Source organism: Peromyscus californicus, unplaced genomic scaffold (assembly GCF_007827085.1).
Source record: "Peromyscus californicus insignis strain IS unplaced genomic scaffold, ASM782708v3 Scaffold_5__1_contigs__length_169319896, whole genome shotgun sequence".
Classification (NCBI taxonomy): domain Eukaryota; kingdom Metazoa; phylum Chordata; class Mammalia; order Rodentia; family Cricetidae; genus Peromyscus; species Peromyscus californicus.
Window position 1 is genome coordinate 61,990,652 of NW_026294573.1, and position 72,089 is coordinate 62,062,740.

Genomic DNA, 72,089 nt, shown 5'->3' on the forward strand with positions numbered 1-72,089 from the left:
TTTAAAAAATAATTTCAAATTTAGAAATTACTTGAAGAAACAATAAGAGTTGAACCTCAATCGTCTGAAAATATTCTCCTATTTGTAATTCCTGCATAGAGAGAGGAAATGGAGAGAAAAAAAGCTAGGTGCTGCTTCATGTTAATTAATTAATTAACTAACTAAGCCACATCGCTTTAATTACCCTCAATTTCCTTTATACATAAATATGGCAACTGGATTAGGTTCTTTCTACATTCCTATCACTAAAGTTCTATGCTTTTTGAATCTCTGCATAGCTGACACATTGATGTATGTATGTTATACATGTATAACTGTCTGTATATGTAGAGGAAGAGATCTGTGTTTATTTGTGAATATTTATTTGCATATCTTATTAATAATTATTTTTGCCATGAGCTGAGCAAAGATATATAGGGGACAGAGACAAGAGGAAAATACTGAAATTCTGTGGCCCTGGGGAGAGGAGAATCCTTTATAATATTACATCTCAGCCCTGGACCACCCATGTGCTGCACTGGTTCACTGAAAAATTAACAGAGCAGTCTGTCTGATGAAAGCCAGTACAACACAAATACTTGGCTTAATTTTTTTAAGTCTTTCTCAATTCATCTTAGTTCTGATTTTTCTGTTGCTTTTTCTATTTATTTTTTCATGTTACTGAGACCCCTGGACTAATTAGTTTCTTACAATAAACTCGGCAGGCAAGTACAATACAGAAAATATTGTGAGGGTTAGCTATTCTAAGTTAATATAAATACACTGAAAATGTGATTTTTGTGTGATTACATGACAAGGCTTTCCAATCTATGTTGGTGTAAGAATTCAGACAAATAGAAAATAGAAGTTGGAACAGATACCAAGTTCCTATCTGTTCACACATCTGTCTCCTTGTTCTGCCTGAAAACCGTGTCTTCCTGGGAACTTCTCTTCTGTGCCGGTTAAGTAATACTGAGCTGTAGACAACAGAGCAGGCCAGGGGCAGCACCTTATCTGGACTTGCAATGGCTCTCAGGGTACTCCCCAATCACAGATTAATGTGAAAGGTTTCTGTGTCCTCCTGAGAGATGTAACACTGTTAAATCTGGTCTCTATCTAATTAAGCTGAAAATAATTTCACAGTATGCTTTTACATATTTTATAACATGTTCATAAGAGATAATTTAAAAACCATTCAACAGTAATAATTTAGTACATTCACAAAAAGGGATAAGACAGTAGGTTACTTACTGGTAACAAGAGTTTTTCTTCCAAGGGAGATTACTGGGAAGATGTGTATGCGGTAGCTCCTTGCCTCCTCTAGGGGTTAGGATACCCTAAGCCCTTCCCCTTTCCTCCTGGGCACAGAAGTTCCTCACTATTCCCCTGCCCGCCTGCCACCTGGGGTCTGAGGCTATTCCTGTGCCTGAAAACTATTGGACTGTCCTCTGCTGCTCCATAGTCTCTAGACAGCCACTGATACTGAGTGTCACCACAAGCATACTCCAGGATTTGCGGTGGCTTCTGGTCTGTTTAAATCTTACAGTAAACAGAAAAATGGAACGTTGTCTTCTCAGGAAAAAAATTAAATGGCACTCCGTTCTACCTTCAAGTATTTATATCTATACCATACCATGAGGGTGTTGGCCCCATTAGTTACTGAAAGGCAACACGTCTAAAAACATCTTTCTTTTGAAAACATTGGGCCCCAGTCTTGGCTCAGAAAACACTGGAAAATTCCTATTTGTTAATCAGCTCCAAGTTTACTCAATAATAATTGATCTGTGGTGGTGATTATAATTCATGTTGATGGCAAACTTTGAAACAGTTCAGAAAAGCAGCAAGTAATAATAAAAACCTGAGACTTTTAAATTATTTTTTTGTTGTTGTTGTTTGATTTCAAGACAGGGTTTCTCCGTGTAACAGCCCTGGCTGTCCTGGAACTAGTTCTGTAGACCAGGCTGGCCTCAAACTCAAAGAGATCCTCCTGCCTCAGCTTCCCAAAATGCTGGGATTAAAAGCATGCACCACCACACCTGGCTTTTAAACTATTCTTACTATCCAAAGGTAACTGGATAGTAATCCAAGGGTAATCCAAGGATATTTAAAAATTTTAAGTATCTGGAAACTATACATGTGTTTGTGTGCATGTGTGTAAATTTAAGCATGCCTACCCAACACACATTTAAAATAGAAGGAGGATTATGGTAGCCTAGTACTTCCTTTCCCCTACTATCATGGGGTCTTTGACAACCACTGCTCACATATATAGATGCATCCATTTTCACACCTATATAGCTCTGTATTTGTGGGTGAGTCTTGGTTTTGTTGGTGAGTCATGGTTTTTAGAAAACATAAAATATCACCAATATATCATGTTTTGTGTCTATTCTTTTTTCTTTTGCTACTGTATACTATTATAAAGACCCTTTTCTCCACACTTCCATGATCCACAGAGTGAAATAATTTGAAGTGAAATTTCTGCAGCTAAAGGAATATCTGTGTCTATACATATATGTGTGTATGTGTTTGTTCACAATTTTTTTTTTTTTTTGGTTTTTTCGAGACAGGGTTTCTCTGTGGAGCTTTGCGCCTTTCCTGGAACTCGCTTTGGAGACCAGGCTGGCCTCGAACTCACAGAGATCCGCCTGGCTCTGCCTCCCGAGTGCTGGGATTAAAGGCGTGCGCCACCACCGCCCGGCTTGTTCACAATTTTTATATGTGCATATATATGCAGTTCCCCATGCTTACAGATGTGTGTGTATATACATATATAACACACATGAGCTTTAAGACTAGAATTGTTGATTTAAAGCTTATGTGTACACATATAAATATACACAAACATCCAACATGCATTGTTTCCTATACCACTGTAAGAACAGTATGCATGTGTATATATTTTTCTCACATTATTTTTTTTTGTATTTTGGATTGTTACATGAATTACAAGAATGAAACACCTGAACCTAAGAGTACATGTTTGCAGACAACTTTAATGCATTGTAAAGCTTTCCCAAAAAACTGCAGCAAGTTCTAAAGGCATGCAGTCAGACGGCTTACTGACAACAGTCATCCCTTTTTGACAGAGCTCCATGCTTTACGTGGTTCTGCTTACATTATTTTACTCCTGACATTATCTTCTCATCTATTCTTTGACCATTAGCATATAACATAATTATATTCTCTGCCTATTTTTGCATCCCAAAATGTCCATCTTTGGAGGGCTTGAAAGGCATAGTAAAAGTTTTCAAGCTTTAGATGGTTCTTTTTTTAAGTTTTGTGTGTGAGTGTGTGCGTATTTCAGTCCATGTGTGTGAGGGCACACGTGTGGAGGTCAGAGGACAGCCTCTAATGTTGGTCTCTTCCACCTGGTCTGCTGCTGTGTACGCCAAGCTAACAGGCCCTCAGGGGATGATGCTCCTGGCTCCGCCTACCATCCAGCCGTAGGATCAGGATTACAGAGGCAGGCTACTACGCCCAGTTTTACATGAGTATTCAAACATGGATCCTTGTGTTTGTACAGGAAGCACTTTTATCCACCGAGCTATGTCCCCAGGCCCTATTTTTGTATGTTTTGGAACAATGTCTCCCAAGCTGGCCAAACTTATTCTTCCTGCCTCAGCCTCTGAAGTAGTGAGATTATAAACATATAATACAGTTGCTCTTTGACCATGTTTTTTTGGTTTTTGTTTTGTTTTGTTTTGTTTTTGTTTTACTGTGTATGTTCAAGGGGCACATGTGTGTAGATGGATGTGTGAGGGTGTGTGTGCCTGTGTGGAGGTCAAAGGGTGAAGTCAAGTGTCAATTCCTCCACTTTATATATTGAGGTAGGGTTTCTCACTTGAAGCCAGAACTCACTGATTTGGCTTGTCCAGCCAGCTGCCTGGTTCAGGGGATCTCCTCTCTTCACCTCTAACAGTGGGATGACAGGATCTGAATTCAGTCCTTATGCTCGTGTGTAACGCATCCATTAAGCCGTCTCCCCAGCCCCATAGTGTCTTATGCCTTGGTGGATTTGAGTTTGAGCACTAGCAATGCTAATAAAATTTGTAATAGAAACTGGTCAATTATAGAGCTGAGAGATGCAGCTCAGTGGTGGAGTGTTTGCCCGGAACTCTGGGTTCTATTCCCAGGACCCCTCAAAAAAGGAAAAGGCCCTCCCTGAGAGAAAAAAAAATGTGTTCCCTAACATTATGTGGGGAGAAGGGGGATACTTTCCATCCCTCTCTCTAGAATGAGTTTGCTAATCCAAAACAATACTGTTGTCCTTTATAAAAGACATAAAAATGGACCATCAGACCACTGAAAAACAGCATAGAAAAGTTCCAAGCTTCTGTGATTCTGTTTGCAAAGTGACTCACAAATAACTCACTGCCAGTTGTCTCTGGTCTTTGGGACCACAGAGAGAGAGCACCACCTGGTGCAGTGATGGTCCTGCTGAGTCTAGCCTGTGCACTGGAAGCCGTGTAGTGTCCAAGGCTTGAGCCTCTCAGCCCGTCTTGTCACCTGTAAAATAAGGACAACAATCTTGAATTCAAGGGGCAACTCTGAGGACAAAAATGGGTGATTCGCGATTAAGTAAAAACACATATTACCAGTCCATTACTAACTTTTTGAAGGGCACATAGCCAAAAGTCACTTGCGACTCAATACCTTCATGATTATATTTACACGAATATAAAAATTCACAATTCCTCCACATACAACACAGAGAACAGACATCAGGCAACAGGGGATGGAAATTTAAAGTTTCAATTTTAAAATCTACATTCTTCAAAAAAAGGCTATAGTAGCCCTCTTATTCAAATGGCATTCCTGGGAAGTGGGAAACTGCCTTATGCCGAGATACGTGGAGGAAGTGGCAGCTTTGTGAGGAGGGAGAAAGTTCCAGGTAGGGTGGCTGGGAGCCCCAGGGCCAAGCACTGTATTTGGGAAGTTCAAACTCCCAGTGAAGCTTACCCAGAGTGTGAGTTGTTTGGGGTTTTGTTTTAACCTTACACTGACACTCAGAGGGTCCCTTACAGGGGCCCCCTCGAATATCATTCCATTTAGCCGACCCATCATTCTTCAGTCCTGGGTTTGAGAGGTTCTACTGCAAAGTCCCACACCAGGGGGAAGAATGGAAAATCAGCGGTGGCCGGGCATGACCTCCCAGTTACAGCAAAACCTTGGCTGGGTTGGTTTATCTAATCCTAGGTCTTGCTTTCCTCCTGTGTCCAGCGCTGGGACTTGGAGTCGGCTCTGTAAAGACCCTGCCAGCTGTCACCCTGATGTGGGTGGAATCGACTTTACTGCAGCCAGAGCACTAGGCCCGAGCCTGTAAACGGCAAGCCACGGAGAGTCTCAGGCCCGCAATTCCAGGTTCCGAAAGCTAGCCCGGGTCCCACATTATCTCGCACAGCTGGGCCGCCCAGGCCAGCTAGGATCTCGCCAGTGAACAGGTCCAGACTGATGGCCCTCTGTCCAGTGAGTACGGGACCCCGGAGCACCGCTGCACGCCTGCTAGAGGCGTCCTGGGCTCGACTTCCCGCTTTCGCAAGCGCCGAGCTCGGGACCCGCGACCGACCCAGCGCTTTCCCCGCGTCCCCGGCCGCGGCCAGGTCGACTCGGCCTTCCGTTTTACCGCTCCTTTCCTCTCCTTCCCCCGCTTTTCCTGTTCCGCGGGGACAGCGGCGGGGGAGGAGGGGGACGGGAGGGGGGGGGGGAGGCAGCGGAGAAGGGGGGCAGCCCGGAGGGAGGAGGGGATCGGGGGAGGGTGGGGCGGGGAAAGAGGAAGAGCCGCGGATGCTCCTCCGGCGCTCTCTCTTAAAACCGAAAATAAACACGATCCCCGGGCGGCGGCCTCGTGTCTGCCCGACCACTCGGGGGGCCAACCAGGCCGCACCTACCGGTCTGCAGCGGGGGCGCAGGCCCTAGGTCCCCGTGCATGCAGCGGCTCTTCTTTCTGCGCGATCCCCACCGGAGGAGCGCAGCTCCCCGGCGCTCGCGTTCAAAACGCCCGCGCGCGTCCTGATTGGCGGGCCGGCATAGGGGCAGCCTTCGCGGGTCTTCCTTTTTCTCCTTTAAATAGTTGGATTCGGAACCGGGGGGGAGTCTCGCCGAGGGGCGTCAGGCCTAGAGGAAGAGGACCCGAACCCGAACCTGATCGGAGCGACAGCGGATCCGCGCGGCGCGGCGCGGCGCGGCCGGGCCAGCCCGCTATAGGTGACGGCTGCAGCTAGGGGGCGGGGCGGCGCGCACGCGTCCCCGCCGCGCCGCGCCGGCTGTCACCGCGAGGGGTGGGCGAGCGCGGCGAGCGGCCGAGGCGGGAGGGGCGTGCGCCCGCTGGGCGGGAGGCAGCGGGACCCCGGATGCGGCCCGCCAGCCCCCGCGCGCCGCGCCTCCCTCTGGGCGCCTTCTGGGAAGCTTTCCCGCGCGACTGGGGACGGCGCACCAGGGGACGCGGGGGACGCGCGCCGGTGGGCGGAGATGGGCGCGGGGGGGGTGGGGGGGGGGTGGGGTGGAGGGCGGAGATGGGTCGGGGGGGGCGGCGCGTGGGTCGCGGGGTGCTTCCTAGCAGAATGGGCCGGGGGCGGCGCTTCTCACCTCGCTTGTCACTGGGAGGCGACCGCTGGGGCGAGTGCGGCGGCTGGAGCAGGAGCATGAGGTGCAGGTTCAGGGTGACTGTGCGGATTCGGGGGCGCGCAGGTCGCCCACCCCGAGTGAAGGCTTTCGTGGTGCAGTTCCCGCGATCCTCGCGACACCGGGCGGCGAGCCGCGAGCGGGCTGTCGTGGCCGTGCTGTTGATGCTGGTGAGGAGCCAGCCCACAGGGCCGCAGCTGCATCCCGACCAGGTAGGAAGTGGCCTCGGAAGCCGCGCGCACGGGGGGCGGCTGCGGTGCCGCGCGTTTTTCATGCAGCTGCCCCACGAGGTAGAGAGAGGACGTGTCCCGGGGGCCGACAGGAGCGGGGGGGGGGGGTCGCTTTTCCACTTTCGGATGAATTCCTTGGAGAGGGCGCGCGCTCTCTCTCTCTCTCTCACGTGGTGAGTTCGAAGGGGGCCCCGCCTCACAGTCCTCCTCGATCCTGCGGGAGTTCCTGAACCTGCCACCTACAGTTCCTCGTTATGCTTTAGTAAACTGTGAGCGTGAACACACACACACAGAGAGAGAGAGAGAGGAGAGAGAGAGAGAGAGAGAGAGAGAGAGAGAGAGAGAGGAGAGAGGGAGAGAGAGAGAGAGATGAGAGAGAGAGAGAGAGAGGAGAGAGAGAGAGGGAGAGAGAGAGGAGAGAGAGAGACTACACACACAGTAGGTAAGATAGTTTTCTAGAGCTTTTAATTTCGCCCTGGGAGGGCGGGGAAATACCTGCTAACGGTCTTGTTTTCTAAGGGTTTTGCTTATTCCTCCACCCCCATCCACCAGGCCGGCTCGCCCTTAAATAGCGGAGGGGCGTGCGAGAGTGGCAGCAATATAGCTTGACTCCCTAAAATAGGAAGACAAGGCATCACAGTTTTTGAATATAATCAGTAGCTGCTACAGAAGCAAGCTCTCGATTCTCAAAAGTTTCCCCCGCCAGTATGGAAAAATGGCTATCCATAGAGTTGGAAACTTCTTACTGAACGGCCTAAAGCCACTGAAACTGTTTTGGATAGTGCTTTCATAGTCCTCCGGGCATAGAACTTAAACGTGCCGTCCAGGAGTAATCAGAAGTAATGATAGTTTAAGAATCTCAGGCCACAGTTAACCTGAGGTTTTCTTGAGGCCTACTGCTGGAAAAATAGAATCTGTGCAACGTTTTATCCTCACATCGGGTGATCTGGAAAACAGAAAGAAAAAAAAAAAGCTATTTAGATACAATATGCAAAATTCTTAGGAGAGCACTGGGTTCCAAAAGCGAAGCTCCCACCCCTCTGGGGAAAAGCTTTTTAATTGCAAAAGTTAATTGTCTTTTAGGCATGGAAATGTAAAACTATTAACACTACACCAGGAGGGCTAGGGAAGTTGGAGCAGTGGCCTGGACCAAAAAGAAAAGAACAGAAAAGGGGAAATTATCAAGATCTGTCTGGTTGGCTTTTGTTTTTGTTGTTTGTTTTTCAAGAACGGGTTTCTCCGTGTAGCCCTGGCTGTCCTGAAACTCGCTCGGGTACAACCAGGCTGGCCTCCAACTCACTATGACTTCTTCCTGCGTGCTGATATTAAAGGGGTGCGAAATTTCATTTTTTCCAAAAGTTAGTAAGAGAGCATTTATAAAGGATTTTGTAACCCACTGCTGACTTTGATTTTAGTTCATTTCAAAAAATTCACAGGATCCAAGTCGCCTTCCTTAATGCGGGTTTTTCGTTTTGTTTTGTTTTTATTTTTTTATTTTTTTCTGTACAGCAGATGTCTAGCCCTTGTGATGTATGGGTTTGAATATAGTTGTTAACTGTTATGCTCTATTTAAAAAGCTGTGTTTATAACTCTAGTTAATATTTCCCCCTATATACTTATTTTATATTAATGTTTTGGTGCCTTTGGGGAATCTGTGGTTAGGAAGTAGAGATTTTTTAAGTATTTGTAAATGTTAAAATTGTGTATTTTCAGCAAAATAAAACTCAATATTTTGTAGCCACTTAGAGTTAAAGAAGGGTCTGGAGTTGTAGTGTTTTCCTTATATGCACAAAAATCCTGGGTTCCGTTCTGTCCCCAAGACGCAGAAGTTGGTGGCTGTGGTGGTACTTTCCTGTAATTCCAGCACTGGAGGATGGAATGATCATGATCGATGGGACCTACCCAGTAATAGAGGCAGGGGAACCCGGGGTTTAAGGTTATCCTTTATTACATACGTAATTCAAGGCCATCTTGGGACATTTGAAACAAAATGAAACACAAAAGTTAAAATATCTACTTATAATATTAGAAGTTGTAGTGCAGAATATGTAAAGTATAAAAATAGGTTTGTTAAAATAAACCATTTATTGTCAGAAGAAAAAATCAACTTTTAGGAAATTATGTGTAAAATTATCCAGAAGTGCTTCCCATTATGTAAAAGACCCAATTATCAACAAGCATATGATAATAGAAACACATGGCATGCATAGAATGTATGCTAAAATATGTCCAATTTCCCCACTTCCTATTTGAAACCAAGCATGTAATAGAAATATTTGAAGTGTTAATTACCAGTGTTTTTATAATTATGTACCTCATGTGTATATTACTCCCAGTTGTATTGACTTAGGAGTGTATGTGGTGTTAATCATGTTGAATCACTCAGGTCCTTGAGGGTGCAAGTATTTAGACATTCCTTATACACATTATTGAATGCTGATGTAAATATGTAAGATGACAGTATTCTAACATTTTGAAAGTTTCTGTGGATGTTAGAGCTTTTTATTCCTATGACTGAAAATGTGTAGGATAAAATTCTGTGTGGGAGTGGGGGATACAATTCAGTAGTAGTCTGCAGAAGGCCCCTGGGTTCGGTTTCCAATACACACAGTACACATTACTATTTACATTGCTAGTCTCTCCTACCAAGTAACCCTTTATTCCTGGCTATTTAGGAACTCTGCACAGCCTCCCCCTCCTGCTGCAGGCCCGCAGCCATGTCAAGGTAAGCGCCTTGCAGTTGACATAAACCAGTATTTCAATATGAACACGATCCCAGTTCTACATGTAAAAACAACCCTTTCATTTTTATGTTCTATCATTGTCATCCTAGAAACAGGAGAACCTGTGTCTCTAACACTTTACAGGTCTGCCTGTAAATATTGATCCATTGGTGGAATCACCGTGATGAAAATAAACTCCACCGTTAGACATTAGGATCACTCTTGATTATAGAGTGATATGAATCATCTGAAAAACATTTCCTAATAGCAAATAGCAAAGCTGAACATTCAGACCACTGTTTTCACTCCGTCTCTCTTGTTCCTTTACACTGCAGTACGCCGGGCCATCCCAAACTGAAACCCCATGCAGAATGCCCTGGATCCTCTGTGTGCTTTAGCCCAGCCTGGAAGTTTCTGTGATGCTGTGTTTCTGTACTCTGAATTATGTAAATCATGAGTATTATTTCAAAATATAAAAATTATAATATTAAATATGAATCTTCTCTAATTTCAGATTTTCACATAGCTTGTCTCTAGTATGGCCTTTTACAAGCATATTACAGGCAAGAAAAACAGTTTTTTAATTTTTTATTTAGTCCAGGAAGGTTTTGAAATAAATATCTGCACACCTCCTGGGTGCTTGGCTTACTACCAGTGGGCCACCCCACCTTGTTTAAACAGTTCTGGGGACCAAACCTAGGGCTCCCTGAGTGCTAGCCAAATACTCTATGAACTGAGCTGCACCCTCGGCCAATTTCACAGCACAGGATAAGAATTTTACAAATGCTTACACTTGTATTTAGCTGTCCTAAGGAAAGAAAATACCTGATGAAGATCAGCACAGGAAGAATGAAAGTTGCCTAAAATATAACAATATGGTGTTAAATTATGGTACAATTATAATCTGGAATGAGATGGTTATTAGGTGTGGGGGCAGGGGTTTTCCCCCTTTCTCTTGTGTAGCCCTGGCTAACCTGGAACTCACTATGTAGACCAGATTGAGCTCCAGCCACAGACATCTGCTTGCCTCTGCCTCCTAAGTGCTACAATTAAAGGTATCCACCACCAAGTTTGTTTGTTTGGTTTTGACAGTCTCTCCTTGTAGCCCAGATTGAACTGAATTCCCTCTTCTCCTGCCCCAACCAGTGGAAGATTGCAGGTGTGTGTGTGTGTGTGTGTGTGTGTGTGTGTGTGTGTGTGTGTGTGTGTGTGCGCGCCCGCGCGCAAGCGCGCAGCGCGCGTGCCCACTCTGGTTAAAATATTTTTTGTAGAACATTTAATATGCTGTGGGATAATGCTTTTGTACACTGGTTTAATGAAACACTGATTGGCCAGTAGCCAGGCAGGAAGTATAGGTGGGATAAGCAGACAAGGAGAATTCTGGGAAGAGGAAGGCTGGGTCAGGAGATGCCAGGGAGCAGCATGTAATGACACACAGGTAAAGCCATGGAACACGTGGCGACATATAGATTAACAGAAATGGGCTGAGTTTAAGTGTAAGAGCTAGTCAGTGGTAGGCCTGAGCTAATGGCTGATCAGTTTTAATTAATATAAGATTGTGTGTGTTTGCTTGAGTCTGAGAGGACTGGCCAGGACACAGGGAAACCTTCAGCAACACTAATATATTTAATATAATGTAAAATAGTTACCTAAACGTAGGCTTTGTTTGTTTTGTTTTGTTTTGTTTTGAGAAGAGGTCTCATTATGTAACCTCAGCTGGCCTGATTGTAAACTGAACTGGCCTTGAATTCATAGAGACATGCCTGCCTCTGCCTAGTGATAGAATTAAAGGCCTGTGCCACTATGCTCCTCACCCCACCCCCCACCCCCTAAACAGGCAATCTTTAAAGTGAGACTTGGTGTAGTAAACAATTTGTAATGGTTTTCCTCAGACTGGGAGATATTTATCATTTCCATCATATTTTGAGTTTTACAAAGTGGTCTTGCTTGATATCACTAGTAACATTTCATTGTCAAAGCCTCCAGCACCATAAAATTGCACATCACATCAGGGATGAAGTGAGAGTGTTAGATGAGCCAGGAACTGCGCTGTGAGTCTCTGCCTCTATGAAGGTGGCTTTGAAGTTTAGGAAAGCTGGCGAGGGCTGTGACTTCAGACTTTAACCCTCTTGTGCTAGCCCCAGATTTAAGGAAAGGATGCTGCTGCGGGTCTCACCCATCTCTGAGGCTCTTGATTTTGGGTCCCATTTCAGCATCAGCAACCTCCCTGTTATCCTTTCTCTTTGCTCCCTCTCCCCCCTCCTCACCTACTACACTCACGACCTCAGGCTGCCAGATCCCTGGTTGGCCGAGCTCACCTCTTAGAGGTTCCTCCGGCACCCTGAGAACCCCGCCCCATTCCCTGCTCCCTCCCTCCCCCCCACAGGAGCTCCGCACAGCTCACATATCTGTCTCTGCCTCCTCCCTCTCAACCCACCCAATCCCAAGAAATGATGCTGGTGTACCTGGCTGCCAAAGCAAGACCTGCTAGCAAGAACTTAGCCCCTGGATCCGCTTATCACCCAGGCACTCCTTTTTTCGTCTCCTCTGGACTGGTTCCCTCCCCAGAGCGACATCCTCAGATAAGATTTAATCAGAGAGTGGTAACTGACGGTGTAAGGTGTTGGAGGCCTTGCCGGAAGGAAAGCTTCACTGGACAGGGAGGGGAGGAGTGGTGTCCGGCAGACTCAGGCTTCTCTAGATTCAGACGTGCCAGGAGGACACCAACTCAGCTGCTATTGGAGGGGTGATGGTGGGCAAGAGTAAATCAGTTATTTGGGGGAACACACAGGGCAAAGGCGCTTCCAAGATCCCACCCCCACCCCCACCCCCGGGCCCGGTGGAGTCCTGGCCTCTGCTCCTGAAGTGCACCCGTGCCTTCAAGAGGCCAGCACTAACTCTCCAGTAATGACCTCTCTTTCTTTTTGTAGTGCAAATCTCCCTCAGTTACAGTGTGCCTTTGAAATTACTAATCAGAAAAGAACATCACCCACTTCTAGGATGGAAGCAAAATACAGTCCTAGGAAACCGGTGAATAAACTTGCTAAACAATACCCTCCAACTTCAGTCCTCAACAGATCAGCCATGTGGTAATTCGTGCTATGTGAGTTTAATCAGCAAGCCCAGATAGACTTAAAATTGTTGGTGCCACCAAATATCCATGTCATCTTCTTATTTTTTTAAGAGATCACAGACACCCTTCTTCTCAGTTCCTCAAAATACAGTTGCTTGTTTCATGAGCCCCAGAACAGGCATTGAATTTCAGCAAAACCATGATCAGAAGAAAAAAATGATAAAGTGAGAAGGTTAAGGAATAAATCTTGCTGTAAGATTTAAATTCCCAAAGCATCAGAATCCTCTCTAGAGTGTAATTTTTAGGTTAGGAATTGTATATTGGCTTTGTTTATGAAAATGAAAACACCATAAGGGACTTTTTCACTCTTCTTCAACACATTCTCAATTTTGTTCCTCACCACCAAATCACCGTCTCCTAAATTACTCAGACAGAGACCAGGCTTCGGGATGGAACGCTGGAAGCACCGAATCCAGGCTCCATCCCTGAAAAATGCTTCCAACCCCCTAGAGGAACTGTGTTCAAGGAAGAGCTACTTGGTAGGATTTAGAATTGTCTGAATAAAGTTAGCTAATCTCTTATGCAAATTGACGCTAACAACACTGCACAGAGTTCTCTCCGTGTGTTTGCTTTCTTAATGGAAGCATGCAAGAAACCAGAAATCGGAGGTGTTCAGTAAAGCAGCGGCAGCAGCCTCAGCCTGAAAGCTGTCCCTGTGGATTTCTCACAAATTCTAATCTAGCAGCTTTTTGACAGATAGCAGAGTCTGCACTTTAACACCTGAGATGGATTCTGTTCTCTGGTGGCCCCTGGCATGATTTGCAAATGTCAACATTGATTATTTAAAACCTTATTTTTCCTTGTCTTTAAACTTAGTGAAGGCATTATTTCAAGTTTAGAGTTAAGCATACTGTGGACTGTGGACTCCAGGTAGGAGAGTAACTGAGTAATCAAAGAAGGAATTGTTTCACAAAATGAAAAAGAGATCTTTTGGTATTAGAATTTGCAGGTGGGGGTCAGGGAGAGGTGTCTCAGAGATACCAGATTTGTAAAGTCAGAGGTTGTTAAGGGGAGGACATAACATCTTAAAAAAATATTTTTTAAACCTCACAGCCTCAGACTGAATATTGCATATAGGAAATCCACAATAAAATTATCCACTAAAATTCTATGTGTACTTTACTTTTTTTTATACCAGATGAATAAATCTCTCTCCATATACATATGAATAAGAGTTTTATTTTATTTTACTATCTAAACCAGACTTGGAGTAAATAGAACCTAAAATGTTGTTTTAAAAGGAAGGAAGACAAAGGGGTTTCACTGGTTTAAATTGTTTATTTAGAATCAAAAACTTAAAGTAAAATGTCACCATAACAGAATGAAGCTGACAAACAAAATGTCGGACCTTTGTGTGTCTGTAAAAGCACAGTAATGGGGTGAGGGGAAATGCAGCTGTAAGAAAACTCAAGATAGGATGCCTCCCACATGGAATCATATTTTTTTCTTGGCCTTACCAGGTGTCTCCGGTTACATGAGTGCCTGCTGATTTATTCAGGAGAGTTTGTGTTTTACTTTCTCTTCTGAGTGCCACTGTTTTCTTGCTTTATTTCTGTTCAGTTGCCAGATCATCTGACTAAGCATTTGTGTGATTCTTGCATCCAATTTAAAGGAACAGTAGCCATCTGACTCCCTTCAGTTGAAAATCCTCCCCCATATGAAAAGTAGTATCCTTTTACTTTGAAATAATTAAGAGTCTATGTAATAAGAGATACTTTGAATTTTACATGCCAAGTAGTTGCAGCAAACTATATGCTATGTAATACCATGTTTCTTAAAAAGAAGTTTATTCAGTCATTCTTCCAAAGCACATACTAAAGTTCTATTTTCTCTCAGAAGTGATTATGAGGAGCTTAATAGGGAAATTTGATCCACATTGTCTCATTTAATTATCTTAGAGCTCTTACATTTTTTTATGTTTTACTTTTTCTTGTGTTTAAAGATTAAGGCTCAAATAAGTATCACAACCTGTCAAATGCCATTGGTTAATAATTTCTACATTACTGACTTTGGTGGCCTCTGGAACTATGAGTGCACATACACACAATTTCATTTTCATCTCTTCAGCTAAGTACTATTCTCTAAGTTGTTTTGGGAGGTTGCCTGGCTGTTTAGTGGGGCAGGCCCTCTCTCTGTAACCCAGGCCAGCCTGGAATTCCCAGCCATCCTCTTGCCTCAGCCTTCTGAGTGCTGGGACTATAGGTGTGCACTTTCATGCTCAGGGATTCTATGCATTTTTTAACCCCCTTAAGTCACCATTATGCTTAGTATGAGTCTATATGTCCCAGTAAATATTTACTGATTCCATGGAAAAAAATTCAAAACACAAGACAATATAATAATAACTGAAGTTCTTATGAGTTCCCCAAGTCATTGCATCTCATAAGTTTAAACTGAAATCTCTCATAAATATAAATTACTTGTTCCTGCTTTGATTTAAAAGCAGCAAATGAGAACCTTTGGATTAACACAGGAACAGTTTGAAGCAGAAGAAAGCTCATTCTTGGTATTCACATGGCCTGTGATCAGATTCTGTTTCCTTTGCTTGCTAGCTGGTGGGGTTTTAGAACAGAGCTGCAGGAATTTCTCTGCTTCCACTTTCTCATCTGGAAGCCTGAGGCAGCAGCTTATGGTATTTATGCAATGAGAGGTAGGTAGAGCATGTCAAGACTCACTGCAAACATCCAAATAAGACATGTTTATCAGTCAAGTCAAACATGTCATATGAAATCCAATTTGCCTGCTTTTAAGTCTACACCTGCACAGAAGCCCTGTATGAAAGCCTATAGGGTATAATGCTACTTACTATCTGGATAATATCTGTAATTTCCTATAGTAGAAAATCAGTATAATTATTAAAACCAAAAGTATTGTTATTAGCCTGTTTTCAATCTCAAAAAGTGTCAGTGACCTGGAATAGTGGCTTCTACAGAAGACACTGGAGATTATTGTATTGCTAACCCTTGCAGTTCACTCAAAACAGTTTTTAAGATTTATTTATTTATTATGTATGCAGTGTTCTGCCTGCATGTATACTTGTATGCCAGAAGAGAGCACCAGATCTCATTATAGATGGTTGTGAGCCACCATGTAGTTGCTGGGAATTGAACTCAGGACCTCTGGAAGAACAGCCAGTGCTCTTAACCTCTGAGCCATCTCTCCAACCCTCAAAACAGTTTTTAATACCTTAGTTTTAAAAGTGTGTGTGTGTGTGTGTGTGTGTGTGTGTGTGTGTGTGTGTGTGTGTGTGTGTGATATGTGGGCAGAAATATTAAAGTCATCTTCAAGCCCTTCAAGATGTCTGGAATGTGGAATTCAATATTTTGAGTCATTTATAATAACAATTTGAAGGAGTTATTCAGAATTGGAATTCCAGACACACAAAACGCACAACATACCATTCTTCCCATTCAGTTAGCAGTCAGGGGGCAAGGCTTTTTTTTTTTTAAGGAAACAAGGCCATAAGGGGATGTTTCTAAAGAGGTAGAACATAAAGTTTCTCAAAGGTAAATGTTGCATTCCCCTGTTTTGCCCAGTTTTCCCTGGGCCAACTTGGAATACAAGGTAAGACTGTCTCATAGATTTCTGCTTGAAATACACTCAAAAAGTGGTAGGTGACGGTGCAGAGGAAACACTTAACACAGTGATCTACCCCAGAGTCACTTCCCGGCATTCAATGACTAATTTTTTCTCTGGAGAATCTTGTGTTGGAACACAGGTGCTTTTGTTACCACGGTACTGCTTTTAGAGGATTGAATCCCCCAAAGGAGAATTAATCACAACTACTAGAAGGGAGTTTATCTGTCGAATTTTATAACATCTGCAGGAATGTGCAGTTATGAAAAAGGGAAAAGTGGAAATTGACTTTGATGGTCTCCGGGAATAACATGAGAGAACGTGTATGTGTTCTAAACTAATTTTTATTTATTGAGAACCCACTGTATACCTGGATTTCCACAGATCTAATATTCTTTATTTCCCACAAATGATCTTTCCTTGGTAAATTTTATTTTCCTTACAGACCCCAGGAAGTTTACATAATTTACCTAAACCTGAGGAGAAAGAACAAAGGGTCAGGAAATTTACATAATTTATTTAAACTAAACCCAGTTTGCTTAGAGCAAGCCTAGAATCCCAGCAGTTAGAGAAGCAGAATCAGGGCGAGAGAGAGAGAGAGAGAGAGAGAGAGAGAGAGAGAGAGAGAGAGAGAGAGGAGAGAGAGAGAGAGAGAGAGAGAGAGAGAGACATTGAATTCACAGAGCTGGTGGATGAGGGGTCGGTTCTGTACCTCTCTTCATTCTCTCTTGATGGGCTTGTCCTGCGATCCAGTACTTCATTTGTGTCCCTTCCACAATTATTTGAAGGATGTGAATGTCATTCTCACCACACCCATTTGTCCAAGTCAAAGTAGCTGTGGCTATCATAGAATATGGGGAGAGAAAATTATTCAAGATCTACAGCAAATAATGCCAGGACTCAGCACTCAGGAGGCAGAAGCAAGCAGATGCAGAGCTGAGTTCCAGATCAGCCAGTGATAGGTAATGAGACTTTTTATGGTTTTGGGTTTTTTTTTTTTTTTTTTTTTGGTTTTTCGAGACAGGGTTTCTCTGTGTAGCTTTGCGCCTTTCCTGGAACTCACTTGGTAGCCCAGGCTGGCCTCGAACTCACAGAGATCCGCCTGGCTCTGCCTCCCGAGTGCTGGGATTAAAGGCGTGCGCCACCACCGCCCGGCGGTTTTTTTTTTTAATAAAACCTACAGAAAATATTTATTAACTGGGTAGCTATGACTGTGTACCACCTCTCTGGTTAGTTATAGATCAAAGGAATGATTCCTTAAAAGACAGATTTGTTATACTTGTCAAGAGTCTTACTTATTTCCAGGGCCAGGGTAGTAGTAGAGTGCTTACCCAGCATGTGGGAAGCTCATGACTTGACCTACAGTACCAGAAAAAAGGTGGGCAATAGGGAGTTACATCACTGAAACATAGCAGCAATTAGAGGCACTTCAAACACATCTGACCCATGGTAAGAAAATCGTAACATTCGCTGCAAAGAGAACTAACTGTTAAAACTAGTCTTCATGGTATACTTTTGGAGAATATGGAAACCTCATAAGTGAGAGTAAAATATTTTTAAATTGTGCAGGATCTTCAAGGTAAAGACTTAAAAGGAAGGAAGGGAATATTTTGACATTGTCATTTCTTTTTTTTCATTAAGAAAATTTTTTCATTCATTTTACACACCAAAGATCCCCCTTTTCCCTCCTCCTGCCCCCACATCCTCCCCCTCTCAACCCACTCCCCACTCCCACCCACAAGAAGGCAAGGCCTCCCATGGGGAGGCACATCCAATAGAGGCAAGTCCAAACCCTTCCCCCTGCCTCAAGGCAGCACGAGGTGTCCCATCATAGGTAGTGGACTCCAAAAAGCCCGCTCATGCACCAGAGACAGATTCTGATCCTACTGCCAGCGCCCTCCCCCCTCCCAGCAGATCAAGCTACACAACTGTCTTGCCATGAAGAGGGCCTAGCCCAGTCCCATGCAGTCTCCACAGCCATTAGATCCAACTTTCATGAGTTCCCACTAGTTTGGATTGGTCATCTCTGCAGGTTTCCCCATCATGATCCTGATGCACTTGCTCATAGAATCCCTCCTCTCTCTCTCCGACTGGACTCTTGGAGCTTGGCCTGGTGTGATGACAGGGTATTCACCGGTCTGAACACTGGGGTAACCCTGTTCAGTTTGGGCACCCTCTTCATTATTTCGAGTAGCCCAAGCTGGGGTCATCCTTGGGGATTCCTGGCAATTTCCCTAGCCCTGGGTTTCTCTCTGTCCTCATGATATCTTCCTCTATCATGGTATCACTTTCATTGCTTTTCCCCTCCTTCACTGTTCCAGCTCAACCATCCCATTCCCTTAAGTTCTCATCCCCTATCCCCTACCCTCCATTGCCCACCCCTCATCCCCAGTTTACTCATCAAGATATCATCTATTTCCTCTTCTCAGGACGATCCATGCATCCCTCTTTGGGTCTTCCTTGTTAGTTAGCTTCCCTAGAGTGGGTTGTTGTCTGGTTATCCTTTGCTTTACATCTAGTATCCATTTATAAGTGAGTACATACCATGTTTCCCCTTCTGAGTCTGGGTTACCCCACTCAGGATGATATTTTCTAGTTCCATCCATTTGCCTGCAAATTTCATGATGTCATTGTTTTTCTCTGCTGAGTAGTACTCCATTGTGTATATGTGCCACATTTTTTTTTTTATCCATTCTTCAGTTGAGGGACATCTAGGTTGTTTCCAGGTTCTGGCTATTACAAATAATGCTGCTATAAACATAGTTGAGCATGTGTCTTTGTGGTATGATTGAGCATTTCTTGGGTATACGCCCAAGAGTGGTATAGCTGGGTCTTGAGGTAGATTGATTCCCAATTTTCTGAGAAACTGCCATACTGATTTCCAAAGTGGCTGTACAAGTTTGCACTCCTACCAACGGTGGAGGAGTGTTCTCCTTGCTCCGCATCCTCTCCAATATAAGCTGTCTTCAGTGTTTTTGATCTTAGCCATTCTGACAGGTGTAAGGTGGTATCTCAGAGTTGTTTTGATTTGCATCTCCCTGATGATTAAGGATGCTGAGCAATTCTTTAAATGTCTTTCTTTGAAATTTCATTTGAAATTCTTCCTTTGAGAATTCTCTGTTTAGCTCTACAGCCCATTTTTTAATTGGATTGTTCATTACATTGATGTCTAGTTTCTTGATTTCTTTATATATTTTGGAGATCAGCCTTCTGTGAGATATGGGGTTAAGATTCCATTGGTCCATATGTCAGTTTTTATTACTATAACTCTATAGTAGAGCTTGAGGTCAAGGATGGTGATGCCTCCAGAGGTGGGCTTTGTTGTACAGGATTCTTTTAGCTATTCTGGGTTTTCTGTTTTTCCAAATAAGTTGAGTATTGCCCTTTCCTGTGAAGAATTGTGTTGGGATTTTGATGGGGATTGCATTGAATTTGTAGATTGCTTTTGGTAAGATTGCCATTTTTACAATGTTAATCCTACCTATCCATGAGCATGGGAGATCTTTCCATTTTCTGATATCTTCTTCAATTTCTTTCTTCAGAGACTTAAAGTTCTTCTCATACAAGTCCTTCACTTGCTTAGTTAGAGTTACCCCAAGGTATTTTATATTATTTGTGGCTATTGTAAAGGGTGATGTTTCTCTGGTTTCTTTCTCAGCCCTTTAATCATTTGTATATAGGAGGGCTACTGATTTTTTTTGAGTTAATCTTGTATCCTGCCACCTTACTGAAGGAGTTTATCAGCTGTAGGAGTTCCCTGGTAGAATTTTTTGGGTCACTACTATCATATCATCTGCAAATAGTGAAAGTTTGACTTCTTCCTTTCCAATTTGTATCCCCTTGATCTCCTTTTGTTGTCTTATTACTCTAGCTAGAACTCCAAGTACTGTACTGAATAAATATGGGGAGAGTGGACAGCCTTGTCTTGTTGCTGATTTTAGTGGAATCGCTTTGAGTTTCTCTCCATTTAATTTGATGTTGGCTGTTGGCTTGCTGTAAATTGCCTTTATTATGTTTAGGTATGTTCCTGATCTCTCCAAGACCTTTAGCATGAAGGGGTGTTGGATTTTGTCAAAGGACTTTTCAGCATCTAATGAAATGATCATATGGTTTTTTTTCTTTCAGTTTGTTTATATGGTGTATTATGTTGACAGACTTTTGTATGTTGAACCATCCTTGCATCTCTAGAATGAAGCCTACTTGATCATGGTGGATAATTTTATGATGTGTTCTTGGAGTCTGTTTACCAATATTTTATTGAGTATTTTTGCGTCAATGTTCATGAGGGAGATTGGTCTGTAATTCTGTTTCTTTGTTGCATCTTTGTGTGGCTTGGGAATCAGAGTAACTGTAGCCTCTTAAAAGGAGTTTGGTAATGTTCCTTCTGTTTCTAGTGTATGGAACAATTTGAAGAGTATTGGTATTAACTCTTCTTTGAAAATCTGGTAGAATTCTTCGATGAAATCATCTGGTCCTGGGCTTTTTTTGGTTGGGAGACTTTTAATGACTATTTCTATTGCCTTAGGGGTTATTGGTCTATTTAAATTGTTTATCTGGCCTTGATTTAACTTAGGCATGTGGTACCTATCCAGAAAATTGTCCCATTTGTTTTAGATTTTCCAATTTTGTGGAGTAGAGGTTTTTGAAGTATGACCTGATGATTCTCTGGATTTCCTCGTTGTCAGTTGTTATGTCTCCCTTTTCATTTCTGATTTTGTTAATTTGGATGCTCTCTCTCTGCCTTTTGGTTAGTCTGGATAAGGGCTTGTCTATCTTGTTGATTTTCTCAAAGAACCAACTCTTTGTTTTTGTTTTTTTTTTTTAAGATTTATTTTTTATGTATACAGCATGTATGACTGCAGGCCAGAAGAGGGCACCAGATCTCATTATGGATGGTTGTGAGCCACCATGTGGTTGCTGGGAATTGGACTCAGGACCTCTGGAAGAGCAGTCAGTGCTCTTAACCTCTGAGCCATGTCTCCAGCCCGAACTAATTCTTTGTTTCATTGATTCTTTGTATTGTTTTCTTTGTTTCTATTTTACTGATTTCAGCCTCAATTTAATTATTTCCTCATGGGTGACTTTGCTTCTTCTTGTTCTAGAGCTTTCAGGTGTGCTGTTAAGTCACTAGTGTGAGATTTCTCCAACTTCTTTATGTGGGCATTTAGTGCTATGAATTTTCCTCTTAGCACTGCTTTCATAGTTTCCCATAAGTTTGGGTATGTAGTACATTCCTTTTCATTGAACTCTAGGAAGTCTTTAATTTCTTTCTTTATTTCTTCCTTGACCCTTTGGTGATTCAGTTGAGCATTATTCAGTTTCCATGAGATTGTAGGCTTTCTGTTGTTGTTGAAATCTAACTTTAAGCTGTGGTGGTCCAATAGAATACAGGAGGTTATTCCAATTTTTTGTATCTGTTGAGATTTTCTTTGTGACCGAGTATGTGGTTGATTTTAGAGAAGGTTCCATGGGGTGCTGAGAAGAAGGTATATTCTTTTTTGTTAAGGTAGAATGTTCTGTAGATATCAATTAAGTCCGTTTGAGCCATAACATCAGTTAGGTCCCTTATTTCTCTGTTAAGTTTCAATCTGGCAGATCTATCCAGTGGTGAGAGTGGGGTGTTGAAGTCTCCTCCTATTAATGAGTGGGGTTTGATGTGTGATTTAAGCTTTAGTAATGTTTCTTTTACATATATGGATGTCCTTGTATTTGGGGCATAAATATTCAGAATTGAAACTTCATCTAGGTGGATTTTTCCTGTGATGAGTATGTAATGTCCTTCTCGATCTCTTTTGATTGATTTTAGTTTGAAATGTATTTTGTTGGATATTAGGATAGCTACACCAGCTTGCTTCTTAAGTCCATTTGATTGGAAAGACTTTTCCCAGTCTTTTACTCTTAGGTAGTGTCTGTCTTTGAAGTTGAGGTGTGTTTCCTGTATGCAGCAGAAAGATGGGTCTGCTTTCGTATCCATTCTGTTACACTGTGTCTTTTTGTAGATGAATTAAGTCCATTGATATTAAGGATATTAATGACCAGTGATTGTTAATTCCTGTTATCTTTTGGTGGTAGTGTATGTGTATTTCTCTTCTTTGGGATTTACTGCTGTGGGGTTATCTATTGCCTGTGTTTTTGTGGGTGTATCTGACTTCCTTAGGTTGGAATTTTCCTTCCAGTGCTTTCTGTAGGGCTGGGTTGTGGACAGGTATTGTTTAAATCTAGTTTTGTCTTGGAATGTCTGATTCACTCCGTCTATGATGATTGAAAGTTTTGCTGGGTGTATCAGTCTAGGCTGGCATCCATGGTCTCTTAGTGTCTGCATTACATCTATCCAGGACCTTGTGGCTTTCAAAGTCTCCATTGAGAAGTCAGGTGTTGTTCTGATGGGTCTGCCTTTATAAGTCACTTGGCCTTTTTCCTTTGCTGCTCTTAATATTCTTTCTTTATTCTGTATGTTTAGTGGTTTAATTATTATGTAGTGAGGGGACATTTTTGGGGGGGTCTAGTCTGTTTGGTGTTCTATAGACTTCTTGTATCTTTGTAGGTGTTTCCTTCTTTAAGTTGGGAAAGTTTCTATGATTTTGTTGAATATATTTTCTGTGCCTTTGAGTTAATATGCTTCTCCTTCTTCTATCCCTATTATTCTTAGGTTTGGGACTTTTCATGGTGTCCCAGATTTCCTGGAAATTTTGTTATGACTTTTTTGGCTTTGGTATGTTCTTTGACTGACGAATCTATTTCCTCTGTTGTATCCTCTATACCAGAGATTATCTCTTCCATCTCTTGTGTTCTGTTGGTTATGTTTGCATCTGTGTTTCCTGTTCATTTACTCAGATTTTCTATTTCCAACATTCCCTCTGTTTGTGTGTTCTTAATTGTTTCTATTTCACTTTTCAGGTCTTGAACTGTTTCCTTAACATGTTTAATTGCTTTTTCATGGTTTTCTTGTCTTTCTTTAAGGGATTTATTGATTTCTTCCAATTTTTGTTTGTCTTTTCCTAAATTTCTTTAAGGGAATTTTTTATTTGCTCTTTAAAGGCCTCTAGCATCTTCATGAAGTTATTTTTAAGGTTGCTTTCTTCTTTTTCTACATTGTGATGTTCAGGTCTTGCTGTTGTAGAAGGGCTAGTTTCTGGTGGTGCCATATTGCTCTTTATGTTGTTGTATCTATTTTTACACTGGCTTCTACCCATCTCTTCCTCCAATAGGTGCACGAGGTGTCTGTGTCTTAACGAGCTGCTATTGGTCCAATCTATGCTTGCTGTGTCTGTGTCTCAGGGGGCCCCTATGTGTCCAGTCTTAGCTCTTGGTCTAATTGGCACTGGCAGATTCTGTATCTCAGGGATATTGGTCCATTCCAAGCTAGCTGATTCTGTGGATCAGGGAGCCGTTCTTGGTCTTATAGGACTCTTGGTCCAGTCAGAGCTGACAGATTCTGTGTCTCAAGAAGCCTCTCTTGGTCCAATGAGAGCTGGTGGATTCCGTGTCTCAGGAAGTTACTGGGGTCACAGGGTCTGATGGGGGGGATTTGGTCGGAGGGGCCCCTTCCTGCAGTAGTTTTCCCTGCTGGCTGGCAACTGGGGCAGAGTTGGGTAGGGGTTCACAGGGACTGGCTGTGTCCCATGGCCTGGGTCCTAGAGGCAGGACTCTCTGGGTGGGAGAAGAGTCACTCAGCTCTTGGTCCAATGAGAGCTGGTGGTTTGGTTTCCCTGTCTCAAGAAGTTACTGTGGTCACAGGCAGATGGGTATTGGGGTAGGGTGTGGGTCTTGTAGATTGCAGGGTCCGATGGGGGGCTTTGGTGTGGGGGCCTTCCCCCAGGAGTTTTCCCTGCTGGCTGGCAACTGGGGCAGAGTTGGGTCGGGGTTCCCAGGGGCTAGCTGGGTCCCAGGGCCTGGGTCCTAGAAGCCAACATTGTCATTTCTGTGGCACAATTTCTTGTTTTCTTCATGCATCTCATTTCCTGATCTTTCTCCCTCTCTCCCTCTCCCCTCCTTCGCTTTCTTTTTTTTTAAGGTAATATTAAAGGCATCTACCACCACCATCCAGCCCTGATTTTTCTACATATGTGAGCTACAATCAGGAAACAAATCATTCAGAATGGACATGACTATTAAGTGATTTTTGGATGGATTTAGAGACCCAGTTTCTGCCACTGTATTTGTACTGACAAATATCACAGAAGCTGGTACTTAACAATACTTGTCTGAGCACTTAGTTCTCAGAGAAAAGGAAGTATTGCTGAGTTGCACACCACAAATACTGTCAACAGGAAGGCATATCTGTCTGGGAGGCAGAAGGGGCCTCTCGCTCAAAGCTGGAAGCCTTGGGTTTGAGCTCCATCATACTGTGCATTGCTATAGAGACACTCTTGGCTTACTCCATTCCATTTTGTGAAGGAAGGATAATGCTTTCTATCCCACAAGAGAGCTGTCAAGTTAGAGATGATGTATATAAAACTGATCAATGTGTGTTATGTAATTGAGAGTCACTAAATGATAACCATTGATTTTTTTGGCCACTTTGAGTGGATTTCTTTTTTTAAAAAATTTATTATTAAGAGATTTTCTATTCATTTTACATATCAACCACAGATCCCATCTCCTCCCTTCTCCCACCCCCCCAGCCTTCCTCCCCCAACCCCCCCTTCTCACCTCCTCCAAGTCAAGGTCTCCCATGGGGAGTCAGCAGAGCCTGGTACATTCAGTTGAGGCAGGTCTAAGCCCCTCTACCCTGCACCAAGGCTGCTCAAGGTGTCCCACCATAAGCACTGGGCTACAAAAAGCCCGTTCATGCATCAGGAATGGATCCTGATCCCAGTGCCTGGGGATCCTCCCAAACAGTTCAAGCTAAACAACTGTCTCGCCTATCCAGAAGGCCTAGTCCAGTCCCTTAGGAGCTCCATAGATATTGGTCCATAGTTCATGAGTTTCCACTAGTTTCGCTGGCCATCTCTGTAAGTTTCCCCATCATGATCTCGATGTCCCTTGTACATAGAATCCCTCCTCTCTCATCAATTGGACTCCTGGAGCTCGGCCTGGCATCTGGCAGTGGATCTCTGCATCTGCTTCCTTCAGTCACTGGATGAAGGCTCTATGATGACAGTTAGGGTATTCACCAATTTGATTACAGGAGTAGGCCAGTTCAGGCACTCTCTCGACTATTGCTAGTAGTTTAAGGTGGGGTCATCCTTGTGAATTCCTGGGAACGTTCCTAGCACCCTGTTTCTCCCTATTCCCATGATGTCGTCATTTATTGTGGTATCTCTTCCCTTGCTCTCCCACTCTGTCCCTGTTCCAGCTCGAACCTCCCATTCTCTTATGTTCTCATCCCCCATTCCTTGCTCTCCATTACCCCTCCCTCCCCCAGTTTGCCCATGTAGATCTCATCTATTTCTCCTTCACTAGGCTATCTATGTGACCTTCTTAGGGTCCTCCTTGTTAGCTAGCTTCTCTGGAGTTGTGGATTGTTGTATGGTTATCCTTTGCTTTACATCTAGTATCCATTTATAAGTGAGTACATACCATGTTTGTCCTTCTGAGTCTGAGTTATCTCACTCAGGATGATATTTTCTAGTTCCATCCATTTGCCTGCAAATTTCATGATGTCATTGTTTTTCTCTGCTGAGTAGTACTCCATTGTGTATATGTGCCACATTTTTTTTTTATCCATTCTTCAGTTGAGGGACATCTAGGTTGTTTCCAGGTTCTGGCTATTACAAATAATGCTGCTATAAACATAGTTGAGCATGTGTCTTTGTGGTATGATTGAGCATTCCTTGGGTATATGCCCAAGAGTGGTATAGCTGGGTCTTGAGGTAGATTGATTCCCAATTTTCTGAGAAACTGCCATACTGATTTCCAAAGCGGCTGTACAAGTTTGCACTCCTACGAACAGTGGAGGAGTGTTCTCCTTGCTCCGCATCCTCTCCAACATAAGCTGTCTTCAGTGTTTTTGATCTTAGCCATTCTGACAGGTGTAAGGTGGTATCTCAGAGTTGTTTTGATTTGCATCTTCCTGATGATTAAGAATGCTGACCAATTCCTTAAATGTCTTTCAACCATTTGAGATTCTTCTATTGAGAATTCTCTGTTAAGTTAGAGATGATGTATGTAAAACTGATCAATGTGTGTTATGTAATTAAGATTCAATAAATGATAACCATTGATTTTCTTGGCCACTTTGAGTGGATTTCTTATTGTCTCTATTTCTGTGTCTCTTTTGATTATATATAATATATTATATATATAGTTATATGTCTGGCTACTTATCTTTTTATCAGATGAGATCATTATTTGTGCATGTAATCAGGTTATACATGTACACGCATATATATGCATGTACACATACATACAATTGCTTTTTTCATCTTTCTGTTTTCTCTACAATAAGAAGTTTCTCAACAATCAGGATGCATTTACATTAAAATAACTTTTTTAATGTAAAATAACATTTACATCAAACAAACTTTGATCTGGTGAAGGGCTAGACTATGTTGGTGAGAAAGGACTAGGGAAGGGGGCTTCATCTACACAGCCACAGAGGAGTCATTATCCATGCTGGTTCCAGACCTTCTCTACCTTCATGCATGCTTTATACCCATGTTCCTGCTCACAGCCCTTCACCCATTCATTGTTCAGCATGTAAATCTAATGAACTCATTGACTCCCCACAGTGACCTTGGTGGAATCTCATCATGGTTTGTTATTGGACCTTAGGAGGAGAGGGTCGTTTATGTCTCCTAAGAGGAGAAGTTCTGGCCACCTCTCACAACTGCCCCTTCTCTTTCACTGCAGTGTCTCTTCAGTTCAGATGCTTTTGTCTCCTCTGTGTCCATATACCTATTTCACCTACTTCACTGCGCTTAGCCTTGAACCTACTTCACTGCGCTTAGCCTTGACCAATCACAGCAAAGCCGGGAAAGTGTGCGATCAACATTCAGTGTCCCAGTCCCTTCCATCCGCTCACTCCTGGGTTTCCATCTGACTTTTTTTTTTTTTTTTTTTTTTTTTTTTTGGAGGTTTCTTTGTAAACTCTTCCTCCAGAAGTTTGTTTCTGTTTTTGTTTTTCCAGCTGCCCAGTACATCTCGGTGAAATACCCTGTTTTCCTACATGTCTGCACCTTTACACATGTTCTCACCTCTGCCCTGAGTATCTTTCTCCTTCTCCCTCTGAATACACAGAAAAGTCCTGGTTTGAACCCACAGAGTTTATTCTTTTAATCTACTCTCCCCGCTTCTCTACCTTTAGCCAGGATCCCGGTTCTTATATTTTAGTCCATCTTGAGTGTTGGCACCAGGTCTAAGCTGAGATGGATAAATAAATGTGGAGTGTGGTAGTTTTGTTTTAAATAAAATAGACTTTGTACCACTGTTATTTATCCATTATTTATAATAACAGGACCAACTTCCAGAGGGGCCATACACAGAGATTCCATCATCTTTGATGACCTCTACTACAAATGCCTGAACTGGTTTGTACTTACCCAAAACTTACTCGTTTTTAAATTTATTTATTTTTGTTTTATGTGTATTGGTGTTTTGCCTGCATGTGTGTCTGTGTGAGGGTGTCAGGTCCCCTGGAACTGGAGTTAGAGACACTTGTGAGCTGCTTGTGGATGCTAGGAATTGAGCCTGGGTCCTCTGGAAAATCAGTCAGTGCTCTTAACCATTTCTCCAGCCCCCCCAACCTATTCTTGATATTTTCTTTTTGTTTTCTTTTTATTATTTAAAACAATTTTTAAATTTAGACATATTTTGATCACATTCTATCCCTCCCCCAAGTCCTTCCAGATCCTCTTCCCCTCCCACTACCCACCTAACTTCAAGTTCTTTATTAAAAAAATACAAGAAAACATAATAAAACACCACTCACAAAGAAAAAAATGTAACCAAATAAAAGCACACACACACACACACACACACACACACACACACACACACACACATACACACCCAAAAAACAAACAAGCAAAAACTATGGAGTCTATTATATCTTGGTCAACTACAACTGAACATGAGATCTACGCTGGAGTGGTTGATATACCTAGACTGTCATTGCATTATAGAAAACCGATTTTCCTTCTCCCAGAAGGTATAAATGACAGTTCAGTTGTTAACTTTTACCCTAGTGGCTATGTTTTCATTCATTCATCCATTCATTCATTTTTAAAGTATAATAAAATAGAATAGAATAAGATAAAGCAGCTATCACATCGAAGTTAGACATGATAAACCAACAGAAAGGAAAGAGCCCAAGAGGAGGCACAAGAATCAGAAACCCACTCATTCACGCACTCAGGAATCCCATAAAAACACTCAACTGGAAACCGTAGTATAAGCACAGAATACCTGGTGCAGACCTATGCAGGGCTTGTGCATGCTACCTATGTCTCTGTGAGTTCTTAAGAGCTTTGATCATTTTGATTTAGAGGTCACTCTTTTCTTGGTGTCCTCCATCCCCTCTGGCTCTTAGGCTCTATCTGCCTCATCTTCTGCAGGATTCCCTGGCTTCTGAGGGGAAGAATTTGATTGAGACACTTCATTTAGAGCTGTATGTTCCAAGGTCTCTTACTCTGCACAGTGTTTGGCTGTGCGTCTCTGTATTTGTCCCCATCTGCTGCAGGAGGAAGCTTCTCTCATGATGACAGAACGCGTTTTTGATGTTTTCCAAGTAGCCCTCTAGGCTTCCTCTTTAGTTGCTGTTTAACTTCGTTGTATTGTATTCGTGTTTTCAGTGATGGCTGTCTTTTTAAATCCTCCATTTTATCTAATATTGGTAACTCTGCCCATTCATTAAAATGATTATAGTGTAAGAGTCATGCAATAGGATTGCAGTAGTTCTTAACGTTTATAAGCATATCAACTTACTTAAACTCACAACAGCCCGGTAAAATAGGGTGAGCAAGCAGAGTGTCCTCCTGTGCTTCACTCTCTCACTTTTGTATTTGCGTGCAGAATCCTTCCCCATCTGTGTTAAATAGAACTCATTAAGAGCTAGCACCCAACACCCTAACATCAGGAATGTTTCTGAAAATCCCTCGCCGGGACGCGGGTTTCACAGGGCGGGTGGTCACGACGCGGATTTCACAGGGCGCGCGGGTCAGAGACCGCGGGCAGGCAGGAGTCTCTCCAAAATGAATTGTTTGAGCTAGGGTTGCCGGCATTTCAGCGCAGCGAGGAGGTAGCTCTTTCTTCTGAATAAAAGAGGACGCAATCTTTGCCTATGAGGTTAAATACCTTAAGTTTCAATTTGGCGGTGAAAAATGCCCGCCTTCATTTTTTTCAAAAACTAGGGTGTTGCACTGGGGAGGAAGGAAACGGGAGAGATTTCGCGCTGCTGGAGAACAACGGACTAGCTCACCAGCTCAGGACACCCACGTGCTCCTCTTTTGCGCGCCCGGAAGGAGCCCAGCGTCAAGGGGTGTCTGAGCATGATGGGGAGGGGGGTCAGCGTGAGCAGCAGGTGGGGATCCTCCGATCCCCTAGCGCTGCCGCAGCCCCCAGCTCTCCTCAGGTATCCGACGTCTCTTAATGCGGGAGTGCCCACTACCGTCCCCTCATCCCTAGGTGGGGGAGGGCAGCAATGGTTTCAGGGGAGTTCTAGACGTGCTGTGTTCAGGGCGAATAGCGCCACCTATAGCGGACTGTGGAGCCACGTCAGGCACAAGGCGAGGTTCGCCCCCCAACCTTAGAGGAAGGAAGGAGGGCTCGGCTGGTCACGCGAGGACGGGGCGGGCACTGGATCTCAGAGAGAGAGAGGCGATCGGGAGGGGAGCGATTTGGAGCAGCATGGAGCCCTCTGCAGACAGGCTGGCTAGGGCGGCGGCCCAGGGCTGTGAGCACGAGGTTCGGGCTCTGCTAGAAGCAGGGGCTTCGCCCAACGCCCCCAACTGTTTCGGTCGCACCCCGATTCAGGTAGGCACAGGGTCTCATTGGCAGTGGGATGGTAGCTTTTGTTCAAGAAGAGCCAATACCTCTGGGGAGTTTCCAGTGTGACCCTGACTGCAATGGCCATTCAGTTACCATTTGGAGTGCATCCCCTGAAATTTTTGCTGCCCTCCTTCTCCTCTTTTAACTGGGTATAGTGCACCATTTTGGCACCAGTTTTCAATTTCTCGTGATTGAGAATTATTACTTGTTCCCATCTGTTGTCAGTAGATTATCTCTGGTTTTGCTTTTTAACCAACTTACTAAGCTTCAACCTAAAAGGGAATTCTTTGTCACCGCCCTGGTAATATCCACCTTTAACCATTATTTCTAATTCTAACAAAATTCCCATGAAACAAATTCGCATTCTAAAAGCCTGTTTATAGCAGGGTAAAGGAAAGTAAGTCCAGTTGTAACGATGCAATATGGGATACATTTTACACAGTTTAAAACGCATAATGAACACAAAAAGTGTTTGGGACCTTGAGATCATTTACAAGTCAAGCGTGGAGACATTTTGAGGCTAGACAGGTTGGGTAGTTGTACAAAGTAGGTGTGAGCCTTTAAAAATAATGTGTCTATGTTTTACAGTTTAACATCTGAAACGTTATCAGTGTCTGGGGAGTTTGCCTTTGGAGTCCTAAAATATGTAAGAGAAGCCCTTATTTATGAATGCAGAAAAGTCAAAAACAAAAACAAAAGTCATTTCGATAATTTTGACAGCTTTTTAGTAAGGGGGAAAGAGGAAATCGTTTTGGTTCAGAACCTTAACCAAGTTGGTGTTTGAGGCAGAAATACTTAGCAAAAGAAAAAAATCAGCCGGGTGATACATTTAATCCCAGCACTCTGGGGAGGCAGAAGCTGGTGAATCTCTGAGTTTGAGGTCAGCCTCGTCTACAGTTTGAGTTCCAGGACAGCCAGGACTACACAGAGAAACCCTGTCTCAAAACAAACAAACAAAAACACAACAAAAGAAAGAAAAAGAAAAAAATCAAGAACTCAATTCAAGGTGCTTTCTTAAAAAGATTTAGACACTCTCCAAGTATTCATTTTATTTTTGCTCTTTTCATCTTTTCCATACCATAAAAGATGTGAGCAATCTTTAAACCTAAATTTATGAGCAATTATGGAGAACTTTAACGTACACATAGAGCACACAGTATTTTTTTTTTCTTCTTTCTGTAGCTCACTTACAGTTTTCCTGAAAACTAAATTGGTTCCACTTTCTTCAGGGAAAGATTCAGCAATACTAATGCAACTGGTTATGCTATCTTGATGAGGAAAAAAAAAAAAACCTGAGTAGTTCATGTTTAAACATCTCACAGAATTCTGTTTCTGAGTGGCTGTGTCCACTGCCTGCCTTCTCTTCTGCTCCCAACAGCGGCCAGGCTGCCACTGTGGCTGTTCTGAAATAAGAGATGTCTGAAGTTGCAAAACAATCTGTGGTCATCAAAGTCCAGCCCCCTACCAAAACACACACACACACACACACACACACACACACACACACACCAGTCCATGGTGAATCCAAAAGGATGACCCGCTTTTACAAACTGATTAGATCTTCCGGAAGGGAACCAAAAACCCCTGAAGATTTTCCAAAGTGCACTCTTCAAACTTATTCTGGTGACGAACTTCCTGCATATCCAGTTGTGTGTGTGTGGGGGGGTGTTTTATTTTTTGTGACATTACATACAAGACTGTTGCTAATAGGATTCTCAGGAAGACTCCTGAGGGTAGTAAAACTTTCAACAGAAGAGGAGGAGGAGGTGGCGGCTGAAGCAGCTGCTTCGCTTGCCGAGGAGGCAACACAGGTGGGTAAACAGAAGCAGGGGTAAGAAGAGAAGGGGCAGAGAAGGGACCTGTGCCTGCCTTTACAGCACTAGGAGCAGACTTGTGGCAGAGGCTGGTTGCCAGTGCTCAGTTTATGATTGTTATTAGACACACAGTAGGCAAACACAACAGCGCATCCCTTATATTAGCATAACATTGTCCTTAACTTCCTGTAGTCTGAGTGCAGATTCCAAACCTATGGCCAAGTTTATTCTAGTGCGAGCAAGTTTCTTGTTCTTTACCCTAGATAAAGTTGAACTGCGGGTTCTCTGTATAAAGTGGTGTTTGGGGGCTTCCCCGTTTTCTCTAAAGGAATTCCTGCCTAGTTTATTTTCCAGTTAACTTTACAGAGCTTTAAATTCTTTTATTGCTCTGATTTATGTATGTAGTTGAGAGAAGGGGGTGTGCGTGGAGGACAAAGGACAGCTTGTGGGAAGCGGTTCTCCTTTTCCACCATATGAGTCTGGAAAATGGGAGGTCAGGCTTGACAGCAAAGGATTTTACCTGTTGTGCCATCTTCTTATCCTAAAGAGCTTTTAAAATTTACCATTATAAGCAAAACAGCTTGGGGAAAGTCTTATGTGATAATTAATACAATATGACTTTTATTCTTGCATTGAAATTGCAAACAGGTGACTTGAAGTTAACATTCCTATTGGGATGGTTAGCATGACTTCCAGCCTCAAGCCAAGCTTCTAGTTTAGCAGCAGAACTACTACTGCTTAGCTTATATCTAGCTGGGCTCTTCCTTAATTTATTGTGTATAGGTGTTTTGCCTGAATGTATATCTGCACCACATATATGCTTGGTGTGCACAAAGCCTTGGGTTGAGTTCAGTGTATCCTCTATGGTAGTGGCTTAATTTATTTATTACTATTATTGTTTTTTTGAGGCAGGGTTCTCTATGTAGCCTTGACTGCCCTGGAACTTGCTCTGTGGACCAGGTTGACCTTGAACTCACAGAGATCTACCTGCCTCTGCCTCCTGAGTGCTGGGATAAAAGGTGTTCGCCACTTGGTTTAGGAATGGTTTTATTTCCAAGACAGTTTAGGAATCAAGAGCAGGCCTGTCCCAGTGAAGAAGTGGATGAGATCTACATGAGTGGACTGGGAGTGGGGGGCGAGGAGTGGGGCATGAGAACATAGGGAAATGGAAGGGTCGGGCTGAAACAGGGACAGAGTGTGAGGGAAGGGAGGGAGATACCATGATAGATGAGAACATCATGGGAATAGGAAGAGGCAGGGTGCCAGGGAGGCTCTCAGGAATCCACAAGAATGACCCCACCTTGGACTGCTGGCAGTGGTCCAGAAGGTGCCTGGACTGGTCTACTCTGGTGACCAGTCTAGTGAATACCCTAACCATTATCACAGAGCCTTTGTCCAGTGACTGATGGAGGCAGATGCAGAGATCCATGGCCAGGCACCAGGCTGAGCTCTGGGGAATCCAATCAATGGGAGAGAGGAGGGATTCTGCAGGCGGGGGATGTCGAGATCATGATGGGAGGACATGCAGAGATGACAGGCCACACTAGTGGAAGCCCATGAACTGTAGACTGGAGGCTGTGGAGGCCCCATGGGACTGGACTAGGCCCTCTGGATATGGAAGATGGTTGTTTGGCTCGAACTGTTTGAGGGGGCACCCAGGCAGGGGGATCAGGATCCGTCCCTGGTACATGGGTGGGCTTTTGGGAGCCCAATGCCTGTGGTGTGATGCCTTGGTGTGATGGGGAGGGGCTTGGACCTTTCTAGTCTCAATGTGCTGGGCTCTGCTGACTCCCCATGGGAGACCTTGATTTGGGAGATGTGGGGATGTGGGGTGGCGTGGGAGGAGGGAGGAGGGGGGATCTGTGAGTGGTATGTAGAGTGAGTAGAAATTTTCTTAATAAAGAAAAATGAAAAGAAAAAAAAAGAGCAGGCCTGTAATCATAGTTTTTTGGGAAGGGGATTGTGCCAGGAGTATTGACAGTCCAAAGCTAGCCTTTCAAATTTTAAACTTGAGAAGTGTCTTGTTTTATTACTATTCTAACAAATTTTTTCTTTTATTGAAAAATATTTTTTCTCATATACTATATCCTAAGTACAGTTTCCCTCCCAGTTCTTCCCCACCTTCCCTCCTTTAGTTTGTAAAAAAAAAATTTAGACAGCTCAGAGTCTAGCTTCCAACTTGGTATGTATGTGTAGGTAAAGTTCTCATCCCCTTCCTCTACCCCCTGGCTGCTGAGAATACAGATCTGCAGGGTTTATGCAGTGTTAGAGTTTGAGCCCAGAGTTTCCTGCACATGTAAGGTCTTATCGCTGCTTTTATGGCCAACATGACAAACTATAGTAATTTGGAGAGAGGGTATCTTAATTAAGAAAATGCTTCCATCAGATTGGCCTGTAGGCAAGTCTTTGGGGGCATTTCCTTGATTTCTGATGTGAGATGATCCAGCCCAGTGTGGGCAGTGCCACCCCTGGGCAGGTCTGAGTTGCATAAAAAAGGAAGCTGAGCAAGCCAGTGAGAGCATTCCTCCATCTCTGGGCTTCAGTTCCTCCCTGCAGGTTCCTGTCAGGTTCCTGGCTTGGCTTCCTTCAATGATAACCTTTCTTCCCCCAAATACTGTGGGTCAAGGTCTTCCTCACAGCAATAGAAAGCAAACTAAAACACTAGGCAAGCATCCCCCCCCCCCAGTTAGCACACATTTAATGACTAAAACAAACACAAAATTATCATTATGTAATATGGGAGCTGGAAGTCTAACATGAGTCCATGGGGCTTCATTCCTTTAGAAGGCTATAAGCCAGAATCTGTTTCCTTTTTCCTAGTTTCAGTGGCTGCCAGCCCAGGGCTCCTGCATCTTTTCTCTGACCTCTGCGTCCCTCCCTGCTTACATCTTCTCTTTGGCAGGATATTTGTGATAACAATTAGTCTACTCTGATAGTCCAGGATAATGTATCTCAAGATCCTTAATATAGTGATGTCTACAAACTCTCTTCTTTCTAAAATATATTTGAAGTTTAGGGGATTAATAACTTAAGATCGGGAGGGAACATTAATATTTTAGGGACACGTTAGACTTTCTCATTTTAGACTTCAAGGAATCTAAGTATAACATTCTAGGAAGACAAAATTTCGTGAGAATTGTGGTTGTCTTCTTTTTTTTAAGATTTATGTATTTATTTTATGTATATGAGTGCTCTATTGACTTTATGCCACAAGGAGGCATCAGATCCCACTATAGATGGTTGTGAGCCACCATGTGGTTGCCGGGAATTGAACTCAGGACCTCTGGAAGAGCAGCCAGTGCTCTCAACCGCCAAGAGCCTCTCTGATTGTCTCTTTTGCCAACCACTTTAGTAATCACACAATCGTAGATGTCTCAAATGAGGCAAGTGCAGTGTCTTTGCCCCTGGCGGTGTTCTACAGGAGTTTGAGCACCATGAAAGCGTAGGAAATCTGTGTGTAAGAATAGAAGAGACAGGACGGGAGCAGCGAGCTGGTACTGGAAGCCCTTAAAGGGTAGAACTTCGTGACTGGGGGTTGTCTGCACGGGGTAGTTAGGGATGAGGCTTTGTAAATAGAGATTCTTTCTTGGGCCCTGACCGCACTCTGGCCTTGACCTGTCTACTCTTGCTTCTGACTTTTTCAGGTGATGATGATGGGCAACACCCAAGTAGCGAACCTGCTGCTGCTCTACGGTGCGGAACCGAACCGCGAGGACCCAGCCACCCTCTCCAGACCGGTGCACGATGCAGCGCGGGAGGGCTTCTTGGACACTCTGGTGGTACTGCACCAGGCGGGGGCGCGGCTGGATGTGCGTGACGCCTGGGGTCGCCTGCCGGTGGACTTGGCCCTGGAGCGGGGCCATCGCGATGTCGTGCGGTATCTGCGTGCGGCTGGGAGCGCTCCCCAAGGCAGCGGGCCAGCAGGCATAGCTTCGGCTCAAGCACCCCCAGGTGAGCACCGCTTGAAATCTGAGCGCTTCTGAAACTCATTTACAGGTGGAAAAGTTGAGCAGGGTCTCCTGGCTGCCTTCACACAGCCAAGTTGTGGGACAACCTAAGAAGATGCAACTCAAACGATCCTGAGAACATGGACGCTGTCCCATAAATTCCAGCTTTACCCACCCACTTACCCCCAGTCAAGGCCTAGGCTGGAAGGCAGGAGGGCCAGAGGTCTCGGGTTCAGTTCGCACTGTGGAGCAGCAGCAGGGACTCGCTGCCTCTTACAGAGCCTCGGTTTTGTAGCTTCGCCTGGCAGACCGATTTCACAGTTTCCAAACTTCTAGACCCTGTCCTTCAGCTCTGTGTTGACAAAAGCAACTTTGTCAACCTTGGCCCTCTGCCTTCTCGGTGGAAAATTTTCTACCCCGCCCCCCTGGAGGGAGTTTTGAGGGTATCTGAGATGGAGATGTTGCAGTCCCCCCTTCTAAGGAAAAGAGACTTCTTTCTTTCCCGTCTTTTCAAGCTTTCCATTACATGGCTAGAGGTTCAGCTGTTAAGAGTACACTTCCTGAAGCAGAATTCGATACCCAGCACCCACTTCAGGCAGTTTACAACAGCCTGGAATTCCAGCTCCAGAGGACTCGATTCCTCTGGCCGCCGCGAGCACCGGGCGCGCGTGCGCACGCACACATAATTAAAAATAAAATTTAAGCTTTCCACTTTTTGGAGACATGGCTAAACCACAACTGAGTATACACTTCCTTTGCCTTTCAAAGCCTTCAGACACCACGAAGCCTTTCTTTTCTTGGATCCCATCCCTCTACCCCCCCTCCCCATGAAGTTTAAAGTCTTTTATTTACGAAAGAGAAAATATTTTTTATTTAAATGAGATATATAAAGCAATGCACGAAAATAACTCAACTGTTTAGTGCAAAACATGACTTAGAAGATGCTAGAATGACCCTCTGGAAGTGGGAGTGTTGAGTGCGGATCACAGAACACAAGCAGCCAGCAAGAAAAGGGAGGCTCTGGGTGGGTCCGATCTCTCCAAGCGCAGATGTCTTCCGGAGAGCGTGTGGGAGGAAACCTGTTTTCAGTGGGTAGGTTTGCAAAGGAGGAGTGTGGTCAGGACAAAGAAGTAGTTAGAGAAGTTGCTACGAGAACGGGAGTGAGGATCGCAGGTGCCGAGGCTGCAGCGGAAACAGCCGCAGCGAGGAGGGGAACTAGCGAGCGAAGGCGGGTCCCGTAGGAACCGGGAAGACCTTAGAAGAAGGCGCGTCCATTTTGTTCGACCAGTGACAAAATGCCATTAATAGGTTGGGGTGCGGGGAAGACCAGATGGAAAGGGACACTGCGGGGGTCCTCTGCCTTCCAGAGCCCGGAGCTCTCTGCTCCCGGGATCGAAGGCACCTTGCGGGGAGGCCGGGAGGCGACTCTTCACGGCTGCCCCAGGCCGGGCAGGATTCGCCGCCCGCTGTCCCACAGTCCTGGTTTTCTCCGGCAGCAGAAGGGACAGCCAGGCCCAGGGCGGCTCAAGCTGCTGACACGGCCTGGAGCCGAAGGGAAACGTCGGGACTGGCCGGGGTCTGGGACTGGGGGGAATTACCGGGAGAGCTTGGCCGTGGTGGTGGCGGTGGAGCGGGGCTGCGGGGAGTCAGGACGGGACTGGCGCCTCCGGCTGCTTTTCTAAGGCGGGTTTTCTCTCTTTTCTCCGCAGACGCTCCGGATTTCGCGGACCACCCCTAGAGCAGGGCTAAATCCCTCCTCACCTGCCCGCCCGGTTCGCTTTCTTGGACCCACATCTGGAAAAAGAACAGCGCTTGGCTGGTCCCGATTCGCGTCTGTGATTCTAGCATGTGGGAGACTGAGGCGCGCAGTTAGAGGCCACCCTGCTTTACAATGAAATAAAAGGAAATAATGCTTTTTAAAATGTCAACTGTTTTTTTTTTTTAAACATAGACTTGACTTCCCCGGCTCCCAAATCCCGTTTCAGCTTTCATTTCTATATTATTTTGCAAAAAGTGTTTTGAAATAAACTCCCTTTCTTGTGAGCCGTGCTGTGGTGCTCCACCCCACCCTCTACCCGGTACTGTTGATGTAGTAACAGCCATTTAGCGGAAATAAGAGAGTTCAAAAGGGTTATTGACTCTTCTAAAATTTCCAACAAATTTGTAGATCCAAGACTCTTAACTAAAAAAAAAAATAGTTTTTATCCGCTCATTCTGTCAACATTTATTATTCGGACACTGTGCCAGAGACTAACCAATCCTCACACAAAAACAGGAGAATAGAAATTTTATTCTCAATTTCACTGAGTCACAAACAACATCATTTCTGATACTTTTGTTTCGTATGCCTCCTACCATAGACAAACACGTCCGGATCTCAGAAAGAAGATCCATCAAACAAAAGCCAGATCTTCAGATGAGGTGTGCTTAAGATGGTGGATCGAAATTGCAGGGAGTCTGGGTTTTCATAATTGGCCTTTGGTCATTACCTGACCACAATTATCAGAGTGGTTCGAGGTGCTTTGCTTAAGTAACAAAGCAGACCCCGCCTCTCATGCCTCCTTTGCGGGCTGGCCGCGGAGGACTGCAGGAATCCTAGCTGAGCCGGGTTCCCTGACAGTGTCCTGTGGTAGGATTCCCAGCTACGCTACTCCACACCCCAGAATGCAATGCACCTCCAGAGCAGAAATACTGCTGCTCTGCTACCCACGCTCATTAGATCATGGCTGCTACACTTTTATTAAAAATTTTATCTACATCACGTAAGCCTATTTTTTTTTTTAATGTACAATAAGTGGGTCAGGGTGTCACACACCTATACTCAGTCCACTTGAATCCCGAGGCAGGAGAAGTGTGAGTTACAGGTCAACCTGGGCTACACAATGAAACTCCAAGATCTCATGGGGGGAGATCACAAATGACCCTTGTTGTACAAAGGACGACCTCATCTAGTCCCAGCACATTGCTATGATCACTTGATGATCCCCTTCCCCAACTGTAGGGTGCTCCCTCCCCACTTCTGCCTAGGAGGTGTAGGTTCGCCGTCTTTTCCTTGCCAGCAACCTCCCTAAGGTCTTACCGCTCCACCTCAAGTAGACTTGGAGCTCTGAGCACAGCTGCCTACCGACCCGGCAGTGGAAATCTGCTTTGAGCTTCCCGCCGCCTGAGAGCTCAACACACACACACACACACACACACACACACACACACATCCCGGAGCAGCTGCGGGGAAAGGCTAGTGTTAACCAGACGGCTGGGGAGAGAGAGGCTGCACGCAGACAGCGAAACATCAGAACCAGCAGGACTCAGAAGGGTCTGTGCCTTAGGTAAAGCCACTCCAAAAAGCAGAATTCTGGAGTTTTTCCGGCTGTGAGTTGGCGGCCCAGGAGGGATACCTCTACCTCCACGTGGCCTCCATGGAGCCACGCTTCATGCATTCGCCAGTCGACACCCACCGCTTCGCTCCCTTCCAGATCGGGCAAAACCATCAGAGCAGCCATGTTCAAGCACAAGACAAATTGGCGTGTTTTTAGGTGAATGGGTTATTATTTCCCCTTCGGAACTTTTCTCTGAGTGATTTGTCTTGCAGTACTTTAGTAGATTTCTGAATCTTGTACCTCAGATAGCAAACAGTTACTGCTTCTGTTGTTTTCTAAAAGCAAAACCCCTGCTGTTCAAAAACTTTTCATCTTCTGTTTCAGCTTCTGCCTCTTCCCCTCGTCCTGAGAGCCCCGTCAGGGAATCCTTCTCCCACACCCCAATAAGTCAGAACTCCAGGATTTGGTTCAATGCCTAAGGAGAACAAGTTAGTATGCTCATGCTATACAGAAGAATCAAGAGAGAAATACTTTTGAATTTCAATATTGAACTTGCAGGGAGGGTGCTGTCCGCTCTGCCTTCCGCTGTAGATTGGAGCACTGCTACTTCACTGTTTATTATTTCTCCTTCACTGTAAGGGAATTAATAAAATTATTTTGTTGTTAATAACTGAGATGAGAAAACACCTTGCACACAGCTACTTATGAAGTACCTTTTAAGATTCTTCTGTCTGTAATCTTGTAAGTCATCAATACATACATACCTGTAATATCTGCCCACTAGCCCAGGATTCAATATGAACTGCAAGTCTCCTCTTTTTGGACTCTACTAGATGAGTATTTCCGGTCAGGGACCATGAGCACTTGGATACAATGGTAAGCAAGAAAAAACTGTGGTCCTTCAGAAGTATTACACAGATTATGCACAAATGTGTTTGCAATCAAACAATGCAGAATAGAACTATTTTTCTTCATTGCTATTCCCCAGAGACATTGTTAAATGAATGAATTCTTCATTTTATTTCCTTTGAAACATCATTACATAGTATGTACTCTTTGGTAACTGTCTGTCTTAGGGTTATCATTGCCTTGATGAAACACCATGACCAAAAGCAAATTGAGGAGGAAAGGGTTTATTTGGTTTACACATTTACATTGCAGTCCATCATTGAAGGAAGTCAAGACAGGAACTCAAAACAGGGCAGGAACCTAGAGGCAGGAGTTGATGCAGAGTCCGTGGAGAGGTGCTGCTTACTGGCTTGCTCTCTATGGCTTGTTCAGACTGCTTTGTTATAGAACCCAGGGCCACCAGCCCAGGGGTGTCACTACCCACAATGGGATGAGCAGGCTTGCCTGCAGCCCAACCTTATGGAGGCATTTTCTCAGTTGAGGTTCTCTCCTCTCTGATGACTATAAGTTGTGTCAACTTGACATAAAACTAGCCAGCACGCTGGCTAAAACACCCAATATATTTTGGAGACTTTTTTCCAAGTCAGAAAAATTCTTTGTTTTTAAACTTCACCAGGAAAGTTGTTGTCATCATCTCTCTGTTGTGGATTCATCTGTTTTCCTCTTATAAATATTGTACCCCAATTGAAAGGACATTTCTAACCATATTTGGAGCTTATAATCTAGGATAACATCCTTATCTCAAGATCCATGGCTTAATAACATCCTTGGAAACCTCTTTTTCCATGAAGTCACTGGTTCTAGGGATTTAGATCCAGATACCTTTGAAGTCTGCAATATTAGAAGATTATCCCAGTTGTCCAAGTGGGCACAGTGCCATCACAGTAATCCTTAGAAGCAGGAGAGGAAGACAATCAGAGAGAATAATATGAGACAGACTCAACCCAACAGAGCTAGATTTAAAATATAGGAAGGGGGGGGTGTAAACTGAAGAACCCATGTAGCCTCTAAAACATGGAAAAATAACTATTCCCAGGCCCTCCAGGAAGAATGAGTGCTGTCTATACACTGATTTGCAGCCCAGTAAGATCTATTTTGCACTTGTGAACTCCAGAACTATAAGACAATACGTCTGCTTTGTCTTAAGTGTTTATGTATTTTAGAATATTCATTGTAGTTGCAGCAGGAAACTAACACAGAAGGGAAGAAGGGTTCTGTGTTGGTCATCATCTAAGAGTGATCTCCAGTAACTTCCTCTCATGTCACCTCCTATTTGAATGTATGGGAACATCATCTATCATTGGGCAATTGTCAAGCTAAGTACAACAGCTAGTTATACTACCTCACATGCATTAGAATAGTCAAAATATAAACCCCAGCCAACAACATCTGATGAGGTGGTGAGCAGTATTCCCCACTGATGGGAACGCAAAACCCATAGTACTTTGGAAGGCAGCTTGAGAGTCTAGCAATTACACTCTCTGTAAATAATTGCCAAATATTAACAGCAACCAAGATGTCCTTGGTTAACAGACAAACTGATGCATCCATTCACTGGAATACAATTTAGCAGTACAAAAAAAAAAAAAAACTGAGCTGCTAACCCACAAAAAGATATGGAAGAGCCTTCAGTGGATTATGCTAAATGAAAGATAACCACTCTCATTTCTGGCAGAGGCTGCCAGAAGAAAGAATTGCTGGTGTTGGAATTTTGGACTCCAGTACATCAAAAAAGGCAGCCTTGAGAGCCACACTGGGTGATTGCCACAAGTGAGTAAACAATACTTGTTTTGTTTGTTTTAGGGTTTGTTGTTTCATTGAGCCAGGGATTCCTTATATAGCCAAGGTTGACTTTGAACTCACAATCCCTTCTTAACCTTCCATACTCTAGGATTTCAGTTCTGAGCTAGCTTGCCCAGCTAGAAATACCAGATTTGGGAAGAAACAGCATTTATGACTAATGGTTCACATGTAAAACACCATGTGGCACTGAGAAAGGGAGTCAAAGAAAATGTCTGCCTTGACATGGCAGAACAAAAAGGCATATAGGCATGTATATATAGGAAGTAGCTCTCTTGACGGAGGATCACCAAGTGGTATGAATGTTACTGGCTTCTTTCTGCTTTTCTGATCTCTCAGCATTTTACCCCAATATCTGACTCCAGGTTTTTATTAATAAGATCTTTTAAAGTTCCTTTTAAATTTGGCACCCAACATTTGTGGCAAGAATTCACTAAAAAAGCCAATTGTGGCCTTACAGGCCCCTGGCTCAGGCCAGAGCTGCAAGGCTCAGGCCTGTACTACCCCACATGGGCCAGAGTCTCTTTGGTTTTTTTCTCTACTGGTGGGTGGTGGGCTCTCTCTAGATTCCCATCTCAGACTGCTTTGAAATTCCCTTGGACATCTACTGTTCTATGCAGTCGACAGATTTGGTGAGTCAATTAAGATATCTTAAAGGGAGGAATTAGTTAACCGAGAATTTTTTTCTCACATTAAAAAATGGAAAACATTGTTACAGTGGAAGTAACTTGGTCTCTGTTTGATAACACACTAGGCAGTCTGAAAATGGAACAATTAAATGAGAGGATAATTAACGTTGATGGGATGGACATAACATCAATTATGAATAGTATTTGTTTGATCATTTTTATTTTAGTATTAAAAAGGTTGGCCAATTTGAGTGCCAAGATAAAAGCTTTAGAAAAACCTGTTAAAACAAATTATAGAGAAATTCAGACCTAGACAGAAGAAAGTAAAGGTGAATCTATCTCAGCATTGAATTATATGGTTATAGAAAAACAGCCTAAGGTTATCAGACAGCAAACATTCATCTACCTGGTAACCTTACAGGAACTGCCAAATGCCCAAGGGTGTGTACAAGCTTACTGGAGTCCAGTGGAAATGTTAGATCTGAGAAGATTTAAAGAAGCTGTAGTATCATATGGTATGCATTCTCCATTTGTAAATCAGACGTTAAACTCGTAGTCAATTTGTAATAGAATTATCCCTCAGGACTGGAAAGAATTGGTTACAGCTACCCTAGAGACCAGTCCACAGTTACAGTGGAGAACCTGGTGGAAAGAGGAGGCTAAAACTATAGAACAATGATGTAGGACTAGAGGTGTGGAAATTTCCCAAGATCAACTTCTTGGAGAAGGCGATTATACTGATATACAAAGACAATGTTATACAAAGACAATGTTTATATGATAACCAAACCCTAATTCTATGCTGCATGGCAGCCATGAATGTGTGGGACAGAATTGAAGAAGCAGGGAAGAAAATTGAGTCATTTATGAAAGTTATACAGGGCCCCAAAGAAATCTTCATGGATTTCTTACAAAGGCTGTCTTCAGCAGTAAATAGAACGATACCAAATTCAGAAGCTGGACAGATAATAATTGAATCTTTGGCTTTTGAGAATGCCACTGCAGCATACAAAAAGGGTTATCAGGCCATTAAAGGCCAGATGAGCACCCTTGGAGGACTGGATCAGGGACACAATTAATATTGAATCTCATGACCATGATGATAAATGGATAGGAGAGGTAACTTCAAGATGTTTGAAGAAAAATAATAATGTCAGATGCTTTAATTGTGGTAAACAAGGTAACCTAAAAAAGGGACTGGAACGAACACCCCCAGAAATAGATTACATAATACTCTATTAACTTTGAATTTTCTCAGTGCTAATGAGAAAGGAACAACAGCTGTGAAGAGACATTGGATAATAGAAAAAACTACAGAATTAAATCAGCCTATATATTTTAAAGATGTGCTTACCTCAGAATGGAAACCAGGATATGTTATGTTGTTATGTTGGGGATGAGGTTTTGCCTTTGTTTCTACAGGAGAAGATAAGCTGTGGATACCATCAAAATTGATAAAGGTTTGATTTGAACAAGAGAGACCTCTTAATTAGAAGAGGTGATAGTTCATTGACCAGCATGACCATCCAATTTAAATTAACTTATACAACTAACAAATGCTTTTCATTTAGCCAGATATAACTTGCCAAAAGGGAACCTCCCCAAAGTTAGGCTTGGGGAAGGGTTTTTGTTTTTGTCTTTCAGGAGAATGAAGGCAAGGAATCTGAAGAATCCTGAACAGATGAGACATCTGAAGAAAAAGGACAAATCATCCAGAAAAAATGTCCCAAGTAAAAGAGTAAATTGGCCTACTGGTATATTATATATATAAAACATTTCATAAGTCTTCCTAAATGTTTGTTTCTGATCTTCTCTACAGACACTTAATGGTCTTTATGTAGTCCCAGTTCAATTAAAAATTAAAGCTGACAGCCAGGCAACAGTGGTGCAAACCTTTAATCCCAGCACTTGGGAGTCAGAGCCAGGCAGATCTCTGTGAGTTCGAGGCCAGCCTGGTCTACAGAGTGAGATCCAGGACAGGCACCCAAACTACATAGAGAAACCCTGTCTCTAAAAACCAAAAAAAAAAAAAAAAAAAAAAAAAAAAAAAAAAATTAAAGCTAGCTTTTGAGTTGGAGAACGGTTCTCTCCTTCTCTAAACCCAGGCATGTTTCTTAAAGTAAAATGCAAAATCTCTGTATCATGTCAGAAGAGCCAGCTGATATGGGACTGAAGAAAATCAAAATTAAGGGACTATTCTTTTGCCACTAATCTCATATTTCTTTGATTCTATTTTGATTCTTTAAAACTTTTCTTAAGGTATGAATTTTATATCAAAATTTATAAGATTAATATATATATATTTACTTTTGTCATATTAATGGTCATATAGAATACTAACTAATTCTAGAAAAAAGGCTTTGTCTAGCTGCCTGTACCTGTTTTCGTGTTTGACTATCAGTTTTCTGCAGGGAATCATGACCAGGCCTAACAGCAAATTTGAAGTCTCCAAAAAGATGATGGGGCCCCACAACAACAACTCCACATGGACAATAATAATACCACTAAGCCAACAAACACCACCCCAAGATTGGCTTTGGACTACAAACTACAATTTTGAGATGGCTAGCTGAGATGATCCAGCCTCACAGACTACTCGAGCAAGGACTTGAGATAAGTCTGGCATTTTTGCATTATGCAGAGACTGGACAACAAATGATACAGCTACCTCTTCCAAGACTTGGCAATTAACTCAAAATTTTTTTCTTTTCAGGATCCCCTAAAGATGCCTTTGCCCCTAAACAGCAGGAAGTAATTTTAAGAACACAATGCCCACATTCCCAAGAGGTGGAGTGGGTGGGTTTTGGTCTTTCAATGGGTTTTGGATAATTGTCATTGTTTAGGATGGTTGGTTACAAGTTGTTATTGTTAATGGTCAGGAAAAAAGTTAAACAAAGATCAGATTTAAGTTCTTGTTTGGAAAAAAAATAGTCTATAAATAAGATGTAGATTATTAGATCTACTCTGAAAAAAAAGATATAGAAATGATAGAATAACAGGTAGATTATTGAATCTACTCAGAAAAGAGAAAAGGAGAGGATATATATATGATATAGATAAAAAGGTAGATTATTGAATCTTCTTTTAAAAGGCAACTACTAGTTTTAATTATTTTACATTGGATTGAATTTTTTGTATATTATATACAAACTATGTATATTAACCAATTTACTTATATAAATATGATAAGATAAAAAGGTAGATTATTGAATCTACTTTTAGAAAGCAACTACTAGTTTTAAGTATTTTACATTGGATTGAATTGAATTTTTGTATATTGTATACAAATCATGTACCAATTTGAAATTGATTTTGTTAGAAAATACTGTACATATATTTCTACTCTTGTTTAAGATATTGTACCTGTACAGCTCATTTAACAATGTAACGCAAATTGCTAATCCTTGAAAGTTATTATTACCAACTATTAGGATATAAAGAAATGAAAGTTAGTAGCTAGGCATTACAAACAAACTTGTAGTCATATTAGGTATGTTTTCAAGGTCAAGCAGAGATATATTTTAGATAGACAGGTCATCTTCAAATCCTTTAGAGATCTACAGAATATGGCATTTAAGATATTTTAATAACATAGATATTTTCTTTTTCTTTTTTTTTTTCTTGGACTGTGAGACATGTCTGCTCCTGGCAGCACCAATCTACTTCAGAGAAGATGATGGGCAGTGAAGAATCTCCATATGGAGTTTACTTTCACTGTGGCAAAAATTAGCCACTGGGCAAGAAAGTGCTCTTGCCTAGACTGCTGACAGTATACTGTCAAAAATAGACAAGCAGGACACAAAACAAAGGACTGCTGATCCTTGCCAAGAAAAGGTAGGAAGACTTTTTAGAAAATCCTGCTTCACAGATGAGTCTGTCAGATATGTTAAGTCTGTAGGCCAAAGATGATGCCCCAACGCTGCAGAGAAACCTTGGGTGACTGTCCAGGAAACTATTTTCTGTCATAATGCACACTTTTTGGAAGTCATTTGTTTGTACTTCCTATTTTACTAGGTAATATCATTTCCTTCTCGGGTCTCTAATCTGAAGATTAGATAATTATAGTTTTCTTTGTTAATAAATTCAGAAAAGAAACCTATTAAGAAGTGTAAAGTGTACAAGTTTGAAAGACATCAAAAGAAAGTTTTTGATTGGTAATATAAGTTAGGATAGAAAGTGAATTAGGCACATTTTGGACTTACCAAAATAGGATAGATAATGAAGTATTTTTCCTGAATTTGTCAAATGCCAATGGACTAGACATTGTTGATGTATTTATTGCTTGTATATATTATATATAGTTTTATACTTATTGTATATATTATAAAAATTTTTTCTTATATTAGTTAGAGTTTTTTTATTAGACAAAAAGGGGAAATGTGGTAATATTTTATCTGTGTCCCCCAACAAAGTTTATCTGAGGATCAGAGGAAAAAGCCAGCCACTATATTAAACATAGAAGTCAGGCAATGATAGCACATGCCTTTAATCCTAACACTAGTGAGGCAGGGATCCATCTGGATCTCTATGAGTTCAAGGCCACACTGGGAACAGAGCCAGGCGTGGTGGCACACGCCTTAAATGGCAACACTATTTGACCATAAAGGTCTGGAGGTCTGTACAGACAGACAGGAAGCAACAGAGCTAGGCAGGAAGAGGAAGTGATGTAGCTGGGTGGAGAGAAGAACTGACATGGCAGAGCAGAAAGGAATATAGGTGTGGGTATACAGGAAGTAGCTCTCTTTAGCAGAGGATCTCCAAGTGATAAGAATGTGGCTAGCTTCTTTATGCTTTTCTGATCTCTCAGCTTTTTACCCCAATATCTGGCTCCGGGTTTTTATTAATAAGACCTTTTAAGATTCCTGTTACACTGCCTTCATTCTGATGACTTCTTTACCCTTGGTTTTCTATCTTTGTGTAAACCCCCACTTTGGCCTGATCACTAAGATATCTCCCACTAGGAAAAAATAAATGCCCCTTTCTGAGAAATTTCCCCAAGAAACCAGAAATCTAGCTGAATTATCCACAACATTTGTGAATTGGAGATATGGGCTATAGACATGCAGCCATTGCAATAAAATCCTTCCACCATTTGAATAGCTGTACAATAAGCCCCATGAAACCAAATATACATAGTAAGATAGAGAAGAAGGAAATGAGTCCCTTGTCCTAAGGCATATGTAGTCTGATATGGGAGACTAGTTGCAAACTCCTGAAAATCTACACAGGCAGTATGTCATGGTTTGAGACAACGTGAACCAATCTATGTGTTACAGGATGCTAAGGATCTGTCATAGGGATGAGGAAGCTGCAGACTGGGAGAAAGAACATGGTAGCCATGTTGGAGTCATGGAAGCAGCACCGAATGTGGATAAAAGAAGACATAGGGAGAGTTGGAGTCAATTAGAACTCTACCACTATTATCATCATCATTATTCATGTTTTGGTTCTGTGTAGTGACCCTAGGACTTTGCACATGCTAGACCAGAGAGCTACCACTCTACCCAGTCACCAAGGGCTTCTACACATGACACTTACATTTCTGTTTCTATTTTGGTCACTGTTGTGTTGTGTTGTCTTTTATTTTTCTATTTTTAAGATTTATTTATTTATTACGTATACAGTGATCTGTCTGCATACATGCCTGCAGGCCAGAAGAAAACAACAGATCTCATTACATTACTCACATGGTTGTGAGCCACCATGTGGGTGCTGGGAATTGAACTCAGGACCTATGGAAGAGCAAGCAGTGCTCTTAACCATTGAGCCATCTCTCCACCCCCCATGTATCATTGTACATTTACTCTTGGTTGACAGTCCATCTTGTAACTATGCCAACATTTAAGTATCCTCTCTTGTTGATATACACTCTCACTTGAGCTCATTTTCAGTTGGACACTTACATAGATATGTGCTAAAAGACATTATGTTAACTAAATCATGGAGAGCATGCCCAAGTTTTTTTGTTGTTGTTGTTATTGTTGCTAATTTGTTTTTTAATATTTTTCCTTTCTTTTTTTAAAAAAATATTTACTTTTGTTTTAAGTGCATTGGTGTTTTACCTGCATGTTTGTCTGTGTGAGGGTGTCAGATCTTAGAGTTAGAGACAGTTGTGGGTCACCATGTAGGTGCCGGGAATTGAACCGGTGGTCCTCTGGAAGAGCAGTCAGTGCTCTTAACCACTGAGCCACCTCTCCAGTCCTGTCTGTTTGTTTTGTGAGACATGGTCTTAGTATATAGGCCAGACTGACTGTGAACTTAAGATGCCTCTTACTCTCACCACTTCTTGAAGGCTAGGGTTCCAAGGGTGCACCACCACGTCTGCCTCTGCACAAGCTGTTCATGTCTAAAATCTTTGTGAGTCATTTCTGTGAATTCCCACGCATGTTGGCATTATGTGGTATATTTTTTAAACTTGCTATAAACTTTGTAAAGTGTTATAGTTTTTGAAAAGTTATTTGTAAAAATAATTGGAGGACTACTATGAAGCTGCTTGTCTCCAGAAGAATTCATGTTTGTTTTGCCTGGCAACACTGTACTTCCTACTCAGGACTAACTCAAGTGAATTTTGCTTCAGGTATTCCATGACTCACTGGACAAAGTGGATCTGGGCTGCAGATATCTGGACAGGCCAATTTGTTTCTAATTCCCTCTTGCCCGGAGGGGACAATTCAGCTGTCCTAAACTGGAAGAACAACAAGAAAGTTCTTGTCAGACAGCTGGCCTGGATCAGGTCTTGGTTTTAACTCCACCTCTTTCCTTCACAAGGCCATTGACATAAAAGTGAATAGGCAGGCTGAGGCACTAAGACCGCTGCAAGTTCAAGGCCAGCCTAGGCTACTATGCCCACAGCAAGGCCCCATAGTGAGGCCACAAAGACAGGCTGTCCTACAAAAGAATAAACGTAGGAAGGAAGGCGGGGAAGAAGGAAGGAAGGAAGGTAGGGAGGGAGGGAGGGAAGGAGGAAGGAAGGAAGGAAGGAATGCTCCACCAAAGAAAGGAAAAGAGAAGGAAAGGAAAGAGAAGGGAAGGGAAGGGGAAAGAAAAGAAAAAAAGCAAGCAGTCTTGAGTCTAAAGCAGGTTTTGCAGTTCTTACCTGTCTGAATTCCCAGTTTTCTTTGGTATTTGCCTTGGTCATGGCTTATTGGTGTTTCAGTACATTTTAAAAGAATTTAAAAAACTATTCAGAGTTACTGGACTCACATTTTCTGTAAGCAAAACCCAAGCTAAGTAGTTATTACATAATTCTTGAGCTGTGGTAAGAAGATAGAGTAAATCTAAAAAAGTTTGGTCTTCTTCCTTGTAGGCATGAAGTACACACTTTCTTCAGTCAATAGCCTAACTCTTTGTTAGGATCTGATTTTATTCTGGCCACATTGGTCTGTATACCCATTGGAATCTTTCTGCCTGGTCTTTAACAGCGTGTTCTATATTTCTTCTTCCAATTCAAAATTTCCATACAATCTTAGTTCTCTTCTTGTAAATGCCTAACTTATAACCCATGCCAAAACCCAAAGGTTCCTATACAAGTATTCTTAGCATCACCCTTCTGTTGATTTTCTTTTTTAATAGTTGAAGAAAATATTTTTCATTATTTGCTTTCCATTGCTGTGGTAAATGCCATGACCAAAAACAACTTAGGGATGGAAAAAGCTTACTTGGCTTACACTTTCAGATCATAGTTCATCACTGAGGGAAGTGAGAGCAGAAGCCCAAGCAGGAACCAAAGGAGAAATGACAGAAGGCTGCTCACTTCCTGACTCATGCTCAGTCAGCTTTCTTAGGTAGCCCAGACCCTCCTGCTTAGGGATGGTACTGCCCACAGTAATCTGGGCCCTCCCACATCAATCATCCATCAAGACAATCTGTTATAGACATGGCCACAGGCCAATCTAACCTGGGCAATTTCTTAGATGAAGTTTGCCCTTCCCAGATGACTCTAGGTTGTGTCAAGTTGACAATAAACATTAACGAGTACAGTTCCTTGTGGTCCCGAAGGGAGTCAATGATCAAACTTCATCTTAATAATAGAATATTTGGACTTCATTCTGACACATTACTTCTTATGCTTTGTGATCAAGCACAATTCCTCACTCTTAGGTCTGCGTACAGAGAACTTTGCTTTCTCTTAATTTTCTTAAAACTTAGTAATTTTTGAAAAACTCTAGAGGTCAGTATGGTGTGTTACCAATTACCTGACAGTTTTTATTGTGTAGCAGATACAGGTAGGGCTGTTTTCCAGCTTCCCTTCTCCCCTTAACTTCAAGTATCCTCTGTTTCCTTCTTCCTAAAGGAGTGATCTATATGTCTAAACACACAATATGGCAACAGTTTCAAAAATTTGGGAAGATCAGCCATACATTCTGGTTCATATTCCTGTCCTCATTTTGAAGAGTTCCAGGCAAGCAGAGCCTGTAAGAGTTTGAAAGTGTCATTGAAATTTCTAAATGTGCTAATTAGTCTTTTTAATTAAAGCATTGGCAAATGCAGAACACAGAAAATGTTGTAATGATCAGATTCATGTACAAGTTTTATGAGTACTGAAACCAACAATTTTGGGGTGCTTGTTGTTGGTTATTTTTTCTACTCTTTTGGTCTTTGGTATTTTAGGGGCCTGCCACCCAAGTCCCAAATAAATCACACATAGAGACTTTTTCTTAATTATAAATACCCAGCCTTAGCTTAGCTTGTTTCTTTCCAGTTTTTCTTAACTTTAAATTATCCCATCTACCTTTAGCCTCTGGACTTTTTTCCTTTCTTACTTCTGTATATCTTACTTTCACTCTTACTCTGTGGCTGGCTGTGTGGCTGGCCCCTACCACCCTCCTCTCCTTGTTCTCTTGCTCTTTCTTCTTTTTTCCCAGATTTCTCTTTCTATTTATTCCCTCTGCCTGCCAGTCTTGCCTATCCTTTCTCCTGCCTCACTATTGACCATTCATCTCTTTGTTTGACCAATCAGGTGTTTTAGACAGGCACAGTAACACAGCTTCACAGAGTTAAACAAATACAACATAAAAGAATGCAGCGCGTCTTTGCATCATTAAACAAATGTTCTACAGCATAAACAAATGTAACATGTTAAAAATAATATTCCACAACAGGTTCTCTAAGACAAATAATCAAAATTGAAAATCATATGTGATTTTTTTTTTAGTTCCACGCATCTTGAGTGAGATGACCAGACCCAGAAAGACATATATGGTATATATTCACTTATATGTGGATATTAGCTGTTGGGTCAATGATAACTGTCTTAGTTGGGGTTTCTATTGCTGTAATTAAATGACGTGACCAAAAAGCAAGTTGGAGAGGAAAGGGTTTATTTGGCTTACGTATCACAGTCTATTGAGGGAAGCCAAGGCAGCAGCTCAAATAGGGCAGGACCTGGAGGCAGAAGTTGATGCAGAGGCATGGAGGATTGCTGCTTACTGGCTTGCTCTCCATGGCTCGCTCAGTCTGCTTTCTTATAGAACCCAGTACCACCAACCCAGAAATGGCACCACCCACAATGAGCTGGATCCTCCCCTACATCAATCACTAATTAAGAAAACGCCTTACAGACTTGACCACAGCCCTATCTTATGGAGGCATTTTCTTAATTGAGGCTTCCTCCTCTCAGATGACCTAGTTGTGTTATGTCAAGGTGACATAAATACACAATAACCAAACTACAATCCATAGAACCACGGAGTTTAGGTATAGAGTAAGGGACTGGGGTTGGTAGTGTCCTATCTCCCAGGAAAGGAAAATAGAATAGATATTTATGGATGGATGGGGATGGTGACTAGAACGGGAGGACCAAGTGGCAAGCAGGAGGGAAGAGGGGGAATGAAGGAGGGAATACAGAGAGAGAGAGAGAGCTAAAATGAAGGATCATTTGAGAGGTAGTATGGAGACCTAATACAGTAGAAGCTCCCTAAAATATACACATTTGAAGGTGGTCTAATTGAAACGGCCAAATAATGGGGGAGACAGAGTCCCAACTGGCCAACTTTTGTCATCAAATGAAGCTTCCAGTACCAGGATTGGATTACATCCAATTGAGAGGTCCCATGAGAACCCCCAAACAACCCAGGCTGTTGCCAAGAGTATAGGTTGGTGTCTACAAACTGAGGCAAGACCCCATTGCTGAAGACAACACCTATACAACTCGTTGAACATAGAGAAGTCAAGCTGGTGCCCATAGAACCTTCACCCACAAATGCCTCCATAAGATAGGGCTGTGGTCAAGTTTTTCTGATACCAGCATCTTTGGTACCAGAAGGTATTCTGCACACTACCAAAGGAGAAACACAAACACCAATCCAGCCACAAATTCCTCTTTGACTTACAATGGTGTCCAGCCTGCAAGATAGGTTAGTGCAATGGTAGCATAAAGTTTATAGGAGTAGCTGGTCAGTGATGATGCACTCCTTTAATCCCAGCACTCAGGAAGCAGAGGCAGGAGGATCTCTGTGAGTTCGAGGCCAGCCTGGTCTAAAGAGTGAGTTCCAGGATAGCCAGGGCTGTTATGCAGAGAAATCCTGTCTCAAAATACAAACAAACAAAAGGTTTGTGGAAGTAACCAGCCAAGTATCTGATTTGACTGAAGGCCACTCCATTTGACTAAAGATACAACTCATACCTCACACTGCTTGGGTGACCAAGAACCAAAGACTAGATAGTTCAGGGGCCTGGAGTAAACCCAAATACTACTGTTCAAAAAAAAAAAGAAAGAAGGAAAGAAAGAAAGAAAGAAAGAAAGAAAGAAAGAAAGAAAGAAAGAAAGAAAGAAAGAAAGAAAGAAAGAAAGAAAAATAGAGGAAGGAAGAAAATTCCATGTAGCAATAAAATGACTCCTAATGACATTCTGCTGTACTCATAGATCAGTGCCTTGCTCAGCCATCAGCAGGGAAGCTTCCTCCTGCAGGAGATGGGAGCAAGATAAAGAGACTCACAGACAGATATTATGCAGAGAGTGAGAGACCTTGGAATACTCAGCCCTAAATAGGATATCTCTATCAAATCCCTCTCCCCAGAGCTCAGGGAACCACATGGAAGAGGAGGCAGAGTGTAAGAACAAGATCAGATGGAGGACACCAAGAAAACAGGGCCTTCTAAATCAGCATGATCAATGCTCACATGAACTCACAGAGCCTGAGGCAGCATGTACAGGGCCTGCATGGATCTGTGCCAGAGCTGAACGGAAAAGTGTACGGACACACCCATCCCTAACCCAATCTCTAATTGATAACCACTTGCAAATGTAAATTTCATTTCCTCCGAGGGAATCTCACTGGGGAAAAACTATTCTTAAGGGTAGGCTGTATGCCCAGCAGTAGATGGCCAGCAGAAAATGAACTCAGTGACATATTTAGAAGTTTCTTGTCTCATAAGGTCATGCCAGGGCTCTTCCTTTTTTCTCCTATTGTATGTTTTTTGTTTTTCAAATTTTATCTTACTTTTAATATTATTTTTATTTAATTTTTTTCTCTTTTTATCTTATGGCTCCTTTGTGTATCTATTATGGCTTCCAGTTTAGTGTTTTTATGGATGGTATTGCTTTGTGTGTGAGCAAGCGGCTCTCTGTTTCTTATGCCTTCTCTTTGGATCTTCTTTATTTTTGTCCAATTACTACATGTTAGCTTTTGTTTTATCATTATATTATATTTGTTATATTGTATTATTATATTATATTTGTTATATTGTATTATTATATTTTATTTGTTATATTGTATATTATATTTGTTATTTTGTATTATTATTATCTTACTATCCCATAGAACCCTGTTTGTTTTCGAATGAGAGACAGCAAAAGGGTGGACCCAGATGGGAGAGGAGTAGGGAGGAGCTGGGAGGAGTAGAGGGAAGGGAAAACCATAATCAGGATACATTATGTGAGAGAAAAGCCTGCTTTCAATTAAAAGCAGGGGAAGAAACAAAAAAAAAAATAGAGCCTGTGAAAACAAAAACAAATGTGAACCTTAACAAAGAAGCCATAAAAGTGAGGGATTCAGGGGCCTAAATGAGTCTCTGGTAATGTCGTATACTTCACTGCTGTCTGTGATGATGGAAATGTACTATGCCATCTGTAAAATACTTCACCCCCCGCCATGGATGGCTACTTGGCATTAGAAAGGGTTTTGTAGCATTTTCGTCTGGGTTGGATATGACCACTGTCACCTGGAATCACAATAGTTGTGATCCCTCACAAGAGAGTCTCGGGAGATGGAGACTCAGGAGACTCAGGCCCTTCCACGATGTTATGGAAGTGTGGAATAATCCCTGCTTATGTGGTAGCTTCCCACAAGTTGTTCAGGGAACGTCTCACTGACACAGCAGCCTTCTAGTCTTCTACACTCATGTAAGTAACATCAGTAAACCTTTAGGTTCACGAAGCCTGACTTGGACTGAATTCTTTCTTTGGCCTATTGGTGTCCTCTCTGAAATGAATAGAGAGTTCTTTAAGCCATGCCAGGAAGAGTCATGCAGATGAAAGGTTTTTAGGTGACCAGTGAACTGAGTGTGTATGAAATTAGATTAAAAAGCCCCGGGTGCAGCGTGGCTAGACAGTAAAGATGTGAAGAACAGAGAGGCTATAGCAGAAAGGAAATCAGAGAAAGAGAACAAGTTGGATTTCCCATGGTCCTCCACTTCCCAGTTGTTAATTTATAAGCATTCTATCCTCTTAAAGCTGTGATGTCTCTAGAATTGATTTCTATTACTCACAAGCAAAAATTCTGCACTGGAGCCCTAGGGTTGCTCAAACAAGTTCCGACAGTGCGTTGTTTACTCCCTCATAGTTCTGGAGGCTGGAAGATCAAAGCTGTAGGAGATGTCATTCTTCTGTGGGCTCTTTCCTTGGCTTGCAGGTGGCTACCTTTCTAGTCTGTGTCAGATGGCCCTCTCTCTACCACCCTTGTTGTTACTTCTTGTCATTAAAGGGCATCCATAAGACTAGATTAGGTTCCAAACCCTTAATTAAAAATGTTCTAAAAACTATTTTAGGGCAAGGGAAAGATGCCCTCCCCCCTTATCCCTGCCACCTGTGGTGTGTAAGAGAGCTGACCCTCCCCCTTACCAGCTGCAGCACTTGGGAAAGTGGACCCTGCATTTTACCTGGGCAGCACAGTAGAGCTGACCCTATTGATGACGGAGGGGGTTGCAAGTGAACTGCCCAGAGAATGTGAGCATGGGAGATCTGGCCCCGCCCCCCATCTGTCATATGGTGGTATGTGTGGGGTCTCCCTCTCCCCCACACACCCCTTGCTGCCTGTAGCAGGTGGGGGAGCTGTCTCTGCCCCTCACCAGCTGCAGCACTTGGGAGAGTGGCTCCTTTACCTTGCCTGGGCAACACAGTGGAGCTAGCCTGAAGATGCAGGTGTGGGAGAGCCAACCTGACCCCGAGGTATAAAAGGAGGATAACTGGCCCCGCCCCTTGCTCATTGCTGCAAGTAGTAAACTGGAGAGGACAATGCTGGAGAACTCACCCTGATGGTGAAGACAGGAGAGAGCTGACAGGCTGGCCAATCCTGCAATATCCAGGCCCAGAACCAATGTTATGAATTGACCCACCCCATCTATGATCTTCTGGAGTATGTGAAGGGGCTGATCCTGCAGACCCAAAGCTGCAGGATCTCCACAACAGAGGGCAACAACAGTTCCTAACTCCTCTCCAAGAGGAGTCCCAGTTGATGGCCCAGCATCAATAGTGTAGCAGAAACCTGAGGCCTCCAACCAGACCAATGATTCTTTACAATGAACACTTGCTTATAAAGATACGTGGATAAAAGTGTTTACTGCATGACTCACTGTGTCACACTGCAGCTTCCATGATGAGATTTTCCTTTTTTTTCTCTTAAGTTTTATTTTATTTTATTTTGGGGGGGAGATTGCAAGGGCAGAGGGTGGATGTGAAGGGATGGGAAATGCATAGGATCTAGATGCATGATGTGAAAGACACAAAGAATAAATAAAGTTAAAAATATTTTAAATTATGTGTAAATGCTTGTGAGTGTGTCTTCATCTGAGTACCTGTACATGAGGCACTGGATCCCCTGGAACTGGAGTTATAGAGTTGTGAGCCACCTAATGTGAGTTCCAGGACCCAAATTCTGGTCCTCTGAAAGAACAGCAAGAGTTCCTAACTGCTGAGGCACCTTTCAGACTAAGAACCCAAAATTTAACTTTACTTCATTTAGCCATAGTGACCTCTTTGAACAACCTATACCAAATACAGTTACATGGAGGAATCTAATTTTAACATAAGATTCATAGGGGAACGCAGTACAGTCCATAACAGATTCCAATTAATATATCTAATTGGCTTATCTCTTACTGGATTCAACATCTTCATACTTGGTTGGATGAAGAAACACTGGTAACACGTTAGGTTTATAGAAGCCCATAGTGAAAAAGTTCTGTTTTCAATAGAATTTGCCTTGATATTCATATGGAATGGAGAGGGAAATGTGTGTGTGTGTGTCTGTCTGTCTGTCTGTGTGTCTGTGTGTGTTGCTGGGAATCAAATGCAGGGTCTCAACCATGGTAGGCAGTCACTGTACCACTGAGCTGTATTCCCCACTCAATATCTATTGTTTTGTGTTTTTTTAATCCTATGACATACATACTGCAGTCATGGCTCATTGTAGCATATCAACTGAGTGACATCACACTATTTTTGCTTTATAGATAAAATAGACAAAAGATCCAAAGGATATATAATTGGGAAGTAATGTGTCTAGTATTTGCTCCTTTTGTTTCTAATGATTTAATTAATTTTGTATGGCCTAAATTTTATCTGAGCATGGTTATGTATGTCTTTAATCTCAGCACGTGGGAGGCAGAGGCAGGTGGATCTCTGAGTTCAAAACCAGCCTGGTCTACAAAGCAAATTCCAGGACAGCCAGGGCTACACAGAGAAACTCTGTCTAGAAAAACAAAAACAAAATAAAACAATTTTTAAATAATGTGTGTGTGTTTAACTACTGACCTGAAACACTCCTTAAATTTAACATTTGGATCTCAGCTATCTGGTTTGTTTGTTCCAGCATACTTGTGTAGCTGGTCCCTCTAAATTAAAATATTTTCTCTTTGGAAGGAAAAGAGAGACTCAGGAAGTTTACCACATTTATAAGACTGATGAGTGCCCCCCCCCAAGGTCATACAAACAATAAATAAGACTGGTGCTGGGTGAAACTCCCCAGTGGAACTGATTTCAAGTTGTGTACTGAACACCTGTGATGCACTTTTCTAGGCTGTTGAAAGGACTTTGGGCTGGGCAAATAAGCCCCACCCTTTCTATCTCCTTCATGGTTTCTGTATTTTCATTACAGCCCCTAGGCAGTCCATACTCTGTCATATTCACTACCCTAATAAGGATAGGCAGCACTACAAGTTCCCATCTTGCCCAACCAAGTATGACTGCCTGCCTTCACAGTTTCTGTCCTCAGGCAAAACTCACCAACAGTGGTATGCAGGGTGTGCCTCAACAATGCACCCACTCCCAGAACATTCTCTTGCAGTAGAGAGATGCATATTATTATTGGAGGTAGGGAAGATAACTGCCCACCAGACAAGTGTAATATTTTTTTTTACACATACTGTTCTATCCCTATTTCATCCTTTGATACTCGCATTTCCTGGTGCTTTAGGGAGCCACCATGAATTAAAGTACCCATGACTTCAGTATCCACCAAAGCCTAAGAGTTTTGCACATTAGTAGGGGACTAATAAATCTACAATTTGACATGGGATCTCTGGTCACTATGTATGTATGGTCTTTATTTGCAGGCAACCTTGGAGCAGATGAGTTGGTTCCTGTTCCCCCTGAAGACCTTCTTTCTCTGCAGCAGTAGCTGCTGTGGGAATCTCTTGTACCCCTCCCCCATAGACACACACACACACACACACACACACACACACACACACACACACACACACACACACACACACACACCGTCTTTTGCTCCCTTTGCCCCTTTATGGCTGGTCTGGCTCTAAAAGCTTCTAGATGCCCACAGGCACAGACTTTGTCTTTCCATCAATTCTTTCCCTAGATGTTCCAGCTCAGCACAAACCTTGCCATATTTGTTTCTGAGTAACACAGACAGGGACCCACTGTCTGCTTTCTTTTTCTCTCAGCTCCTCTGGTGTGTTTTAATACTTTTTGAATCCAGTTTGTATGTGCGTATAGATAATCAGGTCTGCCAAAGACTCTCATAACTCATAAAGATCATTCCACATCACAAAACTCAACAAAGCCACATAAGCCTCATACTAGTCCTGTATGAATTCCTGATGAACCAGTTTCTTTCCTAATGCTTCAACTGTCCTATGTGGCCCTGAGAAGTGAGCACAAAACATTGCCAATCTCACACCTAATTCCTTCTGTAGGCCTGCTCTTTCTCTGTTGTTTTCTAGTATCTGATCTTCAGAGGTGGAGGGATGTCAGATGTGATAATAGCTAGTCCATCAGGGACTGATTTCTTTCAGATTGCCACAGGTTGAGCAGCCTGGGTCTTAGGAGGGATGGATGGTCATTTATTGTTTTTCTACTTTTGCAGTACAGGCTCTTTCATTGTTCTTTAAGCTTTTCCCAACTCAAACAGTTCAAGTACTGAATACTCCCTGATGTCTGTGGTTTCTTATACAGAGCCATTCTTTAAGGCCCTGTCTGGTGACCAGGGGTTTTCCCTTCTGCTGAATTAAAGGCTGGACCTGAGGGGTAGTATCTTGGATCACTTTCATCCTGCTCCCTTTCTTCTCAATGTATGGCTCTTCACAGGTTCTGTGTTTGGATCCAGGAAGGGCATTTTCGAGCACAGATCAAACTTGTTCTTCCACAGCTGAAGGGACAGCAAGCAGGAGAGAAGATGGATGACTCAAAGGCAGTTGCATCACCAAAAAGCCTACCTCAGCATGGTGATGACTCAAACGAGCTAGAACCCTGATGTTTCCTGTAACTCACAGGCAGCTCAACAGGTCGGAGAGTCTCCAGCAGGCAACTCAGCCAGTCCGTGAGTCTCCTCCCCCCAACAAGTGTGGACATCTTCTGTAACCTTGGGGTGAGGCCTCTTGGATGTTGTAAGCTTCAGCTTTCCTGGACTTTCGGGCTTTATTTACTTAGACTCCTGAGCCTTCTTCCTCCCTCCAGAAGGCAATGGTTCAATTCAGAGGAAATGACTATCTGGCAGTTGGATATTATGAGTCTTTACCTCTTGATATAAAAACTTTGAGAGCTGTTTGTAAATATATAAAACATTTCACTTGGATTTTCTTTGGTATTTTATTGTATCTGTAATCAAGTTGAGAAAAATTGATGTTTTGACCATATTAAGTATTCTTAAGCATGAAACAAACATGGATTATTTTCAGTTTATATCTCTTTGATATTTTTAAAAGTTTCTCTCTCTCTGTCTCTCTGTCTCTCTGTCTCTCTCTCTCTCTCTCTCTCTCTCTCTCTCTCTCTCTCTCTGTGATATGTGAGTGCAGGCATGCACATTTCATAGTGCACACATGGAGGACATAGTCTCTGCCCCTTGCTGAGGACAGGACCCTCTTGTTGCTCCTGTTATGCTGAGTACTCTGGGCTATCTGTCCTTTGAGCTTCCCCTTGATTCTCCTGTCTCTGCCTCTGCTCTTTCTGTGGGAATTACATGTGGGATTACACATGTGCATTACTATATCCATCTTTTTAAAAAAAAATCTGTGTTCCCAAGATCAAACTAGGTTGTCTGGCTTGTGTGGCAGGTGCTTTTATCTGCTGAGCCATCTCACTGACACCCTCTTCCCTCATATTTTAATAATTATGTTAAATTTTATTACATATTTGTCTGTCTCACTTTTAAGGGTGCTAGTGCAAATGTTAGCATGGTTTTATTCCTATTTCCACTTGTTAATTGGTAGTACACAGGAAATCTTGACTTTCAGACATTAATTCTGTATCCTACAGCTTTGTTATACCATTCAACTTCTATTTTTTTGGTTTATCTTTTTGGATTTCCTACATTAGACAAGTATGCTGCCTGTGAACAAACAAGTTTTCTTCTTCCCAATCACTATACGTTTTATTTCTTTTCCTTATCTTCTTGCATCACCTAAAATTTCTATTATGATGTTTAAAAACAGTGGCGAGAAGGACCTTCTTCTAGAGACCGCTGCACTTTTTGGTGTACATCTCCTGTTGGCTATTATTTTCGTGGACACTTGTCTTTTTAAAAATAAAATCTGAATTTTTATTTCCTTATTTGCTGCATTTTACTTTATTGTGACTAACACAACTGTACAAATGGAATTCACTGTGATATACTTATAGATGGATATAAAATGCATTGACTGTGTCTTCCTCTCTGTCCTCTCCCTGCTTCCCCTTGGTCCCCTTCCCAGTCTTTAATACTACCTCTTTTTTTAAAATTGTTTTCTGTGACTCTATTTTCTCTCTTTTCAAAAATGTGTTTCACATGTATTCATTTATGTGAGTGTTTGCCTTCATGTATGAATGTGTACCACATGCTTTCTTGATGCTTGAGGAGGTCGGAAGAAGCATCAGATCCCTTTGAGCTGGAGTGACAGATGGCTGCAAGCCACCATAATGGTGCTGGGAATTGAACCTGGCTCCTCTGGAAGAGCAGCCAGGCTCCCAACTGCTGAGCCATCTCTCCAGCCCAATAGCACCTCTTTTAAAAAATATTTCTTTCATTTTGAGAGATTATAATTACATCATTACTTTTTTCTCTTCTTTCCTCCAAACCTCTCATATACCCTTTCTTTGCTTTCTTTCAAATTCATGACCTCTTTATTCATTAATTGTTATTACACACACACACACACACACACACACACACACACACACACACACACACACACACATTCTTAAATACATAAGTGCAACCTGCTTAGCCTGTATAATGTTAGTGTATGTATGTTTTCAGGGCTGACCATTTGGTATTGGTGTTGATGACCAGTGGGTGTCCTGTTCCCTGGGGAAGATTATTTCTCCCTTTCTCAGCATAACATAGTTGCCTGTAGTTCTTTGTGTAGGGCTGAGGTCTTGTATGCTTTCTCCCACCTACTTTAGTATGTCTATTGTTGTCGTCCCTTTTCATTTTCGGGCAGTCATGTTGGTGAGACTTTGAGTGTAGCGTTAGACGTTACTAGGACACACAATCTCACAGCAAACTCTCTGACCCTCTGGCTCTTAGAATCTGTCCATCCCCTCTTCAGCAATGTTCCCTGAGCCGTAGGTGCAGGAGCTGTGTTGTAGATGTATCCGCTGGGACTGGGCTCCACAACTATGCATTTTGATTGCTCATGTTTTTCTGTGATGGTCACCATCTGTTGCAAAGAGAAGTGTCCTTGATGTGTAATAAGGACAATGCTTATCTGTGGGTATGAGGACAAATATTTAGAATGTAATTAGAGATTATGCTGGTTTAGTAAAGCAACGGTAGTAAGTTTTCCTTAGAGATCCATGACACTTCACTAGCCCTGGGCAGTCAGCTACATTTCCAGTACCAGGCATGACTTCTCTCTTGTGAGCAGGCCTTAAGTCCAATTAGATAGCTGTTTGTTACCACCTTAGGGTTTTTGTGCCATGCTGGTTATGGTTCATGCTGTCATAGCTGGGTGGACTATTGATTGCTTTCTTCCTTTGGAAGCTTGCGTGGCACCTTCTGGTACCATGAAAACTGGCCCTTAGGGAAAAGGCTTTCAAGTCTGTTGCAGTTCAGGGGCCTCTGGGCCTGTGACTAAAGTGCATGTTGTCTTCAACAATATGGATTTACTTTTCCTCTTGGGTGCAACCAAAGGCAAAAGCAATAGCCTATAATGTTTTGGAAGTCTCTTAGACAACTCTGACTAACAACTCAAAAAAGGACTCCTCGTGCTTGGTGTTGGGGTTTTTGTTAGACTGTCTTTGGCTCTTGGAGGGAGCATTGTCAGCCCAGATGGGAACATTTCATTTAAACTATATACATATATTTATGTACCCACTTATATGTATTATAGATATTTGGGGGTAGATAGTTTCCTGTAGGTGGATTTTTTTCTGTCCCTCTTGCCAGCTCCCAAATAACCACATGGAGACTTCTTATTAGTTATGAAAGCTCAGCCAATAGCTTAGGCTTGTTTCTAACTAGCTCATATAACTTAAATTAGCCCATTTCTATTAAATTACTTTTTGCCTCATAGCTTTATTACCTTTACTGTGCCCATGTTGCTTTTCTGCTCCCTTCATGTCTGGCTGGAGACTCCTCAAGTCTTCACCCTTCTTCTTCCCAGCATTCTCTCTGCCCTTAAAATCTTGCCTAGCTATTGGCCATTTAGCTTTTTATTAAACCAATCACAGTGAAATATCTTTACACAGTGTAAAGGAATAGTCCACAGCAGTTTTCTGAGTCACTGTTCTATTGCTATGAAGAGACACCATGACTGAGGCTACTCTTATAAAAGAAAGTATTTAATTGGGGACTTGTTTACAGTTTCAGAGGGTTAGTCCATTGTGGCAGGGAATGTGGTGGCACACAGGCAGGCATGGTGCTAGAGAAACAGCTCAGAACTGCATCCTAACCTGCAGGCAGTAGCCAGAGAGAGAGAGGCAGAGAGAGACTAGACCTGGTGTAGGCTTTTGAAACCTCAGAGCCCATCCCCAGTGATACAACTCCTTCAACTAGGCCACACCTCCTAATCCCTCTCTAACAGTCCATCAACTGGGAACCAAGTATGCAAATATTAATTAGCCTATGGGGACCATGCCATTCAAACCACCACCATAGTTCATAGTAGATTCCTTATGACTTTTCAGACATCCTTACTATTAGTTCACTTTCTTCCCTCATTCTGTATCACCCTTCCCCTTCACTAAATTAGAGCCATGCTATCGGACCACTTGGATCCTGCTGTTCTCCTCTCTAGTGTTTCCTCATCCACTCCCACCTCACCAACGGTCCCTTTTCTTTTTTTTCCTGGTTTCTAAAGCTACTCCAGGATACGTACTCACATCTGAGGATTTGAAGCTAGAAACCTCAGTTGAGAGAGAGAATTCGACATTAGTTTTTCTGGGTCTAGGTTACCTCACTCAATATAATCCATTTCCTGAAAATTTCATTTCATTTTTTTCTTTATAACTGAGTATATGTACCATATTTCATTATCCAATCATCAACTGAAGGACATTTGTTTCCATTTCCTAGCTTTGTAAATAGAGCAGCAATGTACATGGCTGGGCAAGTATCTGTGGAGATGGATGCTGAGACCCTTGGGCATATGACAAGGAGTGTGGTATAGATGAAGATAATTTTAGTTTCTTGAATGTTCTTCACACTGATTTCCAGAATGGCTGCACCAGCTTGCAATCCCATCAACATGGATGAAGTTTCCCTCTTCCCTACTTTGCAGCATTTGTTGTCAGTTGTTTAGTTGATCTTTGCCATTCCGAATGGAGTAAGATGAGCTCTCTAGGTTGTTTTAATAGTACCTCTTTTAGTTTTAGGACTTCTTGTTTCTATGTATGGATAAAAATACACAGAATTTGTAATTACTTTACTTAACAGGGTATCTTTTACTTCCATCTGCTTTCCCTCAGACAGGATTTTATTCTTTTTTTTTTGTTTTTTTTTGTTTTTTGTTTTTGTTTTTCGAGACAGGGTTTCTCTGTGTAGCTTTGCGCCTTTCCTGGAACTCGCTTTGGAGACCAGGCTGGCCTCGAACTCACAGAGATCCGCCTGGCTCTGCCTCCCGAGTGCTGGGATTAAAGACGTGCGCCACCACCGCCCGGCTGGATTTTATTCTTCATGGCTGAATAATACTGTTGTTTACACACCATGTGATGGCTATTATGGTCGTCAATTTGACTATATCTGAAATTAACTAGAACTCCAAAATGGAAGGGCACATCTATGAGGGAATTTTCCTTAATTTGAAAATTCACTTAATTGGGAAGACCCACTTCTAATCCAGATCTTTGAGTGGGAAGACACACCTTTAATCCAGACTATTTGAGGTGGAACAACCCACCTCTAATCTGGACCACACCTTCTGCTGGAAGCCTACATAAGGACATGAAGAAAGGAAGCTTTTGCTCTTTGCTGGTTTGCTCTTGCCTTATCTGCAAGTCCATTCCTTCACTGGCATTATAGTCTACTTTTTCTTCAGGATTCCAGTGTATATTGAAGAACAACTGAGACATCCAGCCTCTTGGGTTGAACAATTACCAGATTCTTGGACCTTTCAAACATAGGCAACCATTGTTGGATTAGCTGGACCACAGCCTAAAGTAATTCTAATAAATCCCGTGTGTGTGTGTGTGTGTGTGTGTGTGTGTGTAGAAAAAGGGAGAGAGATGCATTCTACACATTCTGTTACTCTAGAGACCCCTAGTTAATACGTGTATTTTTCATTATCTATTGACTGGTACTTATGCTGATTATATCCTTTGCACTGTGAATAATAGCAGAGTGAACGGATGCACATACAAAAAATAAATGAGCAAAATATATCCAAAACACTAAAAATTAGAACTAAATATAATACATTCACATGCCCCAAATGTTTGAGCAGCACCCCACTTTATTAAAACAAAACAAAACACTTCTAGACATGAAAAAGTGATTGAGGCTCCAATATAACAATGGGTGGATAATACCAAGAATAATTTTGTGGATCTAGGAAAAGGTCCCCCAAATCATGTGAGAGCACAAGACTTTAAGTAACCAAGGAAATCCAATCAAAAACATTACCCGAGCATTGTAACCAATGGAATTGCTGTTGGTGTAAAAGCAGATATGAACCAAGGAACACAAGTGAACTCATATCAATATCTCTTCAGCCAACTGATTCTTAATAAGAGATGTTAAAATATACAGTGGACAAAGAACAGCTTCCTTCAATAACTGCTGATGAGACAACTGGATGTAGGAGATTGAAACTAGATCTTTATATCACTTTATTAATAAGTGGACAGGAGACTTTATGGTTTAAACTTAATTTTAAACTTCTAGAAGGATGTTGGCACAGACAGATTTCCTGGATAAGGCTTTAAAAGTACAGAAAATAGCCAGGTGGTGGTACATGACTTTAATCCCAGCACTTGGGAGTCAGGCAGATCTCTGTGAGTTGGAGACCAGCCTGGTCTACAGAGTGGGTTCTGGGACAGCCAGGACTGCTTCATAGAGAAACCCTGTCTCAACTTCCCCCTCCAAAGTGTAGAAAACAAACAAGAGCTGACACCCAAAAGTTCTACACCAAAGCAGATAGAGGGAAGAGTCACCTACAGAATGGGGCAGTCTCTGCCATCTATTTATCCAACAGGGGTTCAGACAATATAAAGAACTCAACTTCAGAAAATAAGTATTTCAAATGATGTGAAATCTGATTAACTCTTACCAAAGAACAAATGCAAATTGCCAATCATTCTATTAAAAACAAAACAAAAAAAAAACCCTACTCATTCATTCATCAGGCAAGTTAAGAAAACAATAAGATTCCATTCTACCTCAGTCAGAATTTATATTATAAAAGAATGTCAGTGAAGATTGAGAGACAAAGGAGCCTTCATACACTATCAGAAATGCAACTTAATACAGTCAGTGTGGAACACAGTATGGAGGCTCCTCCAAACATTGGAAATAGAGCTACTGCATCCTCCCTCTCCCCCTCTGAATCAAGAAGAGATCCCCTCCCCCAGCTGTTGCTGTTACCTAGCCTTGCTTCTGGTAGTTTCTTCTAGTCCTTTTTTGAGATAGTAATTGTAATGGCTTGATAAACTTTTTTTTTATTTCAGAGATATCCTTGTTTGTGATTGTTTGGGCTTCGCAATATCAGGACCAAATATCATAGAAAAACAACCAAGATAATTTTGCTTCTTGTCATTTTCATAAAAAAGCTATTTTGTGTGTGTGTGGGGGGGTGTTTTTGTTCGTTGTTTGTTTGTGTTTTTGAGACAGGGTTTCTCTGGGTAGTCTTGGTTGTCCTGTAATTCATTCTATAAACCAGACTGGCCTTGAACTCACAGAGATCCACCTACCTCTGCCTCCCAAGTACTGGGATTAAAGGCGTGTGCCACAACCACCTGTTGAAAAAGCTATTTGTACCAAAACTGAATCTATACTAACATCAATTTCAACTACATAACATTTCAGACAGTTATACATAGTTATTGAAACACATCATCTGTTAATTTGCTCTAATTCTGGATACAATTCAGTCATCATTACCTTCCATACACTAAATTACCACAAACTGTGATAAGTTCAGTCAGTCGTCTTCCTCTTAAATTCTGATTAACTCTTTCAAAGTTGAAATAACTAAACATTTTTGAATTTTTGTGTGTATGTGTGTATGTGATCTATGTGTGTGGTGCATGCAGAAGTATGCACAAGTGTATGCATCTATGTGCAGGCTACAGGAGATGATCAAGGGCCCTGCATTATTATTCATCCCTGTATTCCCTTGAGACAGAGCTCTCATTGAACCTGGATCTAGGCTAGTAGTCAGCAAACACCAGCGACACACATCTCAACCCACCACATCATTGAGGTTACAGGCACAAACAGCCATGTCTTGCTTTTTATAGGAGTACTGGGAATTTGATCTCAGGTTCTCATACCTTCTCCCCAGCCAGAATTTTCACATTGAGACAAAATAGTTTCCTTTCTTTTGATAGAAATGTGGTCTTAACCTTGATCTCTACTAGCTTAAACAGACCAGATTTGGCTTTCTAGCCAGGAGACACAATCTCTCTGGAAAAACCCCAAGGAAGTTCACATCTATCACCTGACCTTTCATTTACTTCCTGCTTAAGTAATATTTGCCAGGGCTCTTGGCATTGACTGGGGCACCGGAGAAGTTGTGTATAATCTGATTAATGTGAAGTCAGAACAAGGATTACCAAATAATTAAATCTGAAGAGACAGAGAGAAGAAAAAAAAGTGAAGCTGGAGACGACAAAGAAGAATGAGGAGAAGGAAGGCAGAGGAAGGCACATAAGAGGAAGTTTTCCCATGGTATTTTGTTCTGAATCGATCAAGAATAGACAGACTTGTGTTACTCTTCTGACTTCTCCTCTGCATAAAGTGCAAGCTCTGAAAGGGAGCACATGTTCATGAGCAGTGCAAACCAAAACAGTAATGAGTCATCATTATTAACACCAGTTCCTAGTTCCGGAAGACTTCTCTTAAAAAGCATAATAAACACAGAACTGCAGTTATAATCACAGATAAGTCACAGCTGAGAGTTAAAATAGATTGGGTTTGAGGGAAAACATCTAGACATTGACACAGTGCAATTTTCTATACCAACTTTGTCAGACAGTGATTTAATATAAGGCTTACCAAGCAAGAGCTTCAGATCTCTCACTTGCTAAGGTTTGTGACTGATATATGTTCTGTCAGGAAACAAATCTCTCAGAGGACAGCTATTTATTACTCACCAAGCATTATAGGGGTACCCCACACCTCAGTTTTCACCCTGGGGATGATGCAGTGAGGTCATTTGTGTTTTTAGATATTACAACACAGGATATGATCTTGCAGTCCTGAGACTTGTGGCTTATAGCCTTTGGGTATTTTCTATAGAACATAAACAAATCTTCAAAGGTATAAAATATCACAAAATGTTCTTCTTTATTGCTAAGAATGTAAGCACAATGCTTCTGGGAAGATGAGCCTTAATCTTTCTCAGTTGATGCCACCCTTTCTAGCTTCCAAGGTATACATACTATTTAATAATCTTAACTTTTTTTTTTTTTTTTTTTTTGGTTTTTCAAGACAGGGTTTCTCTGTGTAGCTTTGCGCCTTTCCTGGGACTCACTTGGTAGTCCAGGCTGGCCTCGAACTCACAGAGATCCGCCTGCCTCTGCCTCCCGAGTGCTGGGATTAAAGGCGTGCGCCACCACCGCCCGGCTAATCTTAACTTTTTAAGACTTATTTTATGTATAGGATTATTTTGCCTGAATGTATGTATATATGTACACCACATGAGTGTTTAGTGCCTGAGAAGATCAGAAGAAGGCTTTGAACTCCCTGAAAGTAGAATTATGGATGGTTTTGAACCACCATGTGGGTGCTGGAAACTGAAACCAGGTCCTCTGCAAGAGTAGCAAGTACTCTTACATCCTGGGCTACCTCTCTAGTCCCTTAATATATTTTAGTCAAATTTTCTAGAACAAATTCTCAGAAAGGTGGAGTATACAAACCCATATATATGCATAGAAAATCATTCCCAATGGCTCCTTTCAAGATCAAGGAGTGTTGATAATGGGCTGTCATGAACACACTTGAATTCCAGGGCGCTGATGTAATACCATGATTCATGGAAGCTTTCTGTTAAGAAAAATTCCCCTAAACACCCTAAACTTGAAGCTCTGCAATACCTAGACCTGTTCACAAATGAGAGAAAAATGTAGGTGAAAAGATGCATTACACAAGCGGAGCAAAATCCATTTCTTTGCACTGGTGTGATGTCAGCTCTCGCTGCTACATCCCTTACAGCAAGCACTCAGGGGATGATTAGTTTTATTCTCCCGTTGTCTCTCTGGACATGTCTCAGGTTCTCCTTGTCCCTCTGTGTTACATCCAGAACTCTTCCTGCTTTCTAAACCGCATCAGTCACTCCATTCTGTAAGTCAGACGACTCACTTTAGCTCTTGAACTCAGTCTCTCTGTGGACCTCTTCCTGTCTCATCCTCAGTGTGTCAGTAGATGACATTCCCTGCTTTCTCCCTGCCTCAAAGGTCTCTCCTCGAGTACCTTGTCCCCTACTCCATGTCACTTGTATTCTTACACTGCAGATCACCATGACATACAACTACAAATACCATAATTTTTATTTCATTCATCTTACCTTCTGACCTCCTGTGCTGGCTCATTTCCTTTTTAGCTACCATGATGTGTAATCTGTGACTATATCACCTTTTCACTGTCTGCCACCTAATCAATGTTGCCATTACTCAGCTTACACAATTGAAATACTTACACTTTTTTTGTTGTTGTTGTTTGCTTCTTTCAAGACAGAGTCTCACTGTTCTGGTACCCAATATGTAGATCAGGCTGGCCTCAAACTCACAAAAATCTGCCTACCTCTGCTCCAAGTGCTGGGATTAAAGGCATGAACCACTACACCTGCTAAAATGCTTATACTTTTTTGTTGTTGTTGTTTGGAGCTGAGGACTGAACCCAGGGCCTTGCGCTTGCTAGGCAAGCGCTCTACCACTGAGCTAAATCCCCAACCCCCCTTATACTTTTATACTTGTCAAAATCCACATCCCAGTTAAATGCAGCCCTCTTTCTAGTTTACACTTGAACTCAAACAACTGAGTGGGCTTACACGACCCTCCCTTAACCCTTCCTTTACCTGCAAATTTCCATCTGCTTCTTTACTCTTTTTACAGGAAAACAAACAAACAAACAAACAAACAAACAACCAAAACCAAAAACAAAATCCCTGGCACTCTCAAAATTGATACATTAATTTTTAAAATTGATTTATTTTATGTGTATGAATGCTTAATCTTTGTGTATATCTGTGCACCATATATATGCCTGATACCTGTGGAGGCCAGAAAAGAACATCAAGATCTCCTGAGACTGGAGTTATAAATAGTTGCGAGCCACTGTGCAGGTGCTGGGAATTGAATGTGGGTCCCCTGGTAGAGCAGCCAGTGCTCTTAACCACTGTGTCATCTCATTAATCCCAAAGATGCATTTTTATGAGTAAACTTAAATGATGCCTCAAAGTCGTTTCAAGATAATCTAGCAGGCAGAAAATGGGTGAGAAAATAAATGAACAAGATTAGTCACAGGTTAAGTTTGCTTGAATCTGAGTGATGGGTAAATTAATCTCTAAATTCTTATACACTTGAAATACAATTCTTATTTCAAAATAGTCTATGATGACTGTACCTGCTTTCCTTTCAGTTCTAAGCCCTCTATGATTAGACTTTTATCTTCAACACTGATGAAAGTGTTCATCATAGCCATGATTTCTTAACACTAAATTCAGTGATCAATTCATTGCCGACATCTTTTCCTATTTCAACCACCGTTGAAATTCCAGTGCTGCACGTTGATGCCCCCCCCCCCCCCCCCCCCGCCACCATGTTTTCCTTTTCTTCAAGGGGATTCTAAGGTACACATAACAGTCTCATCCTTCGACCTTACCTGTCCTTCCTTCCTTTGCTCAATAGTCCTCCTACTTGAGTATCCTCAGTTCTTGCTCTCCTCTGCTCTCATTCCTTGGTGATATCCTTCAGTCTTATGCCACGTTATGGCAGAAAATGCCTTCCTCATGTGAACTGCACACTAATTTCTATCTCAAGCTCATACTCCTGAATTCAAGGCTTGCATATCTGATTGCCTCCTCGACATTTCCATGTGGATATTAATAGGGCATCTGCCTTAATCAGTGCTCTATTGCTGTGAAAAGACACCATGACCATGGCAGTTCTTATAAAGGAAAGCATTTAATTGGGGCTGGCTTACAGATCAGAGGTTTAGTCCATTGTCACCATAGCAGGTAGCATGTGACACGCAGGCAGACACTGTGCTAGAAAAGTAGCTGAAAAGATATAAGATAAACATATAAAAGTCAATTTTATTTGTATATATGAGCAATGAGCACTGACTGACAGCAAAATCAAAAATACATGAATACTTATAGTTACATAGAAGTAAAGCCTAGTTATAAATTTAGTAAAAAACATGCATGTGGACTTTTACAATAAAATATTAAACAATACCAAGTAAAGAAGGTTGAAAGTCCTGGAGCGAGGTACCATGTTCATAGATAGAAAGATACCAAGATAGGTAAGATTGTTCTAAGGGTTATATGAACATTTAAGGAAATGAGACCATAGAAAACAATCTTGAGCTGGGCGGTGGTGGCACACACCTTTAATCTCAGCACTTGGGAAGCAGAGGCAGGGAGATCTCAGTGAATTCGAAGCCAGTGTGGTCTACAGAGTGAGTTCCAGGACAGCCAGAGCTGTTATACAGAGAAACCCTGTCTCAAACCACCCCCCACCTCCCCCACCCCCCCAAAAAAAAGGCTAATCTTGATAGAATTGAAGAGATGGCTCGGTGGTTAAGAGCCCTTGTTACTCTTGCTGAGGCCCCACATGATGGCTCACAACCATCTGTAACTTCAGTTCTAGAAAACCTAATGCCTTCTTCTGACCACTGAGGGCACAAGACATATACATGGTACACATACATAATGCAGGCAAAATACTAATACACATAAAATAAAATAAATAAATCTTTAAAAATTGAAAAATAAAAGAGTTAAGTGACTCTGTCTACCTAATTTCAAGATATATTATACCACTTTGATACTAAAGGTGGTGGTGTAAGAAAGATTGACACATAGGTAAATGGAACAGGACAGTGGGCCCAGAAATAGACCTACATGCAAATATTCTCAATTTATCTAAAACAAAAGTGCAAACTTTGAAGAAGGCAAGATAGTTTTTCAGCAAGTGGTGCTAGCAAAATTAGCTATCCATAAA

At 42.3% G+C, this 72,089-nt stretch overlaps 1 protein-coding gene across 2 annotated transcripts; it reads left to right on the plus strand.

Annotated features, from left to right (window-relative positions):
- The first annotated feature begins 6,515 nt into the window (after positions 1–6,515).
- On the plus strand, positions 6,516–37,998 carry LOC128096851 (cyclin-dependent kinase inhibitor 2A-like). 2 transcript variants are annotated; one of them, XM_052716925.1, is made up of 3 exons: positions 6,516–6,815; positions 35,653–35,959; positions 37,665–37,998. In XM_052716925.1, exons 1-3 carry the CDS (start codon positions 6,543–6,545, stop codon positions 37,691–37,693), a joined length of 609 nt encoding a protein of 202 aa, XP_052572885.1. In that variant the 5' UTR covers positions 6,516–6,542; the 3' UTR covers positions 37,694–37,998. The 2 variants fall into 2 exon arrangements, with proteins under 2 accessions (XP_052572885.1, XP_052572886.1); XM_052716926.1 differs by lacking the exon at positions 6,516–6,815 and adding an exon at positions 30,003–30,179.
- Positions 37,999–72,089: the final 34,091 nt, after the last annotated feature.

What these genes read in the sequence shown, in the direction of transcription:
- LOC128096851 (XM_052716925.1), top strand. Translation starts at nt 6,543, where the DNA reads ATGGGCCGGGGGCGGCGCTTCTCACCTCGCTTGTCACTGGGAGGCGAC. An exon ending in CGCAGCTGCATCCCGACCAG is followed by an intron (nt 6,816 to 35,652) that starts GTAGGAAGTGGC and finishes TGACTTTTTCAG; the next exon opens with GTGATGATGATGGGCAACAC. An exon ending in TTCGGCTCAAGCACCCCCAG is followed by an intron (nt 35,960 to 37,664) that starts GTGAGCACCGCT and finishes TTTTCTCCGCAG; the next exon opens with ACGCTCCGGATTTCGCGGAC.